Consider the following 72,089-nt stretch of genomic DNA (forward strand, 5'->3'; position numbering starts at 1 on the left):
AAGGTTGGATTATCTAATTGATTGAACTACGCACAACCTGTGATACTTCGATTATATAAAAATATAATGCGGAAAAGAAATAACATAGACACCAGAAATTTTGTTAACGAGGAAACCGCAAATGCAGAAAAACTGCGGGACCTAGTCCACATTTGAACACCACACTGTATTAAGCTGCTACAGACTCTATCCTACTACAAATTAACTTCGGACTGTAATGTAGTTGAGCCCAAACCAATCTCACACTGATTAAGGTACAGTCGCGTTCCTTACGCCTATTTAACCACGCCGGATTCTGCACACTTAATTCCCTTAGCTGATCTCACCCACAACTAAGAGTTGCTACGACCCAAAGTTGAACACTTGATAAACAAATCTATCTCACATAAAAAAGTCGATAAATCTGTCTCCCACAGAAATACCTACGAGTTTTTGTTCTGTCTTTTGATAAATCAAGGTGATCAGGAACCAATTGATACACCGGTCTTATATTCTCGAAGAACAGCCTAGTAATATCAATCACCTCACAATAATCTTAATCGTATGGAAGCGAAACAAAATATTGTGGAATCACAAACGATGATACGAAAATGTTTGTGACTACTTTTTATCTTACCTATAGGAGATTAAATCTCGAGCAAATCTTAGAGAAGATAGTAATCAACACGATAGAAGAAAGTCAGATCAGAACACACAACTACAGAGAAAATAGTTGGGTCTGGCTTCAAAATCCCAATGAAGTCTTTAAGTTGTTAACCTATAATGGATTTAGGAAAAACCTAGGTTAAAGGATAATCGACTCTAGTCGCAACTAGTATCACACAGGAGGTGTGATACTAGAGTTCTCCCTTATATAGTCTTCAAATCTGGGTTTGCAATCAATGCTATCTTGGTAAAAAAGGCATTCAATATTCACCGTTAGATGAAAACCTGATTAGAGTCAAGCTAATATCTTTCAACTGTTAGATTGAACTTAGTTTGTTATATACAAATGAAATGTGAATTCATTTAGGTATGAGTAACCGTACACAAACGTGTGCACATAGTTGGCTCAACAATAGTCAACCGAAGTTAGCCATATGAACACTTTCATATCAACCTTGTTCATCTTAATCACAACTAGTTCAAATGACTCAAATGAAACTAGTTATGGAGTTGTTCAATTGTTTATATTCTCATAGAAGTATACAAGACACAATTGAAGCAAAATCGATTTTGATTCACTTGAACCAATTCATGAACATTATAGCCATGGTTTGCAAAAGATTTCATTTCTTAATATATAAATATATTTGTTCATGAACAAACCGATTTTAGAACTTAACCCACTCAAGTATGCAAACGGTTACGCATACTTAGAGTTATGGACTTGGTCTGGGTCTGCCAGTATGCGAATGTGTACGCATACTATCGTACGTGACTAAACTCAGTTGAATTCCCGGACTTGAACTTTTCAACCGATACGCATACGGGTATGCATACTAAGTTCCCGGACTTCAACTGTCAAACTAGTAACCATACAGGTATGCATACTATGGTTCCCGGACTTTTAATAACTTGCAACAGTTAGCATATAAGTACGCATACTGTGCTATATCCAATCAATGGTTAATTTTTCTAAACTCCCATTTCAATCATTTAAACATTCTTAGAAGATAGGAATAACTGTCTCACACAAACTATTAGCTTCAAAGCAATTTTCAAGTGATCAATAGATCAATACGAAACATTCCGAGTCTACATCAAATGACTGTCTCAAACAAATCATGTACGATGTTACCAAGCGATTTTCACATGATCATCTTTTGACTTTCGTCAAGAATAAATATGAACTTGGTTAAAGCGAAAGCTTACCAACACATATTTCGAGAAATATGTAAGCGAGTTAAACTCAGCTCAAAATATTAAATGTGTATAATATAAAGTCTATATAGTTATACGACCTTTGTCTCAATAAGAGATAGAATAGAAATAGACTTATTAGTGATAAATGAGTTTAAGTCTCCACATACCTTTTGATGATGAAGTTCCACAAGATCCACTTAGTAGTTCTTCGTCTTCAATCTATGAAAGCCGTGAAGTCTAAAGCTCAACTACACATTCTATCATAATCTGAGACATATCTGTAAGTAGGCTAGAAATAGAGACTTATAATTTTGGCAACTAAACTTGACAACAAGCTTGAGATAGCAAGGCTTGCGAGTTCAACCGAGAAGTGCTCTAACAATCTTCCCCTTTGTCAAGTTTAGTGACAAAACTGTCAATACATATGGATTACAAAATAAATAAACTTTGTAGCTTCTCATCCAAATGCTTGATTTCCTTAGTTCTTCAACATTACTCGAAATCTTCTTCACTTCCAAGAACTCTAGTGATTCTGAACGTGTTCAACTCAGCATCATAGTTGTTGAAGATCCGTATCCATAACAATAAGAAAACAATTTTTCTCAATTATTGTTATATACAGTGTCATAGTATTATTATACTACATCAAAGTTAAATTGTATCACAACTTTGACAATAATACTAAGATGATATGTATCACTCCCCCTTGTCAATACTTCATCTCACAATGAATACCAATCCCCCTTACATAATGATCCATAAACCACATGTATTTGTAGTGTGAAATACACATTAATTATTCCCCTTTTTGTCAATATAAATTGGCAAAGGTACGAAAACTAGTGGGATCATTATGAAATACTCATAGAGATACTTCATGACTAAAAGAGAACATATCAACTTTGTTTCGATGATTTCACATAGTCGAATACACTAAAAACTTAGTGTATTCATCAAGGAGTTTATAAAGATACAATAAAACTCCTAGAATATTCCACAACCGCACTCCCTACAAAGATTTGGCAATTAAGAACAAGTTCAATTAAGAACTCTCCCCCATAAAATGTTATTCCCGAAAGAACAACAAGAGCGACCTTACTTTTGCAAGAATAAGGATTTCTTTGGACATTAACAAATTACATGAATTTGTATCCATAAAGCTCAATTAAATTAACTACAATAGAACCCATGATTAATCTAATCGGAAATGCTCAACATAAGAGAACTTACGGAGCCATACAATACTTCCACATAGAAGTGGGTCAGGGAAAGATCAATACTGCAGAATATTCAAAGATCCATTCGATTTTTCATCAATATTTGCATAATGATATCATAGACTTAATCTTTGCAATCAAAAGTCATCCTATCTTCCATCAATATTTACATAATGACATAATAGGCTTAATTTTTGACATATACGAGACTATCATAGTTCACGGACGCATACATACATATCCCATAACAACTTTTTGCAATATAAAACCAATAAAGATTAATACTGCAAAATCATCTTCCAAGATGAAAATCGTTAGCAATAGCTATGTGTATTCACAATAATTGCTATTCCAAACCCTAATTATTTTTTCTTAAAATACAAGAATAAATTCTTATAAGAAGTTTCCTAGACAAAATAAAACCAACGAGAGAAAAAGAATTTAATCACCGTCTTCATCATCGGAAACCATCCAAGAGGCTTGAATAATATCCATATTTTCCTTGATTTCGAAAAACTTAGTGACAATTACTCGTAATTGTTCTTGCACACATTTTACCTTGGCATTGATCTTACACACACCCTTGTGAATTTGGTGAAGAAGACTCAAGGTGGTAGGATCACAAGAACCGTCAAGGGAATCACATTTTTGTCTTTTGCAAGCATTCTCCTTCATACGTTTGAAAGTACAAGGACAACAAGTTTAGGAGTTCCAATGGAGTTGCCAATAGGAGAAACAGAATATGCTTGACAAATTTTCTCAATTAAGCAAGGAAAGCCTAACTTCTTATTGGATAAAGTCATTGAGAGCATTTGAAGAATGATGAATCCACAAATATCAAGACTTCGAGAACCCAATTCAAGGAAATTAACTAAGTCCGCAAATTCACAACTCCACCGAGAGTTCTCAATTATGGAGGGACAAAGATTAGATATACCAAGTTTTCCGAAAGACATTAAGGCAAGACTAAGATAATTAGTAGAAAATTTCACTTCAATCCAATCAACACTCTTGCCACGAAGACCATTAGAAATGGTTTTATAAGATGGTCTTTCTTCCCTAGGTCTAGGAAGGCGAAAATTACCCAAAAGAATTTTGGTAATCCTTGAAATCAACTCTCTATTAGCAAGAATTCTTTCTCTATTTATCATGGTCTTGAATTTTATGTCATCAAGATCAACATCATGGATGTTAGCATAGAATATTATTGTTAGAGTGTCAAAACCTTCACCAAGACCATTAAAGATGTTTCCAAGATTAAATTTCTCAAAACAAACCAAATCTTCTTTATGACCACTAACTATATCTAATTTCTTTTCTAGAATAAAAATACTAGAAGAAATCATTTCAAAGATGTTACTACTAGAATCATTGACAAATCTAATTCTAATAGAATCTTGATTTTTAGGTAAGATCATGCTAGAAGAGGATGGATCCAAGTTTTTTGAAACCTTCTTTAAAACCTTGAAATTTCCCATGAGATCTAAAAATTAAGATCAAAAAGAAGGAAGAAACTTACTTGAAACACTTCTTGAGGATGAAAACAACCCTTTGTCCCCCTTGGACCTCCAAGAACAATTTTTAATGGAGTTGAAAAACGCGAACCCTAGAAGAGACTTGGTTCACATACACGGACAAGGGAAAGAGGAAGAAGGGTATGCGTACCACAACTCTTATATACCCATTGATGGGCTTGGACCCGTTCATGAACCGCAACCCACAAAAGGAAAGTAGGATTTCTAAAAAGGTTCACCAACCAAGGTTCGCACACTGTGAAGAAAAATCAACATAGTACAGAAAAGGATAGTAGAAAACTACATCACTTTATTTAACCTCGGGTAGACAAATAGTGAAAAAAATCTGTCAAGGAGTTTTTTTAGAAGAAAATTAAAAGAAATTAACTCGATCACAAACTTAATCAAATCATTACTTGCCCCATCTCAAGTTATATACATATATACAAATGGGTTAAAGCCAAGCTTGTTACCAAGAGGCTAGATGTGCAGAGTGAACCTCATGCAACGTCTCCGGTTGATATTTGTGAAAAGTACCAGAAGTATAATCATAGTAATGATGATACTCGGGGTTAATAGAACTTTCTAACTTTTTTTTCTTATGACCAAGGAAAGACATTTTCCGACAAATGGAACCTACACCAAACTCATCAGAAATCTTTTTATCAATTTCACATGAGTTGGTAGCAAGCTTAGTTCGTACATCATGAATACATGATTTGACAGGTATGGAACTTTTATCAGAACGATTCTTCTTCTCAATCGAATTAAGTCTCTCTAAGAATTTAAAGACTCCTTCAAAAGCTTTAAATAGATCTTTGTCAATTGATCCATCATGATAATATTCCTCAAAAAGATTAAGAAATAATCTAGTGAGATTCCATATCCTTGAGCTTTGACCACGTTTTTTCGAAGAATTTTTCTTAGAAGGACTTTTATTTTTTCCTTTAGACTGTTTTTCATCATCTAAGTTTTCCAATGTCTTAGATGGCACGAGATTATCTTGAGAGACCAGAGGTCTTGCTGATAATAAGCTCTGAGAAATCTTTAAGGAATTCTGGCGTGCGTTGCAGATGCCCATAACAAGTTTCCCTACGTAATTTCCCACATGAATCAGCCAAACACAAACTTATCATGTTTATAGTGTTTACCGGCTCTGATACCAATTGAAAAACCGGGGGTCTAGCAGCCACACCCGATATTTCGTTTAGGCAATCTGTATGGACTAACTCCAATATATTTCCAAGAGAATCAGCTAGACAGTCAAACTCAATCAAGGAAAATACATCTAAGAGTTATATCTCAAATTATCAAATCAATTTGCAATCGAACAAATATAAATCTATGAGCCGGATTAATATGAGAAATAACTTGGATGGTACCAAAGACCAATATCCAAGTGTCAATCAATTTATATCAACAACCAAAGGTTAAATTATCTAATTGATTGAACTACGCACAACCTGTGATATTTAAATTATATAAAAATATAATACGGAAAAGAAATAACACAGACATCAGAAATTTTGTTAACAAGGAAACCGCAAATGCAGAAAAACTCCAGGACCTAGACCACATTTGAACACCATACTGTATTAAGCCGCTACAGACTCTAGCATAATACAAGTTAACTTCGGACTGGAATGTAGTTGAGACCTAACATTTCTCACACTGATTAAGGTACAATTGTGTTCCTTACGCCTCTTGAACCACGCCAGATTTGGCGCACTTGATTCCCTTAGATGATCTCACCCACAACTAAGAGCTGCTACGACCCCAAGTCAAAGACTTTATAAACAAATCTGTCTCACACAGAAAAGTCTATTGAAAAGATAAATCTGTCACCCACAGAAGTACCTACGATTTTTTGTTCCGTCTTTTGATAAATCAAGGTGAACATGAACCAATTGATACACCATCTTATATTCCCGAAGAACAACCTAGTAATATCAATTACCTCACAATAATCTTAATCGTATGAAAGCGAAACAAGATATTGTGGAATCACAAGCGATGAGACGAAGATGTTTGTGACTACTTTTTATCTTACCTATTGGAGATTAATTCTCGAGCAAATCTTAGAGAACATAATACTCAACACGATAGAACAAAGTAAGATCAGAACGCGCAACTACAGAGAAAATAGTTGGGTCTGGCTTCAGAACCCCAATGAAGTATCTAAGTCGTTAACCTATAATGGTTTTAGGAAAAACCTAGGTTAAAGGAGAATCGACTCTAGTCGCAACTAGTATCACGCAAGAGGTGTGCGGATTAGGTTTCCCAGTTGCTAGAGTTCTCCCTTATATAGTTTTCAAATCATGGTTTACAGTCAATGCTACCTTGGTAACAAAGCATTCAATATTCACCGTTATATGAAAACCTGATTAGAGTGAAGCTAATATCTTTCAACCGTTAGATCGAACTTAGATTATTATACACAAATGAAATGTGACTTCATTTAGGTATGAGTAACCGTACCCACTGTGCACATAGTTGGCACAACAATAGTTAACCGAAGTTAGCCATATGAACACTTTCATATCAACTTTGTTCATCTTAATCACAACTAGTTCAAATGACTCAATGAAACTAGTTATGGAGTTATTCAATTGTTTATATTCTCATAGAAGTATACAAGACACAATTGAAGCAAAATCGATTTTGATTCACTTGAATCAATTCATGAACATTATAGCCACGGTTTGCAGAAGATTGCATTCCTTAATATATAAATATATTTGTTCTTGAACAAACCGATTTTAGAACTTAAACCACTCAAGTATGCAAACAAGTACGCATACTTAGAGTTCCGGACTTGGTCTGGGTCCGCCAGTATGCAAATGGGTATGCGTACTTTCGTACGTGACCAAACTCAATTCAATTCCCGAACTTGAACTTTTTAGTTGGTATGCATACGGGTATGCATACTAAGTTCCCAGACTTCAAATATCAAACCAGTACGCATACGGGTATGCATACTATGGTTTCAGACTTTGAATAACTTGCAAAAATTAGCATACAAGTACGCATATTGTGTTATATCCAATCGATGGTTAATCGTTCTAAACTCCATAATAATCATTGAAACATTCTTGGAAGACGGGAATAGCTGTCTCACACAAACTTTTAGCTTCAAAGCTATTTTCAAGTGATCAATAGATCAATACGAAACATTATGAGTCTACATCAAATGACTGTCTCACATAAATCATGTAAGATGTTACCAAAGGATTTTCACATTATCATATTTTGACTTTCGTCAAGAATAAAGATGAACTTGGTTAAAGCGAAAGCTTACCAACACATATTTCGAGAAATATGTAAGCGAAAGCTTACCAACACATATTTCGAGAAATATGTAAGCGAGTTAAACTCAGCTCAAAATATTAAATGTGTATAACATAAAGTCTATATAGATATACGACTTTTGTCCCAATAAGAGATAGAATAGAAATAGACTTCTTAGTGATAGATGAGTTTAAGTCTCCACATACCTTTTGTTGATGAAGTTCCACAAGCTCCCCTTAGTAGTTCTTCTTCTTCAATCTATGAACGCCGTGAATTCTAAAGCTCAACTACACATTCTATCATAATCCGAGACATATCTGTAAGTAGACTAGAAATCAAGACTTATATTTTTGGCAACTAAACTTGACAACAAGCTTGAGATAGCAACGCTTGCGAGTTCGACCGAGAAGTGCTATAACAGTGTCAAGGAAGAATAATTGATTACGAAGTAGGACATTTATCTTTTGAACTTCGTAAATGTGGCATAGACATAATCTATGTAACTCGTTCCTTGATTGTGTATTGGATATAGGTGAAGTTTCATCCTAGGAAACTATGTTTAATTACATATGTTTAAATAAAGTACATATATGAAACTTTTTTCGTAATCGAAAGGAAATCAATCGGCGTTTTTGTCCGGTTTTTATTAAAGATGTATTAGATGACCGATTCGAACCTAGGTAATAACTTTGGTAGAACCGATCTTGACTTATGTTGAGAGATACGGTAGAACCAATCTTTACCTAGTTTGGGACATGTGATAGAACCGATCTTGACTTATGTTGAGAGTCTTGGTAGAACCGATCCTTACCTATTTTGGGATACATGATGGAACCGATCTTAACTATTATTGAGAGTCATAGAAGAACCAATCCTTACATATATTTGGATACTTGGTAGAACCCATCAGAGATATTGTTGGAAGTCATGGTAGAACCGATCCCTACCCATATTTGGAGACTTGGTAGAACCGATCTTATCCTTCACATATTACTTTACAGTTTTGTGTGAGTTTGAAATTAGGGTTTGCTAAATAGGAAAGTTCTGGATGTCAACAAAATTTGGACATGAATACAAATATTATCTTTAATTTTCTAAAGATATTCCTTGATATTCAAGTTGATCCCAATCCGAAATATTGAGAATCTTTTAATTAAGATTTTCGATTATATGCTATTAATTTTCCAGCAAATCAAAACATATCTCTTGGAAAGTTATCATAGTTAAGTGCTACAATAATACTAAATATTTTATAATGAGAGATTTCGGAATTACATGTCGGATATTAATTGAAAATAGGAAAACTGAAATTAGGTTTTGGAATGTCCTTGTTTTCCAAACAACCTTGGTCTATAAATAGTTGAGTTTGCATTTCTTGCAACCTATCCTAAGAGACAGGCATACTTCATTCGTGTTGTTTTTGGTGGATCCGTCAATCCAGAGAGAAAAGCACCCTAATTAGGCGAAATCTCTTACGACCGCTCGTTTAAAGACTTTTGTGGGATCAAGAAGCTATACGAGTACCGTTGGTGGGAAACTAGATAATTGCATTGTTATTTTAGTTTTCGATTATTGATTTGATTGACTAAAAATTGTTTAAAATTTCATTGCACCTAGTTTTATTATTCTTGAGAACATTTTCTTCTGACATAAGGGTCACTCAAACTAGAACAAAGTATTGATGGGATCTTTAGAATTGTTTTTAGATCTAAAGACAACTTGTGATCATCCATTGTTAACAGACTCCGTTTTGTGTGTGATCGATCGTAAGTTGATTCAAATTTATGGTGTGTGGGTACATAATAATCTAATTGAAGATTTGAAGAACAAGAAGATTTTTTTTATTGGTTTTCGTATCTCGTGATTTGTGCACACATCTTGATCGGATGGGATCCAACTAGATCTTGTTTATCTTTGATATACTTGTGATTATCTAGTTGATTACATCGATATCTCTTTATAGTTCTCTTTGAGATCTATTTAGATTGATTGCGAATCTAGATCTAATTACTTCGGTAATAAGGGTCTTGATTGATCTAAACCAGACAAATATGTTTACTTGTTTAAACGGAAGAGCCTTTGTTGTACTCAAAGAATCTTTATGTTAAAGATGGAATAAAGTAGTTCAAACAAATTTGTTCCTTTACTGTTTGGAAGACGATCAAAAAGAGTTGAGTGCTTAATACTTTACATTAGTAAAGCAACTCAAGATAGTGAATTTATGTCTTGGGATTCACGTGTGTGACCAAACGGTCGTAGACACGGGGATACTAAGGGAACTAAGTAACTAGGGGTAGATTACTTGGTCTCAACTATAAGAAGTCGACTTTATACTTTGTGTAGAGGATTAATTATGAGAGTATTCAAAACTGGACTAAGTCTCGTGTTTTTTTGCATTTGCGGTTTCCACGTTAACAAAATCTTGCCGTGTCATTACTTTTACTTTATGCAATTTTAATTGTTTTATTGTAATTAAAAGTAAATATACTTGTACTGAAAAAGCGGGGGTACAACAACCTCACCCTATATTTCGATTAGCAATATGTATGGACTAACTTGAATATACTTTTAAGAGAATCAACTAGACAGTCAGACTCAATCTTAATAAAAAGTATATCAAGGAGTTAATATCTCTTTCTCTCGATTTGATCTTTACTCAAGCAAATGGAAATCTGCGAGTCTTTATCAAATACTAGAGAGATAAACTTGGATGGTACCAAAAACCAATATCCAAGTGTCAATCAATGAAAATCAACAACCAAAAGTTGGATATTCTAATTGATTGATCTCAACGCATAACCTGTGATATTCCAATTATATAACAAAATATACTGCGTAATAGAAATAACACAGACACCAGAAATTTTGTTAACGAGGAAAACGCAAATGCAGAAAAACCTCGGGACCTAGTCCAGATTGAACACCACACTGTATTAATCCGCTACAGACACTAGCCTACTACAAACTAACTTCGGTCTGGACTGTAGTTGAACCCTAATCAATCTCACACTGATTCAAGGTACAGTTGCACTCCTTACGTCTCTGATCTCAGCAAGATACTACGCACTTGATTTCCTTAGATGATCTCACCCACAACTAAGAGTTGCTACGACCCAAAGTCGAAGACTTGATAGACAAATCTGTCTCACAAAGAAAAGTCTATAGGCTTAAATAAATCTGTCTCAACAGAAATACCCAAGAGTTTTTGTTCCGTCTTTTGATAATTCAAGGTGAACATGAACTAATTGATAACCCGTACTTATATTCCCGAAGAACAACCTAGTATTATCAATCACCTCAATAATCTAAATCGTATGGTAGCGAAACTAGATATTGTGGAATCACAAACGATGAGACAAAGATGTTTGTGATTTATTTTTATCTTGCCATATCGGAGATATAATCTCAAGTCAATTATTCAATTGAACTCCTACGATAGAAAATGGCAAGATTAGGACGCTTAACTACAAGAAAGTAGTTTCGTCTGGCTTCACAATCCAATGAAGTCTTTCATTCGTTAACCGATAGGGTCTCGAGAAGAAACCTACGGTTAAAGGAGAATCCACTCTAGAAAAACCAACTAGTATCACACAGGCGGTGTGGGGATTAGTTTTTCCAGTTGCTAGATGTATCCTTTATATAGTTTACAAATCAGGGTTTGCAATCCAAGTTACCTTGGTAACAAAGCATTCAATATTCGTTGTTAGATGAAAACCTGATTTATCCAAGCTAAATCTTTCAACCGTTAGATCGAAACTTAGCTTGTCATACACACAAAATGAAATGTATTCATTTAGGTTTGAGTAAGCGTACCCAAATGTGTACACTTAGTTGATTCAAAAATAGTTAACCAATGGTTAGCCATATGAGCACTTTCATATTAACCGTATTCATCTTCTTCACAACTAATTCAAATGACTCATAACAACTAGTTCAAGAGTTGTTCAATTGCTTAGATCTTTATAATAGACACAGTTGAAAAAAAATCGGTTTGATTCACTTGAATGAATTCATGAACAATATAGCCACGGTTTGCAAAGATTGCATTCCTTATTGATTTATTGTTTAAGTTCATGAAACTACCGATTTGAGAAATATAACCAGCTTAGGTACGCGTACGGGAACATGTACCATAGCAACCGGACTTGAGTTTGAAAACTCAGCAGAAATTTTTGGTTTGAAAACTTCCGTGGGTACGCGTACGGGTATGCGTACCAAAGGTGACTGATTTTTCAGTTTGCAAACTTACAAACTCAGCAGAAATTTTCGGTATGAAAACTTCTGCAGGTACGCGTACTCAACCTGTCTCCTTCACCAATACCGCATGCACACATATGCACGCACTTGGTCTCCAGCACATGGATTTATACAATAATGTGATAACAAACTATATATGCTTATATCCATAGTTGGTAATCTCAACTCTACATTTCAATCATTGAAACATTCTTCTATAATGTTATAACAATCGTTATTCACGACTATCATCATCAAAGCTATTCTCAAGATTGAAACGTCTTCATGACTTGCGTCACGGGTAAAGATGTAAATGGTTAAAGCAAAAGTTCACCAACACATATTTAGAGAAAAAGATACGCGAGTAAACTCGGCTCGAAATAGCAAATGTGTATGTATGAAAACTATCATACTTATACGACTTTGTCTCAAGAGTAGGAGATAGAATAGACTTTTGAGTGACAGAAAAGTTTAAGTCTCCACATACCTTTTTGTCGGATGAAGTTCCACTTATTCCTTGAGTAGTTCTTCGTCTTCGTAAGATGATCGCCATGGAGTCTGGAGCTCAACTGCACTTAACTATCCTAGACCGAGACTTAGTCATAAGTAAACTAGAAATCAAGACATATAGTTTTGATTACTAATATTGACAAACATGCTTGATATAGCAACGCATGCGGGTTCGACCGAGCAGTGCTCTTACAATCTCCCCCTTTGTCAATTTTAGTAATAAAACTATCAATACATATGGATTACAAAATAGATAAAAAATTTGTAGCTTCACGTCCACATGCTTGATCTCCTTGGCGCTTCAATATTACTCAAAAAATTCGTCTTTTCCAAGCACTCCCATGATTCCAAAGGTTGTAAGTTCAGCATCATAGTTGTTGAAGTTCCGTAGCCATAACAATGAGAAAACAAGAGCTCTCGATCATTGTTATACAATGTCATAGTATTATTACACAACATCAAAGTTCTCATATCACAACTTCGACAATAATACTATGGTGATATGTATCACTCCCCCTTAGTAAATACTTCGTCTCAACACGAAAACCATTCCCCCTTTCATAATGATCCGAAAACCATATTATTTGTAGTGTGAACTACATATTAGTTCTCCTTTTTTTTGTCAATAAAATTGGCAAAGGTACGAAAGCGGGATCCTAATGAAAATTTTCATGGAAACACTTCAAGACCAAAGAAAAGTACATATCAACTTTGTTTAGATACAATCATAAAGCCGAAGCTAAATGCATTCATCAAGGAGTTTATAAAGATACAAGATAACTCCTCAAATATTCCACAGCCGCACTCCCCACAAAGATATGGAAATTAAGCGCAAGTTTAAAAGAACTCTCCCCCATTTGATGCCATTCCCGAAAGAAAAACAAGAGCGACCTTACTTTTACGAGAAAAGAAGGATTTCTTTGGACACCAAAAACCACAAAATGATTTTGTATCCAAAATTCTCAATTAAACTAACCACAAGAGAACCCATGATTAATTTAATCGGAATACACAACCAAAATAACCACAAACGAATATATGATTAGTCTAGTTGGAAATGCTCACACAAGAAGACTTATGGAGCCGCACAGTATATACATAAAATATGGATCATGGAAAGATTAATACTGCAGAATATACAAGGATTCATTCTATCTTCCATCACTATTTGCACAATGACATATAATAGACATAATCTTTGTAAACAAAAGATTTTAACATATCTTCCATCAATAAATGACATAATAGGCTTAACTTTTGTTTGTCAAAAATTCATCGATCTTGTATCAATACATGCATATCGACATATAAACGAGATAACTTTTGACAATATATGGGACAATAATAGTTCACGGACGCAAATACACATATCCCATAACACATTGCAATATATAAAACCATAAATATTAATACTGCAAAAATCATCTTCCAAACCAAACGTTAGAATTTAAACAAATAAATCTAAAAACATGAAGATGAAAACGTTGGACATAGCTATGTGTACTCACAATAATGGCTATTCCAAACCCTAGTTATCCTTCTTAAACAAAAACAAGAATAAAATTCTTTTAAGAAGTTTTACTAGATAAATAAACTCAGTTTTATTTGATTATTTCATACCTTTGAAAGGGTCCATCAAAATAGGAGTCACTGATATCCTTGATTTTCTTGACCGTAGAGACGCCATGTTTATGAGTTAGAATATTAGTTTTTCGGTCAACGATGCGAGCAAGATGCCTGGCTTTGACGCAATCAAGGATGACCTTCTTCTGGTTCCTGATCAAGATGTTTTGATTTTCAAGGATTTTTTCTTGTCCATCAATGAGTGGGTTTATCGACAATTGAAGGTTAGCAAGCTTGTTCTTAACCTCAGTCTGAACGAAGATTAAATCCTTGACAGATTCTCCTATCCAAGAGTTATACTCTTTTCTTTCAAGCATCTTTTTCATAATCAGATCTTGAGCTGAATCACATCCTTTGAAGTCTTCATCCTTCTCAATGTTTACTTCTTTTTGAGGTTCAACAGAGGTTCCCATGGATATATTTTTCTGGGAACAAGATACACACATACAAGGCATATATATGTTGTCAATCAAGGAAGAAACCCTAGATTTCCTTAGAGAAGACTTGGACGTTCGTGGACCTGGAGAGAATATCAGAAACAAGAAGGACCCAAAAGGGAATACAAACTGTTTCTCAAAATGTCTATTTTAAACAAGGCTCAATACTGAAAAGTTAGAGCAAAAAAGATACATTAGATACAAAGAGAGTTCCAGAATAACTCAACTTGTAATACAGACATCAACAAAATGGATGATAATCGTGTCCTTAAGACTTGAGCATCTCATAAACAAACATCCTTGTGACTCTCAAGTTAGACACAAGGATATGAGTACCTATAATTAGGTAACAGGATGAGATGTGATCTCACCATGAGTGTTTAGAGATATAGGGATATCATCAGTCAGTCCGTTATTTGTATTCCTTTTCTTTGACTGTTTTTAACTCCATAGAAGTTTCTTACAGTCCGTCGAGAGAATCCATTATATGGAACCTTTTGATGACTAAGTCTAGGACCTCCAGAAATTGGTTTTAGAGGATTAACTGAGATAGGTCTCCACCTCCTAGACTTAGATCTACCAGTTTTATTCTCATAGACACTGGGAAGCTGTGTTTTTGTGGTGTGGTTTGCACCATGAGAAAAAACACGATTATGGTAAAGATTTTGAAAAGAGTGATCTTTAAAAATCTTTCTATGAGAATTATGGTTTTCTATGGGAGCGAGATCCATTGTTGATGCCGCCAGATGATTAACTCGGTTGACGGTAAATAGAAGAAGATTTTGAAGATCTGAGATCTGTTTCTTCCTAGCAAAACAATGTTTATCACTATGATTTCTTTTCCCACAAAAGGAACAATTTCGTGGAAGAGAATTGTTGAAGGATATCTGATTCAAACCCATGTCCTGTTTGGAAGTTTGCCATTTATATTTTGCAGGGACTTCCTTTGGTGAGCTTTTCTTCATGTCAGGTAACTTAGCACGTGACACAGAGGAATTTCTCATTACAGTGTTTTCCTTAGTTAAGGAGACCGACTTTTTTGGGCTAGGTGAATAGATGCAGCAATATTCTCTGTTTCAACACGAAGGTTGTTCAAGTCCGAGAAGTGTGTCTCAATTAAACGTTTTTCTCTAATTGTTCCCTCCTTAACAATATTCTCAAAGGATGCTAATTTTTTCTTGTTGTAGCATATTTTCTCGAGTGAGCTTTTTAATATTGTTAGAGAAGGATTCAATGATTTTATAAAGGTCACGTTCTCGACTAAGAGACTTCTCAAATTCATCCAAGAGTTGAGAATGATTGTAAAAATCAATCGTCTCAGTTGGATTTTTTTTGGTTTTGGTGTTATTCCTTTCTACTTCTGACATCCCGTCAATTGTCTCGTTTCTTTCTCTGGATTCGGAAGAATCAGCTAAGGAATTATCCTTTGAGGAAAAACCAAGACACTTGACATAGTCAAAAGTATGGGGAGACATAGACTATGCGTAGATATGAGATACTACTTTGTCCACAGAATCAGATTGCTACAAACACAAACTTATAATGTGACAGTACAAACCTTTTTCTCGGGTTTAACTGAACCCAATAAACAAGTTACGCACCCATAGTGCCTAAGATCTAATAGTCAAGTGTTTTTAATACTTGTTGGTTGCCTTAAAAACAAATATTCTACTTAGATACAGAGGTGTGCCTTAGATAAACCCTTGGGTGCCTTTATAGTTTTCATGCATGTTGGACACATGGCATTTAGGAAATTCTACTGCTGCCTGTTAAAGGTAAAAGAAAGGAAAAGAAAAAAAAGAACAGAAAAAAAGAAATGGAAGGGAGGGGACAAGAGCTTCTTCTTTTTATTCAATTCTCTCTTCTTCTTCCCTTCATTTTCCTTCCTGGTAATTTTTAATCTCTCATACTGTACATGATTTAATCATGCAATTAACGAGCTCAATGGAGTTATGGTTTCACTGAGTGTTAGCACAACTAGCAGTCTCGCTGAAGACTCTCAGCAGCAACAGTCAAATGAAGAATATTTCTGTTGTTGAAATAACCTTGTATTTCGTTCTTAAGTTTCCTTTAAACTCGTTCATTATTTGTTAGCTTTTATTTAGCATCTATAACAACTTATGAGTATAAATAAGAGTTACATCTCCACATATTTCCTGTGGAAGACATTCAACAAAAACATCAAGTTCTAATTTGGTATCATCCTTCGATCATATCTACGCTTCTACAACACAAAAAAAAACCCTAAAACCACAATGACAGGAAACAAAAACAACAATACCAATTCCAATACCCTAAGAAACATCCAGGTCCATCACCTTGTCACCCTCAAACTCACTGAAACAAACTACTCTCTCTGGAAAACTCAATTTAAACCTATCCTCAAAGGATATGGATTACAAGGCTTCATAGATGGAACTGAAGAAATACCACCAAGAACACTTCCAAATTCTCAAGAAATAAACCCAGCATACAAAGAATATGAATTGCAAGACTCTCTGCTAGTTGGATGGTTAAATTCAATATTGACTCCAGAAGTCCTTTGCCATGTAAGAAATCTGGATACTGCCAAACAAGTTTGGGACAAACTTGAAGCATACTTTGTTCCCAAAACAAAGGTTCACCTGATGAACTTGAAGAAACAACTTCACTCCCTGAACAAAGGTAACAAGTCTTTAAAGAAAATTTTGAATGATGCTAAGAATCTGTTTGATCAGCTTGCAGCATAAGGGTATGCTACCACTGATGATGAGAAGAAACAGTCGATCTGCAATGGACTGAATCAGTCCTATGATCCCATTGTTACGACACTGGGAACCCATGAGGATATGGAGATGGAAACATTCTATTATCACCTTCTGAGTTTTGATATGCGGCTTGAACAACAGCTGGCTTCAATTCAGCAACCCATTGCCAATGTTGCGAATACCTACACAACGTCCTATAGTAGATCTGGTGCAAAGAACTACAACCAGCAGAACCGTGGATATAATCAGATGCAGACTAACAACTTCCAGCATCGCAATCAGCCTGGTCCAAAGAAGTTTGAACAGCCGTGCCAGATTTGCAAAAAAGACAATCATCAGGCAACCATATGTTGGTTTAAATATGACAAATCTAACAACAACCAACACAGGCCACCTGCTGCCTACATAGCTCTTCTAGGAGGTGATGCAAACAATGAGTGGGTGACAGATACTGGTGCTACTCATCATCTCACAGCTGATATGAGGAACCTATCCATTCCTCATGAATACGATGGCACTGAACAAGTGCAAGTTGGTAATGACAATGTCGTAAACATTGTTCATGTTGGTAATGCAACTTTCACGCATAACTCACGCAAGTTCAGTTTGAATAACATCTTTCATGTTCCTCAGATTAAAATAAACCTGTTATCTGCCTCTCAATTTTGCAATGATAATGGTGTTTTCTTTGAATTTCACACTACTCATTTTTTTGTAAAGGACAAGCTCACGGGAACAATGCTGCTGCGCGGGCTGAATAAGAACGGATTATACATATTTGAAGGCTTGGACAAACTAGACAAATCAGAACAGCCACAGGCTCATGTTGCATCCTCCTTGCCGGTTTGGCATCAACGTATGGGTCTTCCTATGCTCCGTACCGTCTCTAGCATTTGCACTAGGTTTTCTTTACCAGTTTCTAATAAACAGTTTGATTTTTGCAACTCCTGTCATGTTAGCAAAAGCACAAAACTGCCTTTTTATCTTAGTAGTACAAGTTATGCAAAACCTTTAAGTTTAATAGTTTCTGATATTTGGGTATCTCCTAAACTATCAAGATCTGGTTTCCGTTATTACATGTTAATCATGGATGCTTATTCACGTTTTACATGGGTGTTTCCACTAGTTCAACGTTCTGAGGATTTACAAACTTTTATTCACTTCCGCAAGCAAATTGAAAAATCTGACAGACCATAGAATTAAAGTTTTTCAATCTGACAATGCGTTGGAATACAAAAAATTCACAGCGTATCTAAATGGTTCTGGCATTCAACACAGATTCTCATGTCCTCATACATCACCACAAAATGGCATTGCAGAGAGACGCAATCGCCATGTAACTAAATCTGGGTTAGCACTTTTGTTTCAAGAGCATATGCCTTACTCCTTTTAGGCTGATGCTTTTACCACAACTTGTTACTTAATTAATCGTCTTCCAAAATCATCTACAGAAAACAAAACTCCGTTAGAGATTCTTTTCTAGAAACCACCAGATTACACTTTCCTTAGGGTTTTTGGCTGCCTTGCATATCCCTGTATAAGGTCCTATAACTCCAATAAACTTGAGCCGAGATCTTTACCGTGTGTCTTTATAGGGTATATCAATGCTCATAAGGGATATCTTTGTCTACATAGCGAAACTGGTAGAATCTATATAACTCGTCATGTACGTTTTGAAGAAAAGTCCTTTCCATTCATGCCACAACATCAACAAGTTCCAATGAAATGTCCAGGTACGGTGCCATCTGATACTAGTGTTCTTCTATCTCCTCATTTTCGGAATATAATATTAATGTGTTCACAGCAAGCAAGTGCTCCTTCATCTCCAACACTGTCAAGGACAAATTCTCTCCCTGTTACTATGGATTTTCCTGAAGTTTCAGCTCCATCACCAGCTCAGTCTCATCACCAGCAGTCTGCATCACTTGATAACTCAGTAGCGTCAGCAACTAGCTCAACTCAACATGATCTGTCAGATACGTAGTCTTCTCAAGCAGCACCAGTCTCTCATCCTATACAAACAAGAACTAAATATGGCATTAGTAAACCTGTACAGAAACTGTGTTTATCTGCTACAAAACACCCTCTCCCAGACTCAGATTTTATGGAGCCTACTTGCTACTCAGAAGCATGCAAAAATCCTAAGTGGAGAACAACAATGGATGTTCAAATCAATGCCCTTATTCGAAACGACACCTATTCACTGGTTAAGTATGAGCCCTGGATGAATGTTGTTGGCTCTAAATGGGTGTTTCGTGTAAAAGAAAATCCTGATGGAAGCGTTGAACGTCGAAAAGCACGGCTGGTTGCGAAGGGGTTTAACCAACAGGAGGGTGTTGATTAAGGGGAGACATTTAGTCCTGTCATAAATCCTTGTACTATTAGGCTTGTCTTATCAATTGCTGTGATGAATAATTGGCCGTTAAAGCAACTTGATGTTGAGAATGCATTCCTCCATGGCAAACTGGAAGAGGATGTATACATGAAGCAACCATCAGGTTATGTGGATCCTAATTATCCCAACCATGTGTGTAAATTGCACAAGTCCTTGTATGGACTCAAACAAGCTCCACGTGCGTGGTTTTCAAGATTAAGTACCTACTTGCTTCAACTAGGTTTCAAAGGCTCAGTGGCAGATACTTCTTTGTTTGTTTTGAAAACTAAACAATCTATTGCATATGTGCTTGTTTATGTTGACGACATTATTGTCACAGGGTCTAATTCAGATCACATAGCTCACCTCATCAAAGATCTTGGCGCAGAATTTGCAATTAAGGATATGGGTGACTTTAACTTCTTCTTGGGTGTTGAAGTTATTCGGCATGGTGGTGAGCTTGTTCTTACACAAAGGAAGTATGTCACTGATCTTCTGAAGAGAACTAAACTTGATGGAGTAAAACCAGTTTGCACTCCAATGGCGCCAAACATGAAGTTGTGTCAACAAGGTAGTGATAGATTTACAGACCCTACTTTGTATCACAGCGTGGTTGGGGCTCTACAATATCTGCACCTTACCAGACCAGATATCTCAGTGGCTGTTAACAAGGTATGCCAGTATATGCGTGACCCATATATCGAGCATTGGGAACTAGTTAAGTGTATCCTCCGATATCTAAAGAACACAGTCGACTATGGTCTGCATATTAAATCATCACCAGATTTCACCCTTCAAGCATATTCTGATGCGGACTGGGCTGGATGTTTAGATGACCGCCGATCTGCGAGTGGTTACTGTGTATTCTTTGGAGGCAATTTGATTTCGTGGAGTGCCAGAAAGCAAAAAACGGTTTCCAAATCCAGCACAGAAGCTGAATATAGAAGCATTGCTATTGCGACTTCAGAATTGATGTGGATATAATCATTGCTGCTTGAACTGGGTATATCAATTTCAGCACCTGTGTTGTGGTGTGATAACTTAGGTGCCACGTATCTTACTGCTAATCCAGTGTTCCATGCGCGTATAAAACATATAGAAATTGATTACCATTTTGTCAGGGAAAGGGTGGCTAGTAAAAAAATGCAGGTACAGTTCATTAGTTCCAGAGATCAACTAGGTGACATATTTACTAAAAGTCTGGCTTCACCAAGATTTCAGATACTACGGTCCAAGTTGCACATTCGTAAACTGCAGTACAACTTGAGGGGACATGTTAGCACAACTGGCAGTCTCGCTGAAGACTCTCAGCAGCAACAGTCAGATGAAGAATAATTCTGCTGTTGAAACAACCTTGTATTTCGTTCTTAAGTTGCCTTTAAACTCGTTCATTATTTGTTAGCTTTTATTTAGCATCTGTAACAACTTATGAGTATAAATAAGAGTTACATCTGCGCATATTTCCTGTGGAAGACATTCAACAAAAATACCAAGTTCTAACTCCGAGTTTTAATGGTATTCAAGATGGTTGGGTTATAATTTATAAAAAGGGGTGGAGAAATTTCTACTTTCTGTTCTTTTTCAGTCCGAAGAAATCTGACTCAAGGCAAGTGATTTTCACTCAATTGATCGATGTGATTTCATCAATCGATGGGTTTGTGCTATTGCACTTGATGCATGTGTTAGTCAGGTATTTTTGTTACAATTACATCCCTGAATTTGAGACGTTGTACACATAAATTAGGGTTTATCTCTAAATTCTGATTTCATCATGGAAGTACTGTGGGTTGATTATTGAATGGAAATGATTATTCTCCATGTTAATCTATTGTTTTTAAGATTCTTGTTGGTTTGAGTTTGTGAAAAACAGAGAAACTTGGGTTCACCTCAATTTTAGGGGTTTCCCCCAAATATGCTCCTAATGTTAAATTCAGATTACTACCCGAACGATTTTGTACAATACATGTACTTCAATCTCGAATTTTTGTAGTTGTATTAACTTGTATCTTTTCATTGGTTTGATGAAATGTATGAATAGGTAAAGGGTTTCTGGATAGATCTCTGAAATTACATCAATCCACATTTTTGTGTAAACATGCAGTAAGTCACCCTTTAATCATGATCGCACTTGAATCCTAGCCGCCACATTGGTTAGATAAACTGTTCATTTTGATGTCAAATGTATCTGAAATTTTGTTGCATGATAACCATGATCCTAATTACTAGATGAAGTTAATCACTAATACATTAAGACATTGTTTCATGTATTCGACTTATCTCTTGTTCTCTTGTTCGATAAATCATTAAATGATTGGTTCATTGTGCTAATCAGATTGGTTGCTGCTTTAACTACGTAATCCTCTTGTACATGCATTTTGCAAATAGGTTCTAAGATTTGGGTAGGTGTTAGTGTTCTATTTGTCTGTGAAGAAGAGCATTTTCTTTTTGGCACGTACAATGTTTGTCATATTGCCTCTAGAATCTATATTTTTGTCATATGCTTGCAGCAAACTTAGTGATTGTTGTGGACACATCTTACTGGAGTTGATTGTGATGTTCTCATAGCCGTCATGTCGGATCAAGTGAGATTATATTAGTTTTAAATAAAGGTCACTAGTTAGTAAGGACCTGCACCCATTTAGGTACACTAAAAATATAAGGAGGCATAAGAATGACTCCTACTGCTTTTGGAACCTTTGATTTGGTAGCTAAATTGTTTAGAGAAGTGGCTAAATTAATTAGTTAGCTAACGGAGAATATTTCATTTTTAGAAATTCACTGCTAATGTATGCCTTAGCTGAAAGTGCATTTGGATTGTTCATCTTTTAGCCTAATAAGCTATTTTATTTGTGATTGGTAGTGCTTGTATGATAGTGCGCCAATCTTGTCATTAGTGGGAAGGACTATTAGACTCGTTATTGGAGTTCTGTGGGTAACACTTGCTCATAATAAGTTTTCTTAGCTTTCATTTTGTCAATATATTTGCCAAAAATGACAGAGATTGAAAAAGTCTACATTTTGTCCGGTGATATTTAATTGGTTGTGTTTGAAACGAAATTCATTTTCAATCACTTAGCTATTGGTGGCTTAAATACTCAAGGTCTGCACTTCGGTCACAAGTTTGTTGTTTACACTTAATACTCTTACCTTATTATCAAATGCAGTAGCCTTGAAAGTGGTAACAAAAACTAGTTGGGTAGTGGCGGTGCATATATTTCTATTTGACTTTGTCTTTGTCTTCTAAGATACCAAACTTAGAACTGGTAGATATATATATATATATATATATGGTTCATCTCCTATTAGAAATGATTATGCTTATATTAAATGGTGACCTGCAACTGAGAATGGGAAATTGATTTTGATTTTAAGGTTAGTTAACTATTTTATCATTTCATAATACCTGTAGAGTGGAAATGAATAGTTTCTTATTGGTACATTATAGTTGGAAGTTAAGTGGTATAAGTTAGTAATATCCTACCTCATGAATGTCTCGTATGATTTCTTTATAGAATACGGATTAATGTTAACATTTCAACAAGATAAGTATTTTTCAGTGCTTGTTCTCTCTTGTCTGCATGTTTGCCGTAGTTACGGACTCTATGGCACAATTTTAGTAATTATTTGGGTAGCTAATAAGTGTTCGTCAAAGTGTCTGTATGACCATTAGACTGTCAGACTAGTGAAATGGAAATGTCTGCCCATTCTAAGGTCAGTGCTAGCTTTGGATTAACAAACACTAGGTGATGATTTTATAATGATGTCATTTGTCGCTTGTGGAAAAGAAGGTCCTCTATATATTGGAATTTCAATATGATTCTAATTAATTTCTTGTTGCATTATGCTATGGTGGAATTTTCTGATACTTCATGAGTGCTGTCTAGTTGAGTCTTAAGCTATTATGTTGTTTATTGTGGATGGGAATATGGGCACTAAGTTATTTGGTATGTCTGCTTGTATTACGTACTTTCAATCTAAAATGAAATGCTTAATCTACCGAACTGAAATGAAATGTATACTAGTGAGTTTACACTAGTAATGGAGACTACGGAATTACCAAATACCTTTAAATTTCTCAGTTTGATATGGTGATAGTTATGGTGTGCCCATGTCCATCTGGATTAGTATGGTGGTGGATTTAAGCGTACAACAGTGATATGGAAATTGCTCCTCATGCTAGTACTATTTATAATGGAACTATTAATTAACTCGTGTGAGTAAAAGTGGCTAACATGGTGGTCATTGACATGGGAGAGCCTTGTGTACGTTGGTTATTAATAGGGAAGGTTCTCTTACGTACTGAATTGGCTTATGTATCGCTGTTAGTTGAGTTTCACTGTCTGGATGGATCTACTGGTTTATTATCTTCTTCGAAATAAGTAGTACTACTAGCAGAATTAAAAACTAGATTTTAGATTTTAGAGACTACAGCACTAATGCAGCACCACTATGGACGGAATTTCACATAGCCTTAAAATGTGGTTCTGAATTTTATATTTTGTTTAGAAGTCAGTAATTGGACATAACGGGACCTTAGTTACTCTTGTTGTTAATTATGCTTACTGTTTATGCGATCTTTAATTTAGCTTAAGCTACCTTCTTGTTGCTTAAATAATGTGCTTGAAATTTGGGAATTCTGGTGAAGTATTAATTCGATGCTGCGTTTGTTGGTAAGGGATGGTTACTATCATTAATGGTGGTAGTTCATACTATCTAAACAAAATTGACGAACTACAGTCGTGCTTGATCCCTTCGAGCAACAGAGAGGGTACGTAGGCAGCCGCTATGCGGTTCAGCACAACTCCACAGGGTTGTTCATATCATCTGAAAAGAGTTGGTTGTTGCTTTGCAGTTCATACCATTTATTCAGAGATGATTGCAACCTGGGCAAGTATATATTTTGGGCAACTGACCCGTGTTAATTTGGCAACTCGCCCGTGTTAATTTGGCAACTGGCCCGTGTTAATTTGGCAACTGGCCATCTGTGATTTTGGGCAACTGGCCGTCTGTGATTTTGGGCAACCGGCCCGTGTTAATTTGGCAACTGGCCGTCTGTTATTTTGGGCAACTGGCCCATGTTAATTTGGCAACTGGCCGTCTAATATTTTGGGCAACTGGTCCGTGTTAATTTGGCAACTGGTCGTCTGTTATTTTGGGCAACTGGTCCGTGTTAATTTGGCAACTGGCCGTCTGTTATTTTGGGCAACTGGCCCGTGTTAATTTGGCAACTGGCGGTCTGTGATTTTGGGCAACTGGCCTGTGTTAATTTGGCAACTGGCCGTCTGTTATTTTGGGCAACTGGCCGTCTGTTATTTTGGACAACTTTCCCGTGTTAATTTGGCAACTGGCCGTCTGTGATTTTAGGCAATTGGCCCGTGTTAATTTTGGCAACTGGCCGTATAAGTTATTGGGTTGGCAACTTGCCAAATTTTGTTTTAGGCAATTGGCCGACTCATATATTTTTTTTTTGTAAACTGGATCCCTCGTGAAATTTTATGGAATTCTATGAGACATATGCTCATAGAATTCCAACCTTGAGACCAATAAGACTTTTGTTTAGCAGGATCTCAAGTTTGTTGTTCTTGGGATAATTCAATGAACATTTTGCAGGTTAAATGCGAACTGGTTCAAAAAATTTGAAAGACCGGTTTCTTGAGTGGCGTATCAGGGAGTCGGAGCTTGTCAAGCGGGCCGAAACCCAGTTCCTTGGAAGTCCAGATTCTCTGGTCCCTCGCATATAAGGTCTTGAACGTGTTTTCCTACTCTGATACTAATTGAAAAAGCGGGGGTACAAGAACCTCACCCAATATTTCGATTAACAATCTGTATGGACTAACTCTAATATACTTTTAAGAGAATCAACTAGACAGACAGACTCAATCTTAATAAAAAGTATATCAAGGAGTTAATATCTCTATCTCTCGATTTGATATTTACTCAGGCAAATGGAAATCTGCGAGTCTTTTCAAATACTAGAGAGATGAACTTGGATGGTACCAAAAACCAATATCCAAGTCTCAATCAATGTAAATCAACAACCAAAGGTTGGATATTCTAATTGATTGATCTCAACGCACAACCTGTGATGTTTCAATTATATAACAAAATATGATGCGGAATAGAAATAACACTGACACCATAAATTTTGTTAACGAAGAAACCGCAAATGCAGAAAAACCCCGGGACCTAGTCCAGACTGAACACCACACTGTATTAAGCCGCTACAGACACTAGCCTACTACAAATTAACTTCGGTCTGGATTGTAGTTGAACCCTAATCAATCTCACACTAATTCAAGGTACAGTTGCGCTCCTTACGTCTCTGATCCCAGCAGGATACTACGCACTTGATTCCCTTAGCTGATCTCACCCACAACTAAGAGTTGCCACGACCCAAAGTCGAAGACTTGATAGACAAATCTGTCTCACACAGAAAAGTCAATATGATTGAATAAATCTGTCTCCCACAGAAATACCCAAGAGTTTTTGTTCCGTCTTTTGATAAATCATGGTGAACAAGAACTAATTGATAACCCGGACTTATATTCCCGAAAAACAGCCTAGTATTATCAATCACCTCACAATAATCTAAATCGTATGGTAGTGAAACTAGATATTGTGGAATCACAAATGATGAGAGGAAGATGTTTGTGATTTCTTTTTATCTTGCCCTATCGGAGATATAATCTCAAGTCAATTATTCAATTGAACTCTTACGATATACAAGGCAAGATCAGATCGCTCAACTACAAGAAAGTAGTTTTGTCTGGCTTCACAATCCCAATGAAGTCTTTCAGTCGTTAACCGACAGGGTCTCGAGAAGAAACCTACGGTTAAAGGAGAATCGACTCTAGCAAAACCAACTAGTATCACATAGGAGGTGTGGGGATTAGTTTTTCCAGTTGCTAGATGTCTCCTTTATATAGTTTTCAAATCATGGTTTGCAATCCAGGTTACCTTGGTAACAAAGCATTCAATATTCACCGTTAGATGAAAAACCTGATTTCTCCAAGCTAATATATTTCAACCGTTGGATCGAAACTTAGCTGTCACACACAAATGAAATGTATTCATTTAGGTTTGAGTAACCGTACCTAAACGTGTACACTTAGTTGGTTCACAAATAGTTAACAAATGGTTAGCCATATGAGTACTTTCATATTAACCGTATTCGTCTTTCTCATAACTAGTTCCAATGACTCATAAGAACTAGTTCAAGAGTTGTTCAATTGCTTAGGTCTTTATTCATAGACACAATTGAAACAAAATCAGTTTGATTCATTTGAATCAATTCATGAACAATATAACCACGGTTTGCAAAGATTGCATTCCTTATAAATTATTGTTTTAAGTTCATGAACAAACGATTTGAGAAATAACCAGCTTGGGTACGCATACCTTAGCTACCGGATTTGAGTTTACAAACTCAGCAGAAATTTTTGGTTCAAAAACTTCCGTGGGTACGCGTACGGGTATGCGTACCTAAGGTGACTGGTTTACTAGTTTGCAAACTTACAAACTCAGCATAAATTTTCGGTATGAAAACTTCCGCAGGTACGCGTACGGGTACGCGTACTCATCCTGTCTCCTTCACCAATACCGCATGCACACATATGCACGCACTTAGTATCCGGCACATGGATTTATACACTAATGTGCGAACACACTATATATGCTTATATCCATAGTTGATAATCTCAACTCTACATTTCAATCATTGAAACATTCTTCTATAATGTTATAACAATCGTTATTCACGACTATCGTCATCAAAACTATTTTCAAGATTGATACGTCTTCATGACTTGCGTCACGGGTAAAGATGAAAATGGTTAAAGCAAAAGCTCACCAACACATATTTCGAGAAAAAGATACGCAAGTAAACTCGGCTCGAAATAGCAAATGTGTATGTATGAAAACTCTCCTACTTATACGACTTTGTCTCAAGAGTAGGAGATATAATAGACTTTTGAGTGACAGAAAAGTTCAAGTCTCCACATACCTTTTTGTCGGATGAAATTCCACTTATTCCTCGAGTAGTTCTTCATCTTCGTAAGATGATCGCCATGGAGTCTGGAGCTCAACTGCACTTAACTATCCTAGACCGAGACTTAGTCATAAGTAAACTAGAAATCTAAGACATATTGTTTTGATCAGTAATATTGACAAACATGCTTGATATAACAACGCATGTGAGTTCGACCGAGCAGTGCTCTAACATGTACCTTAACTCTAATCACTTGATATTGATCCTTCAGTAAATCGGATTTGAACCGTAACTATTATCAAGTGAATGTCTAGTTGTTGTATTGTTTCGACTTTTTCCATAGACGATTACACTTGGTATCAGACTTATAGGTTGAAACGAAAAAACGTTGTGTATTTGGGTACTCTCGTCATTTCACGATGTAATACATACATAAAATTAAATATTTCGCTATGAGATTCAATTCGTGGATGTATGCATCACATTCCGAACCACGTTAAATTGTTGTTTTATTTATTTTTCTTCAATTTCCTCACCCTAATTTCGCATCATCAACACCAATCAATCGTGTTTAGTGCCTGAAAGTAATTTTGGGTACAAACATTGATACCGACCAAGGGGATTCGTGTAAAACGATCGGGTTTTGCCATTGAAAAAGTGGGAAAGAAATCATGCTGAGATTCCACGAAAAAATCAGCAAGAAAAAAAAAGGGGTTGAAGAAAGCGTTTAAAGAAAGTGTTGCGAGGTTGAAGAAACTGTTGCGAAACAGTTGAAGAAAGTGTTGCGAAACATTTGAAGAAACTATTACAAAACAGTAAAAGAAGTGTTACAAATACAATAGCAACAAAAATAAGTGTTGCAGCCGAGCCAAGCTGGTCGAGCCGCTATTCGTTCATCCAAATCTCCAGTAAAGTCGCTTCAGTCGGGCCGAGCTGTTCGAGCCGCTCATATCCTCAGCCAAGCCTTCAACCGAGCCACTCCCAAATCCAATCTGAGTCAATACCAAGCCAAACGTCCGGTTAACCAACTGGTCCAGTCGATCTGGTTCGGTTTGGTCTAACCTGGTCCAGTAGTCGGTTTAGCCTTGGTCCAATTGTTCGGTTCGGTCCAACCTGGTCCAGTAAACGGTTCAGTCTTGGTACAACCTGGTCCAGATCGTTCAGGTCCAACCGGGTACCACATCAACAACCCTTCCATGCAACATCACGTCATCCATCCAGTGGGCGAAATCGATCCGACTTGCCCGATTCGACTCACGATATTTTTTTTCGATATCTACTTCGTTTCAAGTCTGAATCGAGTGAATTTTGGCTCGTTGCGACTACCTTTCAATTCCCTCCAACATGGATGCAAATATTCCCGCATTTAAAAATCTTTTATATATACTTGGAGCAGCAACATGATGATCGAGTTCAAAGTTTGTTAGAGTTGTTGCACTAGAAACATGATCTATTAATATTATAGACGAGGATTACTTAGAAACTTCAATATATATCCTTGCATCACATCTCAATCACCTAAAGCCTCACTTACACGTGAGCACATAAGTCCATCTCTTATCACATGCATAAAATCTCGTCTTGCGCGCGAGTATAAAGACTTGCACCGATGCAAGCACAAAGTCTCATCTCAACCACGACCCCAACGCCCGATGTTGGTCCAAATACTCGTACTCAACACAACCAACAACTAGCTTGCCGGAGCAGCAAACGCTACAACCTTGTTACGTTGCGAGCAAAAAATATTTCCACAGCCGCAAGCACACTGCATTCCGCTTAAAACTCGACTAGCTCTCGAGCATCACAAGTCCAATACTTGGCAAAAAGTCTCGCCTAGCACATGAGAAAATTTATTGCAGGTAACCACTGTTGGGGGCGTCTTTGTAATATCTCTACAAACGCTTTGGGGTGGGGTGTGGTGGGGGTGGGGGGGGGGGGGTGGGAGGAGTTACGTCATCAACGGTCGACGAAGAAGGAAAAACAAACTTCTTAACCACCAATAAGTTGGAGGCTAAGAGGGGGCGATTTTTGTACCGTCTATAAAATAAATGGAGAGCCCGCTAATCAAGCCTGTCTAACCCGTGAAAGAAGATTCCATAAGTCTTGTCAAGTTGCTTGCATAACAAGTTTACATCATAATTAGGGTATACATAAACTATATAAATACATGCATCATAAACCCTAAAGGGAATGTAATTTTAGGTTAGCTACATACAAGAATTATTGTAACCTCATATCAATGCAATATCTCTCCTAAGGGATTCATCCGTGGATGTAGGCATCAATCGCCGAACCACGTTAAATTTTTTGTCTCCTTTTATTCTTCTTTAATTCGTTTTTTAACTCTAATTCACACCATTATCATCAAATCAATCGTGTTAGTGCCTAAAAGTAATTTTGGGTACAAACAATGGGATCAATCCTAACCTATATAGAGAATCAAGGTAGAAGCGATCCTAACTTATGTTGGGAATCAAGGTAGAACCAGTCTCTACTATATTGGAGCCAAGGTAGAACCAATCCTAACCTATGTTGGGAATAAAGGTAGAACTGGTCCCAATAGGCTAAGCCAATTTCCTTAGTCACATACACTTTAGGGTTTGTGTGATTTGGAAATTGGATTTGCAAAATAGGAAAGTTCAAGATGTCGACATATTAAGTAATTTGAACTTGTGATGAAATCTTATTTATTAATTGTTCAAAGAAATTCCTTGATACTCAAAATGAGATCCCAAACCGAAATGTTTGAGAATCTTTTAAGATTTTCGAATGCATCCATATGTCTTTGTTTTACCAGCAAACAAAACATATCTCTGGAAAGATATATTAATTAAGTGCTAGATAATATTGAGTTTTCCAAGACGGATTCCGGTTATACAGTTGGATATTGGTTGGAATTATACAAAACCGAATTTAAGTGCTTTATTGCATATATTGAGAATATATTCGACTATGGAAATTCCTTGGTGTGCAAACTACCTTGGTCTATAAATAGTAAAGTTTGTTCTCCTTACAAACCTATCCTGAGGCAGACACTTCATTTCGTAGTCACTGTTGTATCCAACTAATAGTATTCTCGTAATACTATCTTGGAGAAGAGAGTAACCTAATTAGGCGAAATATCTTACGTCCACTAGTTTAAAGACTTCTTTGGGACAACAAGCGTCTACCGGTACCGTTGGTGGGAAATTAGAATCTGCATTGTTATTCTAGTTTTGCGATTATTGATTTGATTGACTAATGGTTGTTAGCTCTTGATTGCATCTGGTTTGATTATTCTTGAGAGCCTTCTCTTCTGACATAAGGTCACTCAAACTAGATCAAGAGATTAGCGGTAGTTCATATCCGATTTTAGATCTGACATTGACTTGTGATCATTCATTGTTAACATACTCCGTTCTGTGCATGATCGATCATAAGTTGGTATCAAGTTTGTTATTGCGCAGGTACAAAATACTATTGAAGGTTTGAAGACAAGAATATTTTCTTATTGGTTTTGTATATTTGTGATTTACTTCGTGCACAAAACTTGATCGGCTGGGATCCGACTAGATCTCGTTTATCTTTGATAGACGATTGATTGAATAGTCGTATTTAGATCAACAAGCTATCATTTAGTGGTACTTTTCAGTATCCGAATCTGGTTGTTCTGTTTGACTTAATCTGGTTAACTTGTTTACTATATCTTGGAAGATCTAACCCGAAAAAGAACTTTAATTGATTTTAAACATCAGAACCTTTGTCATGCATTCTCAACTATGATATCTCTAATTAACTTATTGATATAAGAAGAATGGTTACTAAACAGATTAGTCATTTACTGTTTGGAAGACGATCTAAAAGGTTGAGTGCTTAAAGTCTTCAGAGAGACTAAAGCAACTTAAGATAGTGGACTCTATCTTAAAATTCACATGCGTCGGCTAGATTGGTTGTAGGCGCAAAAATACCGAGGAAACTAGGTAAATATGGTTAGCTTTCTTGGTCTCAACTATACGAAGTTGGTAGTGGTCTTTGTATAGCGGCTTAATTCTGAGAGTATTCAAAACTGGACTAGGTCCCGGGGTTTTTCTGCATTTGTGGTTTCCTCGTTAACAAAATCTTGCTGTGTCTTTACTTTTACTTTCTGCAATTATAATTAAAAGTAATACACTGTACATGAGTCCCAAACACTTGGGTTTATCCGTATGGTTAGGTTTGGTTTTGAACTAACTATATACCAGGTGTATACCTTGTGCTTGTTATTTTCTTGACACTCTATGTATATATTAGATCAGGCAAGGTATCAGACTTACAGGTTCATATCGAAAATATTGTGGCGTACTTGGTACCCTCGCCATTTCTGATACAAAACTTCAATGCTTGAAGTTTATGTACTGATTGCATATCTATTGAGTTAACTCATGGATTTTCTAAGAAGAAATCAATAAACAACTCTATAGTTCTGAAACGAGTGAGCATTCACAACAAAATTAACATCCAACTATGAAAAAGAGTGCTCAGTCACCCTCATAATGACAGCATAGGCTGAATTGGGCTCACTATGGCGCTGTCTAACTGTTGATGGTGGATTCTTAACGAAGGTTATATTCGTAAAATCACATCGAAAATTGTGTATCTCTGATCGGCATCAGAATCATAAGTAATTCATATGTTAACCTTCTGGAAGGGAAGTGAGTTGCAGTTCTGTAACCTCATCAAATGTGATAATATATGACGACAATATTAGGGTTTCTGAAGTAGAAGTTTCAATATTCCATGTATTTTACAGTTAATCTGAAAGACTCAACATCTCTTTCTGAATTTGAAATTCATCTCTGGTGTCTGAACTTCCCAGAATAATATTCAGAACTAATACGATGACTGTTGACTCATATTTGAATCAATTAAATGCTCCTACACAAATTACCTGCTAGTATAGAACTACTAACTAATTGAATCTAGTGATAAATTCATCGGTTGAATTCGTAGAAAAAATACACTGAATAATCCCTAATATTCACTTACTCTGATTCATGGATTTTCTCAGCTGAATTCCATGGAATAATAATTGATATTCACTGTTGTGTTCCCACAACAAATTAACACGTAGGGTCGAAGAACTGAAGAAATATGGTTCAAGAACCAGCCCAAGGAAGAAGAAGAAGACTAAAAATTATTGCTCATTAAAACTTAGCCGGATCAGGTGTTCTCTCTTACACATTTATTAGCCGCAAACCTAAACCCAATCGACTAACAACGAGCCGACGCGTGTAATGATCCTAGCGGCTAAACTCAAAGTTATCACAAAGCACTAGTACATCTCGAAGAATTACTAGGGGCAGACTTCAGAATCGTAAATACATAACAGACATATGACAATGCCTCCCTGATGAAACAATCCTTGTCCTCAAGGATTGAAGTGTGGAAAATGGGCAGTGATGTGAGCAGCATCCTCCCAAGTGGCTTCATCTGGAGTCGTGTTGGACCAATGGACTAAAAAAAGGTGTACTTCATGAGTGCTTCGAGTTAGGATTCTCTTGTATAGAACTGCAATGGGAGTAACTAGTACTTGACCTTCAGTGTCGACTAAGGGAAGGGTTGGTGAAGGAGTGTGAGCATCTCCAATGCACTTCTTTAACTGAGAAACATGGAAAACAGAGTGAATGCGGGCTTCTGGTGGTAGGTGTAGCTTGTAATCCACTGCTCCAATTTTCTTTATAATCTGGAAAGGGCCATAGTATTTGGCTGACAATTTGAAATTGCGCCTGAGAGAAACAGAGGTTTGTCTGTATGGTTGTAGTTTCAGATAGACCATATCACCCACTGTGAAAACTCTGTCTGTTCTGTGTTGGTTAGGAAAGTACTTGATGCGCTCTTGAGCCTTGGATAATGCCTCCTTGAGAAAATGTAACATGTCAGCTCTTTTTTTTAAGTACTGCTCCACAGATGCCACATATGAGATGGTAGAAGAGGGAAAAGCTAAGTGTGGTACATCATAGCCATATAATTCCTTGAAGGAAGACATCTTCAAGCTAGTGTGGAAGCTAGTATTATACCACCATTCAGCCAAATCCAACCAGTGTACCCAATGTTTAGGTTGATTGCCAGTCATACATTTGAGATAATTTTCCAGGCAAGCATTCACCCTCTCAGTCTGCCCATCAGTCTGAGGGTGATTGATAAACGCATATTTTACATATATTTGGTGTCAATTCCATGCTAGTAATTGTTGATTTTCTTGCAAATTATTGTATGTTACGCTTGTTTTCTTTTATTTGTGTTTTATTAGATGAATCATCCAAAAGAAATGAATTGTCACTTAATTGCGCACTAAAAGAAGCTAATTACAAGTGGAGAAGGGCCAAAGACCAAGTGAAACTCATTCAAGTACAAGATTTCTACTTTTCATCTGGAAGAGGATGAAAATATGAAGCAAACGGAAAAAGGATGAAGTAATTCTGAGTTCGTATGAAGAAGTTATGAGCAAAACAAGAACTCAGAAGACAAAAGGGCAAAATGGTCGTTTCCGGGACAAGTGCTATTGGCACCCCCTTATGCGTTAAGGGGTATACATTCTACTAAGAGACAGTCAACTTTCAAAGGAATTACTAATGGCAGTCCAGTATTTTACAAGGGGGAAAGCTGGAATTTAAATATTGGACGGTGTTTCCCTCAGGGCTGCCATCTCCATCTTCGTTATTCAAAACTGGAAATCCCGCATGCAGTTTCTTCTGCATGGATATCTGTTACAGCGTTGCTCGAGCTGCTACGATTGGCAGTGATGAGGAGGGTTCGGTGATTGATGGAAGACGAGTAGAGAAAAAGACCTCAAGCCTGGCAGTGAACGTTGCTGCCATTGTTGGTCCGTAGTCATTGATGATGGATTTAAGTTCTGTTTACTATGAAGAAAATAAGTGGTGCTGCTACCGTTGGCAGTAATGAGGAGATGGCGCGAGTCTGAGTTGCTGCCATTGTTGACTGTGAGAACCAGTAATGGAGCTGGTCGTCTGTGATAGTTAAGAAGAACTCAATGGTGTTGATGGAGCTCGAGAGGTACTGGGGTTTTTAAAATTGCTACCATTACGGTAGTGATCATAATGATCAGGCAATGGAGTTAATGTCGTGACTATGCCATGGATTGGTGGTTTGCGGCTGACTACTGGTGAGTTTAGGTTGAGCTGGTGTTGGGCTCGATATCAGGTGAAGATAGATGGCTTCTGCCATTGGTTATGGTGGTTAGAAAATGACTGGGATTGTGACTTTGGAATCCTAGTTTGATTGGAAGAGTGGTTATAGATAAAACATGAAGTTCGAGGAGGTGTAGCTGCTCGAAACTTGAGAGAGAAATCAGCTCGGAAACAAATATTGCTGCCGTTGATTGAATAGGTTGGATGGAGATGATTAAGCGGTGGTTCTGGAGATCGGATAAACAAGGAATCATTGCTACGCGCTGGTGAAGATTGGGTAATCTTTAGAATTCAAATCTTGGGCGAGAATTCAGAGTTTTGGTAAGTAATCTTGCTGGAAAACAGTCACCAGGTGAGACTTTTGCCGTTGATTTTTAAGATGAACGGTGGATGATAAACACGCGTATAGGGTTTGAGTTGGCTAAGGAGAGCTGGGTGTTTATCAGATTAGAAATTTCAGCTACAAAAATCTATAAATAGAGGGTCGAATAGCCAGCAGAACTCATCTCCTCAACCTCAGTTTCACGCTCATAACCTGTTCGTAAAAAGTCTTCACAGAAGCAGAAAGTGTTCATACATGCAACAGTAGCAGAAAGGTTGTAGTAACAAGGTGACAGTAGCTGATCTTTTGCAACGGAGGCGACAGTAGCTAGAGTTCTTCTACAACTACAATTTGCTTTGTATACCCTTCAACTATGTCTAGCTAATTTATTATTTGATTGAGGATGATTTCCTAGTGCTAAATATGATTTAAATTATTATAAGAAAAAATCTATTTTGAGTTCTTCACAAGATTTTTGTGTGTTTTTACTACAATGAATATTTATGATTAATTCTAAAATTGTTTAGGTGGCCAACTGAATCGTTTTATCAAAATCTAATGCTAGTAAGGTTTTAAAAGATAAGTGTAATAGTCTATTAATTCTTTACAAAAGTAGAAATCGTAAAACCTTGCAGAGGGATTCTGTGGAGGGTTTGCGAGTAAAAACCACCCTAGAAAGTAGACCTTGAGCTAAGAGTCTAACTACTAGGATCAACCTATAATTCACAAAAGATAATTCATTCGACCAAATTACATCTAGAGTGAGCTACTACTAGGTGGTTTAGAAGAATAGAATCTGGTATTGGAGAGCTTCCGTACTCAGTGATTTAAGGAATTCAGGGGATAACACTGAGCTAGCTGTTATTCCACATTTGGTAATAATCTGTGATTAACAATAAATAGATGAATATATTAATTTGATGAATATTTAGTACGAAGAAGGATTCCTTGATCATATTTCTCTCCATTTCTTGCAACTTAATTAATTTTTATTGCTTTGTTATTTATTTCGTTTCAAAATCAAAAAAAATCCCCCTTAGTGACATTTTTGACAACTAAAAGTCCCTGCTCTTCGTGGGAACGAACCTTATTTACTGCTATATTATTCATTAGTAAGTAGAATATAAGTGAATTAATTTGAGCACCTACGACACACATCAAATTTTGGCGCCGCTGCCGGGGAGCAGTCTGTAGCCTTAGTTGTTTCTTTTAGTTTTTTTTTTTCTTTTAGATTTTCTTTTTAGTTTTGTTTTCTAGATTTTTGTTTTAGGTACTTAATCTATGGGATCAAAGGATTGGGATTACCCGAGGTGCGGAATTCAAACTCGAAAGGGAACGGTACTAAAAGCACGTCCAAAGTTGCAACGAGAACCTTCTGCAATAAAGATGGTTAATACAGACGACGAGGGAAATCCTCCACCACCTCCACCTGTGGAGAGGAAGTTAGGAGAGTTGACATCTCCGTGCTTAGATTCGCAACCACTGTGAATTACAATCACTAACCTGATAGCTGGGCAAAGAGTACCTAAAACTACAACCTATGTTTTACCTACAAGTATACAAGGTCTTGATGAAGCTAGTGTGCAAGTAGGTGAAAGTCCACAGGGACAAGGAGGGTGATATGTTGTTTTCTAAGTGATTTCCTAAAGAATTCTAAATGGCAGTGATATGGGAGGGACTAGGATCTTGAATCCACCCTTTTCCTAAGCTAAGTCCTCCTAGTTCTAATAGAGTCTTGTTCCTTGTATAGATATTAGTGAAGTCTAGCCTCATCTAACTATCTAGATGGAAGTTGAGGTTCTATGCCTGCTGCTTATCAAAGGATGGTATTAGGAGAATGGTTCAGTGTCTCTAAGATGATCCTAATCCTAGTTCTAGCTGCCTTCTCACAATGCAACTAACTATGGATTAACCTCTTAGATAGCTAAACAATCCTGAAGGATATTCTAATCGCAACTAAGGTGTTCCTACAAAGTACTAACTGTCTGATTAAAGTACAATTAGTCAAAGTTATGAACAACAATCTGTTAAGCATGAGTTGCAACACATTCAACATAGAAATAACCTGACTACAATGGATACAAGGCATACATTGTGAAAGTAAAATGCTGACATGTTTAGATTATATTTATCCACAACATTATATCACAACAAGAACACTGTCTAGAATATAAACAACTTAACATCAGAATTTGGTTTTCATCTAAACCCTAGACATGAAATCAGAACATAACAAACATTGTGCAAAACAATTGAAAATAACACAGTTGAGGAACTGGCTAGTCCAGTCCTCTTGGGTGAAGCTCTGGCTAGCCCAAGCATGCCCCAACACAACACACAAGCCTTCTATTTATACCCAATTTCAATTCCTCCAAAATACCTAATTTCTAAAATTAGGGTTTACAAATTAAATCAAAAATTCTTACCAACTACTTCTGATGTCCACTCAATTAGCTTGACCCACGCTTCCTCTTCCTCTCCTGCTCACTCTTCTGGTACAATTTCCCTAGCTCGAGCTATTCCATCATTTTCTCTTCTAGGGTTTCAGGAACTGTGAAGAGGAGAAAGTGATAGAATAGTAGGCTAGAATGATGGAGGATTAGGTGGTAGTGATGGGTTCGAGTGTTTGGGGATTTGACGGCTCGTGGAGGGGAGTGGTGGTGGTTGAGGCGACGGAGAGGGTGGAGTTGGCAGGAGCAGAGCTCGACTGCTCGAAGGAGGAAGATGAGAATTTGGGTAAGGTGCGTTTGGATGAAGGGTATAGGTGTCAGATGTTGTAGTGTTGAGCGGAAAATCAAAATCTGATGCACATCGAAGCGAAAGCATTGGATTATCAATTCTAGATTGATTCTAACGGCAAGATGGAAGCAGGTCTTGAGCGACCGTTGGATGCGTGACACAACGAAACTGACGGCTCAAGATGGAGTAAGGTGCTATAGTGTTTAACAGGAGCTTCAGATTTTGATGCACTATGATGAAGCGACCGTAGGATGCTGAGATGATCCAATCTGACGGCTGAAGATGGAGGCGGGTATGGATATTGGAAATGGGTTTGGGTAAGGGTTTTGGACCTTGGGTATGCCAATCCCATATCTTCTTTAAGAACAATTCTTCCTTGTTAAGCCCATTTCTAGCCTTTTGGTCTTGTGCACAACATTCCTCGCGGCTTCCTTGCGTAATTCCTCCCGACTTTTCACTACTTTTCTGCTCTTTTCGCTCCGCAATTCATCCAAACTTTATTTAAAACCTAAAAATGCTAAATTAATTAATAAAAATATTTATTCTTGAAAACAATGAAAATACAGAATATGGGATAAAATGTAGAATTAATGCACAAAAGATGAGTTAAATGCCAAGAAAAATATATAGAAATATGCACTTTTTAGCACTCATCATAACCCAGTGGAGCTAAAGTCGAATCTACTTCATCATATACCAAAGTTCAAGGGACATCCAGGTGAAAATCCAAATCGACACCTTCAACAGTTCCAGAACACAATGACAAGTCCGAGGCATGCAACCGCAGACAGAGATATGACTATGCTACAAGCCTTCTCGTTCTCATTGACAGACTTAGCAGAAGAATGATTGTATTGTCTTCCTCCAGGGAGTGTTACAACACGGACAGAGATGAAAAAGCTATTTCTCGAGAAATATTTTCCTGCTTCCAAAGCGGCATCCGTTCGTAAGGAGATTAGTGGCATTCTACAGATGTCTGGGGAGTCTCTATATGAATATTGAGAGAGGTATAAGAAGTTGTTAGCAAGCTTCCCACACCATAATATATCCTCAATACTTATCATTCAATACTTCTACGAAGGATTGCTTCCAGAACAGAGGAATTTGATTGATGCGGCTGCCGGTGGTTCACTTACTGAGAAGACAATCTCGCAGGCAACCAGTTTGATTGAAAGTATGGCTTCCAATGCTCAACAATTCTACACCAGAAACAACTCTAATGTCAGAAGAGTTAGCGAGATAGGAGAGTATTCACAGTCAGATCAACGAATGAACAACATAGAGAAGGTAGTACAACGAATGGCAGCAGTGATTATTCCTTCTTATAAACAAGAGTCTGAACAGGTTAATGTTGTGTTCCCTAATCAGAGGCCAAAGTATTATCCCTACTCTAATACTTATAATCCAGGTTGGAAATATCATCCAAATTTCAGTTATGCAAATCAGCAAGCTGCGGCTCCTAATCCGTATGGGCGACCAAATGGTTTTCAACAACCACAGTTCCGACCACAACCTCCACCTCAACAGCAAACTCAAAATTCTAGTTTAGAGGAGATGATGAAAATGATGATGCAAAAGCAAGATGCAAATGCTCAGTGTCAAGATACAATTCTGCAGAAGTAAGATATGGCGATAAAGGACTTGCAAACTCAAATTGGACAATTGTCTATAGACATGAATGAAATAAAAGCACAAAATTCGGCAAAGTTTCCATCACAACCTTTCGTGAATCCAAGAGCGAACGTTAATGTTGTAACTCTAAGAAGTGGGAAGCAAACAGAAGAGCCAAAACAACACAAAAAGGTTAGTCACGACTCGGAAGAGGAAGTAGAGGTGGAAACCGTTCCAAAGGAAAAGCCAACCTCAACTGGCCAACCTAAGGACACAATTCCTAATTTTACCACACCACCTCCTTTTCCTAGTCGTTTTTCCAAGTCAAAGAATCAATCTCTAGACAAGGAGATTATGGATATTTTCAGCAAGGTGCATATCAACATTCCATTTATTGAGGCCATCAGAATGGTACCCAGGTATGCCAAAGTTCTGAAGGATTTGTGTACAAGGAAGGAGAGGTTGATTGCTAACGAGATCACTCAGGTGGGAGAAAGTGCTTCAATTATGTTGCTAAAGAAGATGCCTTCAAAGTTTAAAGATCCTGGTGGTTTTACAGTGCCAATTACTATTGGTGACAAACGGCTCGAGCGTGCTTTGCTTGATTTGGGAGCTTCCATAAGCATGATGTCAGCCGATGTTTATGATTCTTTGAATCTGGGACCTTTAAAGGAGACATGGATTATCATTCAGTTAGCTAATAAGTCTAACATATATCCTAAGGGACTCCTGGAAGACGTGTTGGTGCAAGTGAATGAACTAATATTTCCGGTTGATTTCTTTTTTGTGGATATGCAGAATGGGGACAATTGTTCGTCTACTTCATTACTTCTTGGGAGACCATTTATGAAGATTGCTAAGACGAAGATTGATTGTGATACTGGGACACTCACTATGGAGTTTGACAAAGAGGTTATACGCTTCAATATTTTTGAAGATATGCGTTATCCAAGTGATATCCATTCCGCATTTTCTGTTGATATTATTGGTTCGTTAGCACAACAGATGTTTGATTTGCACAACGAAGATGAACTTGAATCTGTACTACAAAATAGCATAAATTTGGACGTCCATGATATGCCTAACTTGTACGTTGATATTCCCAAGGAGTTTGTTGAAACATGTGGTGCTTTAACGGCATCACAAGAAGTTAGAAGAGGTAATATTTCATATATCTCCTTACCTGTAACTGATAAAGTTCCTTTACCTTATGTTGTGCAGGAACCTAAATTAGAGCTGAAACCTCTAGAGGATCACTTAAAGTACGCTTACTTGGGTGATGGGGAAGAGCTTTCAGTCATTATTGCAAATAATCTCACAGCAGTACAGGAAAAACGCCTTCTTCCGGTTATGAAAGAGCACAAAACGGCTATTGGTTGGACAATTGCTGATATCAAAGGAATCAGTCCAGCCATGTGCATGCATAGAATCCTAATGGAAGATGATGTAAAGCCAATACGTGATTCTAAGCATAGGCTTAACCCCCCAATGATGGAGGTCGTGAAGAAATAAATCCTCAAATTACTAAGTGTGGGGGTGATTTACCCAATTTCTGACAACAAATGGGTTAGTCCGGTGCAAGTGTTGCCTAAGAAATCAGGTGTCACTGTTGTTAGAAATCAAGATGATGAACTTTTTCCTACAAGAGTTCAAACTGGATGGCGAGTGTGCATAGATTACAAAAAGCTCAATTCGGCTACCCGCAAGGATCACTTTCCTTTGCCTTTGATTGATCAGATGTTAGAGAGGTTCACTGGTTTCTCATTATTTCTTTTTGGATGGTTATTCGGGATACAATCAAATTGTTATTGCACCGGAAGATCAAGAGAAGACTACCTTTACTTGTCCTTTCGGTACATTTGCATACAGAAGAATGCCATTTGGTCTTTGCAATGCGCCTGCCACTTTTCAGAGATGTACGGTTAGTATATTTTCTGATTACGTGGAAAATATCATTGAGGTATTTATGGACGATTTTAGTGTTTATGGCGATTCATTCGATATTTGTTTAAGTAATCTTGAGCTTGTGCTTAAAAGATGCATAAACACTAATTTGGTTTTAACCTGGGAGAAATGTCACTTTATGGTAAACCATGGAATTGTACTTGGCCACATCGTTTCCTCTCAAGGGCTCGAGGTAGACAAGGCAAAGATAGACTTGATTAGGAACTTACAATACCCCACTTCGGTGAGGGAAATTCGCTTGTTTCTTGGTCATGCAGGTTTTTATAGGAGGTTTATCAAAGATTTCTCCAAAATCTCAATGCCGATGTGCAAATTGTTGCAAAAGGAGGTTTCCTTTAACTTCAACCAAGAGTGCAAGGATGCATTCAATAAATTGAAGGAATTGTTGACTACTGCACCAATTATTAAGTCACCTGACTGGAGTTTGCCGTTCGAGTTAATGTGTGATGCAAGTGATTATGTAGTCGGAGCTGTTTTGGGTCAGAAAGTAGACAAGAGGTCACATGTGATTTATTATGCATCAAGGACCCTAAAAGATGCTCAAATCAACTATTCTACTACCGGGGATGAGTTGTTGGCTATAGTATTTGCATTAGAAAAATTTAGAGCTTATTTGGTGGGCACCAATGTGATTGTATATTCTGATCATGCAGCACTATGGTACCTATTACAAAAGAAGGAGGCTAAGCCAAGACTCATACGTTGGATTCTTTTGCTGCAAGAATTCAATATGGAAATCAGAGATAAGAAAGGTGTTGAGAATACAGTTGCCGATCATCTTAGTAGACTTGTTGTTTCCGAAGAAGCACTTCTTTTACAAGATCGTTTTCCAGACGAACAACTTTTCTCAATTGAAGAATCAACACCTTGGTATGCTGATATAGTAAACTATTTGGTTACAAGGCAAGTACCTAGTACGATGTCTAACTTTCAAAAGTTAAAGCTTAAGAAAATAGCCAAGCAGTATGTGTGGGATGAGCCTACTTGTGGAAATATGGTGCTGATTAGATTATTCGCAGGTGCGTACCTAACTCTGAATTTCAATATATTTTATCTTTTTGTCATTCTTATGCTTGTGGTGGTCACTTTGGTGCTAAACGTACCGCTCTCAAAGTCCTTGAGAGTGGCTTTTATTGGCCTACCCTATTTGAGGATGCATATGCTTTTTGCAAATCTTGTGATAGATGTCAACGAACGGGAAATCTAGGTGATCGAAATCAAATGCCACTCAATCCTATTCTCACTGTCGAGATTTTTGATGTGTGGGGCATTGATTTTATGGGTCCTTTTGTTAATTCGAATGGAAAATTTTATATACTTCTTGATGTGGATTATGTTTCTAAATGGGTGGAAGTTAAAGCCACCCCTACTAATGATTCTCAAGTTGTTTGTGAGTTTGTGAAGGAATATATTTTCTCTAGACATGGTACACCAAGAGTGGTTATCAGTGTGGAGGCTCACACTTCAAGAAATCCCTTCATGCTCTCCTCAAGAAGTACAACATTACACACATGGTCGGTACGCCATATCACCCACAAACTAGTGGGCAAGCTGAAATTTCAAATCGCGAGATCAAGTCCATATTGGAGAAAACTGTTAACACAACACGGAAACATTGGAGTTATAGACTCAACGATGCATTTTGGGCGTATAGAATAACATACAAGACACCGATTGGTATGTCTCCCTATCGGTTGGTTTATGGCAAAGCTTGTCATCTTCCGGTTGAACTTGAGCATAAGGCTTTATGGGCGGTAAAGATGTGCAACATGGAGTATGATAAAGCGGGGAAACATAGGCAACTACAAATTAATGATCTAGAGGATATACGTAATGATGCTTATGAGAGTTCCCGCATATACAAGGAAAAGACTAAGCTTTTCCATGACAAGATGATTTCTCGGAAGAATTTTGTTGTGGGGCAGAAAGTTCTTTTATTTCATTCTCGTCTTAAGCTATTTCCTGGTAAGCTAAGGTCCACATGGATTAGACCATATGTTGTTACTAATGTTTATTCTCATGGTGCAGTTGATATCACTAGTCTTAGAGATGGGACTACTTCTAAGGTCAACGGTCATATATTGAGTCCATACTATGAAAACATAGCTTATGTAAATGTGGATGAGATAGAGCTTCAAGATTTACTCCATCTGGAGGAGTAGTAAGGAGAATGCCAAGTCGGGCGGACGACTTTAAACCAAGCGCTAATGGGAGGCAACCCATAGGTTTTGTATCTTAAACCCTTTTATTTTTTGTTTTATTATTTTCATATCATATTTTCATCCCCATTTTTAATTTCATTGAATCCGGAATCTATCTTAGAAGAGAATTATGACGAATACCTTTTCGTCAGAAATATTCAGATTGCGCGTAGTTCAATACAGAGACCATAACTGTCAGACCGTTTATCGAAACACCGTTCCCTTTTGAAACTATGTATAAAACACGTATATGAACAACTTTTATGAAATGGAGGTTATCCAAATTCCTTACCGATTTGCACAGTTTTTGCGTTTTATCTGCTGTTACGTCAGAATTCAGAATTTTCGGTTTTACACATTAAGGACAATGTGAAGTTTAAGTGTGGGGGAGTATTTTGCATATAATTTTTCATTTTTTTTGCAGAAAACCTTCAACTTGTAGAGATTTTGGAGTCACTAGCATACTTATAGGTATGTTTACATAGAGATTCTGACCGACATAACTGAATTTGGAAGTGTTAGGGAACTACGTTCGGATTTCTTACGAATTGGAGTGATAACTAATGGATTTAATCTTTACGGTGATGCAAATGAGGTGCAGGGAGAAATTCATTATTAGAGTTGCTGATCAATCATTAGTGTAACTACCCATTTTCATATCAGCCGAGGCACCAGACCAGATTTCTTTATAAATGACTAAAGAGCTTTCTTTTGAGTGTGTGTCACCGCACGTTAATTCCGGGTATAATGGTGAGCTACCCAACCTCCCACCAATAGAAGCACTACTCTTTGATCTCTTGAATGCTAATTTTGTCAATCATGAGGGTAACGTCTATAGACGAAAACCACCTTCTTGTAGTTTGATTTGCAGTTAGCACCATTCTCTCTCTCTCGACAACAACAGATCCATAGAAACACATCATCATCAACAAGTGGAGCGACATCAAAATCTAGAAGGAAAGTTGAAGACGTTTGAGGTTTACAATCAACAATTCAAGGAAGAGCAAAAAATTTCATATCCAAGTAAAAGAAACATACAATGAGAGGATTTCTATATACATGTTGAAGACTTACATATAAAGAGCACGATTCTATATCTAAGTATGAAGACTTATTTACAAGAGCGAAGAAAATCAAAAGATGAGAGTTATTGAAGTTTAGGATACAAAGACAATACAAGTTGTGAAGATCAAAGTGGTAAAGTACTTCTTTCATGGCCATGGTATTTTAATTACGTTATTATTTTCGTAGTTGTAATCTTTTTGTTTGAAAAAAAAATTGAAAGAAAGAAAAAAAAATACAAAAAAAAAAACGCAAAAACACAAAAAGATTTGCATTTAGGTTGTTATTTGTTCAATAAGGCCATGGGGAAGAAATATATATAAAGAAGTTTCAAGCAACAAGAAATTGAAGAGAAAGAGTTACAAATTGTCAGAGTTCTACGAAGTTCAAGAGTTTATCATCATCAGTTGAAGACCGAAGACCAAGAAGATGAAGAAGACGAGCCGATCGAAGACGTTTCTATTGGATGCTGTGAGATTGGTGTTATCATCATTGCAATCAGATGTGAAGGTGATAAGTACTCCCATCCTTGCTATAATGGTTGATTTCCTTTCTTAGAGATCATCAGAAAATATTTTTATTTCCCACGATCTTGTGGGGTCTCCAGAAATAATTCGGAAGGTTTCTTTCCCACCATTCAACGTGTGTAGGATTCTCTCTTCATTCCTACCTGCACACATGTGAGACCCATAAAAAAAGCTGTCTTATTGAATGCAATTATCATAAAATCCTTTTAAGTGAGGCAGAAGTCGAGGCGAAATGCTTATTGATCGCTCTCAAACACGTATTCTCTCATTATGGTGTGGTTATTTCTCACTCAAGATTTAAGAATGAATATGTTCTTTGGTATTTCTAACTTCTTATTACTAGCATGCAGAAACTCTATGTCCTCATAGCTCTTTGGATGCTTGGGACGCTGGAATATTTTGAAGTTGGAGCTGGTTTTGTGGGTATACCTCTCGTAAGCCCTCACAAGACTATAAATCGTCCACTAGGGACACCTAGGGGTTTAAAGGCATGTTGCATTAGCTAAGTGCATCCTTATCCTCGACGAGATGGAGTTGTTGTATTTAGTTTTTGTTTAGGGTAGTTTGCTCGAGGACTAGCAAAAGCCAAGTGTGGGGGAATTTGATAAGCGCATATTTTACATATATTTGGTGTCAATTCCATGCTAGTAATTGTTGATTTTCTTGCAAATTATTGTGTATTACGCTTGTTTTCTTTTATTTGTGTTTTATTAGATGAATCATCCAAAAGAAATGAATTGTCACTTAATTGCGCACTAAAAGAAGCTAGTTACAAGTGGAGAAGGGCCAAAGACCAAGTGAAACTCATTCAAGTACAAGATTTCTACTTTTCATCTGGAAGAGGTTGAAAATATGAAGCAAACGGAAAAAGGATGAAGTAATTCTGAGTTCGTATGAAGAAGTTATAAGCAAAACAAGAACTCAGAAGACAAAAGGGCAAAATGGTCGTTTCCGGGACAATTGCTATTGACACCCTCTTATGCGTTAAGGGGTATCCATTCTACTAAGAGACAATCAACTTTCAAAGGAATTACTAATGGCAGTCCAGTATTTTACAAGGGGGAAAGCTGGAATTTAAATATTGTTAAAGGCAGACGTTGTTTCACTCAGGGATGCCATCTCCATCCTCGTTATTCAAAACTGGAAATCCCGCATGCAGTTTCTTCTGCATGGATATCCGTTACAGCGTTGCTCGAGCTGCTACTATTGGCAGTGATGAGGAGGGTTCGGTGATTGATGGAAGACGAGTAGAGAAGAAGACCTCAAGCCTGGCAGTGAACGTTGCTTCCATTGTTGGTCCGTAGTCATTGGTGATGGGCTTAAGTTCTGTCTACTATGGAGAAAATAAGTGGTGCTTCTACCGTTGGCAGTAATGAGGAGATGGCGCGAGTCTGAGTTGCTGCCGTTGTTGACTGTGAGAACCAGTAATGGAGCTGGTCGTCTGTGATAGTTAAGAAGAACTCGATGGTGTTTATGGAGCTCGAGAGGTACTGGGGTTTTTAATATTTCTACCATTACGGTAGTGATCATGATGATCAGGCAATGAAGTTAATGTCGTGACTATTCCATGGATAGGTGGTTTGCGGCTGACTACTGGTGAGTTTAGGTTGAGCTGGTGTTGGGCTCGATATCAGGTGAAGCAAGATGGCTTCTGCCATTGGTTCTGGTGGTTAGCAAATGACTGGAATTGTGACTTTGGAATCCTAGTTTGATTGGAAGAGTGGTTATAGATAAAACATGGAGTTCGAGGAGGTGTAGCTGCTCGAAACTTGAGAGAGAAATTAGCTCGGAAACAAATATTGCTGCCGTTGATTGAATAGGTTGGATGGAGATGATTAAGCGGTGGTTCTGGAGATCGGATAAACAAGGAATCATTGCTACGCGCTGGTGAAGATTTGGTAATCTTTAGAAGTCAAAGCTTGGACGAGAATTCAGAGTTTTGATAAGTTTTCTCGCTGGAAAATAGTCACCAGGTGAGACTTTTGCCGTTGATTTTGAAGATGAACGGTGGATGATAAACATGAGTATAGGGTTTGAGTCGGCTAAGGAGAGCTGGGTGTTTATCAGATTCGAAATTTTAGCTACAAAAAGCTATAAATAGAGGGTCGAATAGCCAGAAGAACTCATCTCCTCAACCTCAGTTTCACGCTCATAACCTGTTCGTAAAAAGTCTTCACAGAAGCAGAAAGTATTCATACATGCAACAGTAGCAGAAAGGTTGTAGCAACAAGGTGACAGTAGCTGATCTTTTGTAACGGAGGCGACAGTAGCTAGAGTTATTCTACAACTGCAGTAGCTGAATATATTAATTTAATGAATATTTAATACGAAGAAGGATTCCTTGATCATATTTCTCTCCATTTCTTGCAACTTAATTAATTTTCATTGCTTTGTTATTTATTTCGTTTCAAAACCCAAAACAATCCCCCTTAGTGACATTTTTGAGAACTAAAACTCCCTGTTCTTCGTGGGAATGAACCTTATTTACTGCTATATTATTCATTAGTAAGTAGAACATAAGTGAATTAATTTGAGCACCTACGACACGTATCAGTGATATGCTGTACTCAGCTTCAGTTGGGAGCCCAATTTCTTGAATAATTCTTGCCAGAAGGAACTGGTGAAGATCTTATCTCTATCTGAAATTATGGAAGCTGGTAGTCCATGCAATCTGAATATGTTGTGGAGAAAAACTTTTGCCACAGTAGAAGCAGTGAAGGGATGTTGCAGTGGAGTGAAATGACTATATTTGGTTAGCCTATCAACCACCACAAGAATGACATCTTTTCTCTCACTTTTTGGTAAACCTTCAATAAAGGCAAGACGGATATGCTGCCAGGCTTGTTCAGGGACAAGGAGAGGTTATAGCAATCCAGCAGGTAATGTATGTTCCCATTTTTGTCTTTGACAAACATCACAAGTAAATACTAGAGAAAAGACAACTTGTTTCATTTTTGGCCAAAAAAGTGTGTTCTAGCTCTAATATAGGTAGCTTGAATTCCAGAGTGACCCCCCACAGCTGATGCATGAATGGAATGGAGGATAATGTCCCTTACCTTATTGCTGCTCCCAATATATAGCCTGGATTTGAATATGATGACTTCCTCCTTATAAGTATAGTGCTTAAGAGAGGTAGGAGAGATAAGTAGCTGAGATATTATTTGTTGAGCTTTGGGGTCCTCTGCATAGCTAGAAATGACTTCCTGCATCCAAATTGGCTTCGAAAGAGCAATAGTGTGAACTGTAGCTTCATGATGAGGCCTCCTTGAAAGAGCATCAACCACTTTGTTTTCTACTCCCTTTTTGTATTGGATATCATAATCAAAGTCAAGCAATTTCATCAACTATTTCTGTTGCAAGCCTGTAGTAATTTTTTGTTCCAAAAAATATTTGATACTCTCATGGTCAGTTTTAATAGTGAAGTGGTGTCCTTGTAAATAGTGCCTCCACTTGGTAACAACTGAACTAACTGCCATGAGCTCCTTTTCATAAGTGGAAAGACCCATTGCTCTAGGGCCCAAGGGCTTGCTAAAAAAAGCAATTGGTTGACCATCTTGCATGAGCACAACTCCAAGTCCTGTAGAAAAAGCATCTGTCTCCAAGATAACTGGTTTAGGGAAATTTGGGAGGGCTAGTACTGGAGTTGTTGTCATAGCAGTCTTGAGTGTGTTGAAAGCCTGTGTAGCTGCTTCAGTCCATATGAAGGAGTCTTTTTTTCAGTAACTCAGTAAGAGGCTTACTAATAACCCCATAGTGTCTTACAAACTTCCTGTAGTACCCTGTGAGGCCTAAAAAACCTCTGAGTTCTTTGATAGTAGCTGGTGTGGGCCAAGTAGTCATGGCAACAACTTTAGCAGGGTCAGCAGCTACTCCTTGTGAAGAAATTATATGCCCCAAATATTCCAATTCATACTGAGCAAAGCAACATTTTGAGATTTTTGCATATAGCTGATGTTGTCTTAAGAGAGAGTGTAATCTTCAGATGCTGTGCATTAATTTCCAAGTCAGGTCTATAGACTAAGATATCATCAAAGAAAACCAGAATAAACTTCCTTTGATGAGGTTGAAAAATATCATTCATTAGGGCCTGAAAAGTTGCAGGTGCATTTGTGAGTCCAAATGGCATGATAGTGAATTCATAGTGACCTTGATGAGTTCTAAAAGCAGTTTTGTAGATGTCTTCAAGAGTTACTCTGATCTGATGATAACTAGACCTTAAATAAATTTTTGTGAAGACACAAGAACCATGTAATTCATCCAGGATCTCATCAATGATTGGTATAGGAAACATATCTTTAATGGTGATGCTATTGAGTTTCCTGTAGTCTACACAAAACCTCCAACTGTTGTCCTTCTTCTTGACTAAGAGAATTGGAGAGGCAAAAGGACTATGGCTGGGTTGAATAAATCCAGTCTGTAACATTTCTTTCACCAAGTTTTCTATAACTGATTTTTGAACATAAGGGCATTTGTAGGGTCTTTGGTTAACATGGGTGGAATTGGGTTGAAGTGGAATTGAGTGATCCAAAGACCTATGTGGTGGTAACTGAGTAGGTTCAGAAAAAATGTCTTGAAAGTCCCGGAGTACCGCATCAATTATTGGGGGTATTGGAGTTGGAGTTTTTTCCTCAGAAAAAGAGAATAATTGGTCTGCAATGCCATGTGAATGTGTTTTGAAAAAGTCTTGTATTTATTTAGTGCTCACCTTTTTCGATGAAGAGTTCTGGTGAGCTCCAATCAAAGTAATATGTTCTCCCTGGTGAAAGAAGGAGATACTCAATTTGGACAAGTTGAAAGTAATATCTCAAAGATCTCTGAGCCAGTCATCCCCAAGGACCATGTTACATCCACCTAGTGCAAGTAACCTTAAATCTCCCACAAATTGATGATACTGCATTCTCCACTGTAAGGATTTACAAACACCAGGACTAATTGTTTGTTCTCCATTAGCTACTGTAACTAGTAAATTAGCAGTTTATTGGATGGAACAACCCAAAGCTATGGCCAAATCAGAATCAAGGAAACTATGTGTGCTTCCAGTGTCAATAAGAATAGAGATTTTGTGATTATTAAGAAAGCCTGGAATTCGAATGGTTTCCCCAGTGTGGTTACCTGTAAGCGCATTGACAGAAATCTCCATATCACTATCCACTGCTGGTGTATCTTCAGTGTCAGTGTCCTCCTCAACTTGTTCATGAGATTCAGCTTCAGCTTCTGTAGCTACCATGAGGAACAACTGCTGTTTTTTACAAAAATATCCTGGGTGATAAACTTCATCACAATTAAAGCAAAGGCCCTGAGATTTCCTTTTTTGCAGTTGTTCAGGGGTGAGTCTTCTAATAAGAAGTGGAGTGGAAGGGGAAGACTGTGGTGGTGTTTTTGGTAAGGGTAGTAAGGGTGGGTGGGTTACATGTTTAGGGGAAAAAGTTGAGGGGTTGGATGGTCTGGGGTTTGGAAAAAATTTATTTGCTCCCCTCAAAGGTTTATGTTGGGTATTGAGAGTTTGCTCTTGCATTATAGCAAGTAAGAAAGCTTGCATTAATGTTGTAGGATTGAACATACTCACAACATGTTTAATGTCTTCTTTTACCCATCAATAAAACTCATCACATAATAATGTTCAGTAAGCATAGGAAATTGACGAAACAACAGAGCTTTAAGGTTTTCAAATTGCTCAAAATATTCATCAACTGTAGTAATCTGAGATAACTTACTGAATATGCCAAGGATGTTGTCATTAGCAGGATTCTCGAATCGAATACAGGCGTGCTCGGCTAGTTCAAACCAGGAAGAAATCGATTTAGTCGTCTATAGATTGGTCAACCACCGGTATGCTTTTCCATCCAAGTGCATAACTTCCATAGTTACCTTTTGATGTTCATCCCTGATGTTGTTGAGTAGGAAGTATCGATCACACTTTTGGATCCAACCTTTTGGGTTTTCTCCATTAAACATTGGAAAATCTAACTTTCACATACGATGAGTGTTGTTTAAATCCCGACCCCCTTGATGAAAACTGAACATAGCACCGTTTTGTTGAAGAGAATTTGAATCAGATGTTTCTGTTGCTGAGTCTCGTTGTTCCTCGACTCTCTTGCCTGTAAAACTCTCCATGTATTTGACGAAATCCTCCTTAGATAGCATAGATTCCTTGATTTCGTTATTCTGCGCAACGAGTTCATTGTATTTTGAAGAAAGATCTCCGATCTTTTTATCAAATTTCTATGAAAATTTTCAAAGATTCTCATTCACTTTTTTAGTGGTGGGATGATTAGATCCACCCATGGTGAGGATAGAACGGCTCTGATGCCAATTGTTGTGTTCCCACAACAAATTAACACGCAGGGTCGAAAAATTGAAGAAATCTGGTTCAAGAACCAGCCCAAGGAAGAAGAAGAAGACTAAAAATTATTGCTCATTAAAACTTAGCCGCCTCAGGTGTTCTCTCTTACACATTTATTGGCCGCAAACCTAAACCCAATCGACTAACAACAAGCCGATGCGTGTAATGATCCTAGCGGCTAAACTCAAAGCTATCACAAAGCACTAGTACATCTCGAAGAATTACTAGAGGCAGACTTCAGAATTGTAAATACATAACAGACATATGACATTCACCTATAGGGCATAATGGGCACCCCCGAGTAAGCTTGGAGTAAAAGACACGAGTGTATTTAGTAATAGTGCTCAAAGGAGCATCCAAAAATATGGAAGAAAAAGGATATGGAAGTTGTATCAAAACGGGAAAAGTAAGAGAGATAAAATAATAAAAATAAAGGAAACCATGAGGGTGGGCCTACATGGCTGGCCCCGATCATGCTGCCTGTTTTGGTCTTTTTTTAGTTCATTTTATTATTAAAATATTGTTATTATTATTATTTTAGGATTTCCTCTTCCAATGACTAACTCTTTTGATCAAAACTCCTGATTTCCATATTTTGTCAAATATTGCTCCATGGACCTTTTAGTTAGCAAAGCAAGTAGTCCTGCAACCATTATGACTTTAGACCATAAAAATATTAAATTAATATTATTTTAATATTTTCAACAGTTAGTCTTTCAAGCAAAATCAAGAGTTTCAATTAAACTCAAATTCTTCATAAAAATATGAAATAATGCTCGATGGACCATCAAAACATACCAAGATTCTCAGGAATAGTTCGCGAACGACATGGCGACACGGGCATACCACCATGGCGGGACCCTTGGCTTCCAAAATCCGGTCCCACTTCCATATTGATGAATGACCTAATTAATCTTCTGGAGTTCATATTTAGTTCAAGCTCTCTCCAACAGTCTGGAAGATGATCCATTCACCATCAGATAGTCCCACTACCACCAAGGGTTGGTTCCTACACCTCTTGGTCGGTCATCCTCCTTCCATAATTAGGTTTTACTACCTAATGATCAATAAAGCACTATTTTAATTATGATTAAACACTAATTAATAATCCTTTCACCAACTTCTCTGCAACCGACTTGGTGAATGCTTAACCGAGCACGTGGGTGCCACATGTTCGGTCCATCATCACAATGGACGGTCCTCTATCATCCATGATTGATCCTCGTTCCATCATTGGTAGGTCATCCATCTATAAAAATTAGGATTTTGAACCTAATGCTCTACAGTGCATAGTTCTGAACAGGTTCAAACACCAATATTGTTTACATTGATCCAACAATCAATATTTAAACTAATAATTTAATATTTGGTTCAACTACCAATATTTTATTAATATTTTACTGATTCCACTATCAATTTCTCAGTGATGTGATTATGAAAGTTGTTGTAAAGTAGTTGAAAATGCAGGGGATACCAAATATACCCAACTTTTTCGTTCGGAAACCTGTATAGACAAAACTTAATACAATTGCAAGAAGACCAACTTAATGATCCTTAACAATATATATAGAGTTAATATCTCAACCTCCACTCAACCAATATGTATATAGACACAAGGTCCGTGAACCTGATTGTTAAGCAGAGTACTTGGACGATCTCAAAAATCAATACCCAAGATGAATCTAGTCGTATCCAAATAATTCAATTGGAATTCATCCAAGTGATTAAACTTGTTATCTATCTTCCAAGATACAAATTCTATAAGAAACTAGTCTCGTAATCGATCACAATTAAGCGGAGTTATTTACTTAGATTTGAATACGTACAAACCTGTGTAAATCCAATCATAAAGATAAAAAATATAATGCGGAAAAGGAAAAACACAAGACACCAGAAATTTTGTTAACGAGGAAACCGCAATGGCAGAAAAACCCCGGATGCTCATCTAAATTAGACACTGTACTGTATTAAGCTGCTACAAACACTAGCTTATACTTTGGACTGGAATGTATTTGAGAATGAATCCATGCTCCAAGAGATTCAGTTACAGTTGCGCTCCTTACGTCTCTTGAACCTCGCAAGTAACTACGCTAATATGAACTTGATGATTAAGGAGATTGTTAAGCTATCGATTAAGGAGATTGTTTAAATTTCTAATATGAACTTGATGATTAAAGGATACAATGATCTCATAGATAAGTTATCTTATACCTTCCAAGAAAAGCAGGAGAATTCGGGTAAAGGTTCAAATTTCATCTCTTTCCTTGAAGACTGTGGGTTTTATGATAACTTATATAAACTAAGGGGTAAACACAAAGTTAGAATATCTCGTAAATCAAAACATGGGAACACTCTTCATGGTGATAATGATCATACTCATCTTAGTGCTTTGTAAGCAATGAAACGTGGATCCTCATATAAAAAAAAAATCTTGTCAGATGAAGATTACAAGCATAACAAGTGTTCTGTTTGTGTCAAATAGTTATGCTATGTGACTTTTTAATCCTTCTCTTCTAAGTGTAGTTGTTGCACAATTACTTTAATCATATGAGATCATCAATTTAAGCTAAAGACATATATGTTACTTGTTGAGCACTGCTCAAATGTTAAAAATATTAGTGTATTTATTTATCACTCATGATGCAACCTATCATGACATGATATGTATATTAATAATATCTCCTGTGTGTGACAGGCTAAGATCCATATTGGTATTTTATTTAAGTATAAAGGTTTGTGCAATTAACTTCTCTTGGGACGGTATTGAGTTCGTAAAAATATGAAATAATACATGTTTTGTTGATCTCTTGAGTAAGGAAATGCAGTTCATGAACTATTTTCTAAATTTAATCAAATTCCAAATAAGGATCACGGAACCGTCCCTAATGGTGTCAATAAATCTTGTCCACCACATAAAAATACCATGTACTTTGGTTGAGTTTTCTCATACAAGTCTCTCCTGCATTCAAGCAAGTCTCCCGTGTCAAGTTCTCACAAAAACATGGAAGAATCTCTTGACAACAACTGCAGTGGTATTTGGTTAAAAGGGAAGAAGAAAAGAACTCTGATAGATGATGAAATTGAAGACTTTAATTCTTCTGACGATCATCCTAATGTCAATTGCTACTTTGCATATAATTATCAAGATGTAGAACAACAAGAGATGATTTATGCTAATGTTGTTTATGATTTTCTTTACAAAATTGAAGAAGCAAAGATTAAACTTATTGAAGCTTCGAAAAATTAAGACTTTCTAAGAACTGAGTTGAAAAAGGTTTCTTCTGACCTTGTTCTCATGACATCCCATGTCAATAATCTTCTCACTGAAGAGATTTTTCCTGAAGAGTTTTTGGATGTTGTTGAAGACAAACTCAAAGGTCTCAAAACCAAGGATGTTTCTTCTAGTATCTAAGGCTGAGTCTAGTGGAGGAGGGAAAGGGTGATTGTATAGTTGTGACACACAAGCATGGAGAAGGCATGAGTCTAGTGGTGAGGGAGGGTAGCTTAACATGAGCGAGGATTCAATCCTCGCTTTTAAGATTTAAATTTTTTTAATAGATAAAGCGGTCTTGCATATATTAATATTTAATTGAAATAAATATTTGAGCGAGCATTCAATCCTCGTTTTTAGGATTTTATGGTTTTAAATACATAAAGTGGTCCCACATAAGGTTTAACTATTGATTTTAAATTGGAAAAGACAAGGAACCGAGGATCTGACTCTCGCTTTCCACTTTTTTGGGAGAGGACACAAACCTCGCCCCTGTATAAATCCCCCAACGTCCCCTGCTTTCGAGCAGAGAGAAACGGGACTTGAGAATACACCACAGTTTTCTGTCTCTTCCGTACTACTCTTCTACTCCATTAGACTCGGCCTAATTAGATGTTTTTTCTTTTTATTTTTACTAGTTGTTTGTAGGAATTTTATTCTTATTGTTTAAGGAGGAACACAAGCTTTTGGAGTAGGTTTTATATGTTACATTAGTTATTCCAAATACTATCATCTTGTATGTTTAAAGTTTATTTAATTAAATGTTATTTTGGAAGATGACTTGTAATAGCTAATCTTCATGGGTTATATGAAATGACGAGGGTACCCAAGTACTCCACAATATTTTCGTTTCAACCTATAAGTACGATACCAAGTGTGATCGTCTATGGACAAAGTCGAGACAACACAACAATTAGGTATTCACTTGATAATAGTTACGGTTCAAAACCGATTAACTATAGGATCAATATCAAGTGATTAGTAACGTACTAGTGTATTTACTTTTGATTGTAATAAAACAATTATAATTACGAAATGCAAAAGTAAATCACACAACAAGATTTTGTTAACGAGGATAACATAAATGCAGAAAAACCCCAGGACCTAGTCTGGTTTTGAATACTCTCAAAATTAAGCCGCTATACAAAGAACAAAGCCAACTTCATATAGTTGAGAGCATGTAATATACCCCTGGTTACTTAGTTTCCTAAATATCCATGCGCCTACAACCGTTTGGCCAATGCACTGTGAATCCCAAGACAGAAATCACTATCTTGAGTTGCTTTACCGATGTAAAGTCTTAAGCACTCAACTCTTTTTGACTGTCATCCAAACAGTAAAAAAACAAAGTTGTTTGGTAACTACTCCAATAATCTTTTAAGAAAAGATTCGTTGAATTTTGACAAAGGATCTTCCGTTTAAATTAGTAAACTCCTTTGTCAGGTAAGATCAATCCAAATCCGAAATAATTAGATCTAGATTCACAACTATCAGATTCAAGTACTGAGAATACCACCAAATGATAGTTGCCGATCTAAACAACTCTATGTTCACACATATCATAAATATATCACATCTTAGTCAAATTCCAGCCTATCAAGATGTGTGCACAAATATCACGTGAACAGAAAACTAATCAGAAAAATCTTCTTGTCTTCAAATCTTCAATTTCCTTCTACTGTACCTACACACTACAAACTTGATTCCACTTATGATCAATCACACACGGAAAGGAGTCTGTTAAAAATAGATGATCACAAGTTGTCTTCAGATCTAAAAACAGTTTTGAAGATCCCGTCAATACTTTGATCTAGTTTAAGTGACCATATGTCAGAAGAGAAGGCTCTCAAAAATAATCAAACTAGGTGCAATCAAAGTTCCGGAAAACATTAGTCAATCAAATCAACAATAGAAAACTAAAATAACAATGAAATTATCTAGTTTCCATCCAACGGTACTCATAGAGATTCTTGATCCCACATTAGTCTTTAAACGAGCGGACACAATAGATTTCGCCTAATTAGAGTACTTTCCTCTCCGGATAATCGGCTCCACCAGAAAAAACATGAATGAAGTTTTCCTGGCTCTTAGGATAGTTTGCAAGAAATGCAAACTCAACTATTTATAGACCAAGGTTGTTTGGACAACAAGGAAATTCCAAAACCAAAAATATTCTCAAAATATGCAATAAGTACTTAATTTCAGTTTTCCAATTTCCAAGTAATATGCAACATGTAATTATGAAATCTCTCTTTAGAAAATATCTAATATTAGTTTATCAATTAACTAGTATAGCTTTTCAAGCGATATGTTTTGATTGCTGGAAAATAAAAAACATATTATTCGAAAATCTTAATTAAAAGATTCTCAATATTTCGGTATGGGATCACCTTGAGTATCAAGGAATATCTTTGAGCAATTAAATATAATAATTATATACATGTTCAAATTATGTCGACATCTGGAATTTTTCTATTTAGAAAACCCTAATTTCAAACTCACACAAAACCTATGTGAATGTTCAAAGTCGGTTTTACTCTTGGGACCGGTTCTACCATGAATCCTAACATATGTTAAGATAGGTTTTACCAAGTCTCCAAATATAAGTAGGGACCGGTTCAACCATGACTCGCATCAAAAGCTAGGATCGCTTCTACTGTGTATCCGAAAGTAAATAGGGATTGGTTCTGCCATAACTTTCAACATAAGTTAAGATTGCTTCTGCCATAACTCTCGATATAAGTTAAGATCCCAATATAGGTAAGGATCAGTTCTACCAAGACTCCCAACAAAATCTAGGAGCGATTCTACCTTCTATCCCAAAGTAGGTAGGGATTCGTTGTACCATAACTCTGAACATATGTTAAGATCGGTTCTAGCAGAATTCCCACCTTAGGTTCAAATTGGTCATCCAATATATTTTTATAGAAAACTGGACTAAAACACATATTGATTTATTTTTTATTACGAAACAAGTTTCATATATGTATTTCACTTCGGTTGAAGCAACTATTAAATTATTAATGACGTCAAGTAAGGGAATCAAGTGCATAACTACTTGCGAGGATAAAATTTAAGAGTTGCTCATACCTAAATGAAGTCACATTTCATATGTGTATAACAAGCTAAGTTCGATATAAAGGTTGAAAGATACTAGCTTGACTCTAATCAGGTTTTCATCAAACGGTGAATATTGAATGCTTTGTTACCAAGGTAACATTGATTGCAAACCCTGATTTGAAGACTATACTAGCAACTGGGAAACCTAATCCCCACACCTCCTGTGTGATACAAGTTGCGACTAGAGTCAATTCTCCTTTAACCTAGGTTTTCCCTAAAACCATTATAGGTTAACGACTTTGAAAAAGCGTGGGTCTAACAACCTCACCCAATATTTCGCTTAGCAATCTGTATGGACTAACTCCAATATACTTACAAGAGAATCAACTAGACAATTAAACTCAATCTTAAGAAAAGTATATCAAAGAGTTATATCTCAATTTCTCAATTCAATCCGCAATCAAACAAATAATAATTTGCGAGCCCGATTGAATATAAGAGAGATAACTTGAACAGTACCAAAGACTAACGTTCAAGGATCAATCAATTTCAATCAACAACCGAAGGTTGGATTTACCAATTGATCGATTCAACGCACAACCTGTGATATTTCAATTATATAACAAAATATAATGCGAAAAAGAAATAACACAAACACCAGAAGTTTTGTTAACAAGGAAACCGCAAATGCAGAAAAACTCTGGGACCTAGTCCAAATTTGAACACCACACTGTATTAAGCCGCTACAGACACTATCCTACTACAAAGATAACTTTGGTCTGGACTGTAGTTGAAACCTAATCAATCTCATACTGATTCAAGGTACAGTTGTGTTCCTTACGTCTCTGATCCCAGCAGGATACTACACACCTGATTCCCTTAGTTGATCTCACCCACAACTAAGAGTTGCTACGACCCAAAGTCGAAGACTTGATAAACAAATTTGTCTCACACAGAAAAGTCTATAGGAATAGATAAATCTATCTCCCACATAATTACCTACGAGTTTTATTCCGTATTTTGATAAATCTAGGTGAACAGGAACCTATTGATAACCCAAACTTATATTCCCGAAGAACAGCCTAGAATTATCAATCACCTCACAATAATCTTTCGATTAACGAAACAAGATATTGTGGAATCACAAACGACGAGACAAAGGTGTTTGTGACTACTTTTTCTATCTTTCCTATGAGAGATATAAATCTCAAGCCAATCTTATGATTGTACTCAATCACGAAAGAAACAACAAGATCAGATCACGCAACTACAAAGAAAATAGTTGGGTCTGGCTTCACAATTCCAATGAAGTCTTCAAGTCGTTAACTTACAAGGTTTCGTGAAAAACCTAAGGTTAAAGGAGAATGGACTCTAGTTTATGAAACTAGTATCACACATGAGGTGTGGGGATTAGGTTTTCAATTGCTAGAGTTCTCCTTTATATATTCTTCAAATCAGGGTTTGCAATCTAAGTTACCTTGGTAACAAAGCATTCAATATTCACTATTATATGAAAACCTGATTAGATTCAAGCTAATATCTTTCAACCATTAGATCGAACTTAGCTTGTTATACACAAATGAAATGTAACTTCATTTAGGTTTGAGTAACCGTACCTAAACGTGTACACCTGGTTGGTGCAACAATAGTTAACCAATGGTTGGCCGTATGAGCACTTTCATATCAACCTTATTCATCTTCACCATAACTAGTTCAAATGTCTCAAATGAACTAGTTAGAGTGTTGTTCAATTGCTTGGATCTTATAGAAGTATACAAGACACAATCGAAACAAAAACGATTTTGATTCACTCGAATCAATTAATGAACATTATAGCCACGGTTTGCAAAGATTTCATTCCTTATTATATAAATGTTTTAGTTCATGAACAAACCGTTTTTAGAAAGTAACCTACTTTATTATGCAAACTGGTACACATACTTAAGTAACCAGATTGAGTTTGTTTTCAGTTCACAAACTCTGGCATAAATCCACGAGATGTGAACTTCTGGCAGAACGCATACGGGTACGCGGACTTAGCTTCCGGACAACCTGAACCAGTAAAGTACGCATACTTTAGTTCAAGGATTTTGGACTTACACAAGTATGAGTTCACATAAAATGTTTATATCCATTCAAGGTTATATATTCTAAACTCTCATTTCAATCATTGAAACATTCTTAGAGGATGTTAAATAGAGGTTATTCACACACTATTTTTCATCAAAGCGATTTTCAAGATATTGGAATAACCAAATGACTTTCGTCACTTGTAAAGATTAACTTGGCAAAGGCGAAATCTTACCAACACAAATTTCGAGAAATAAATAAACGAGATAAACTCAGCTCGAAATAGAAAATGTGTATAATCGAAGTCTATATAGCAATACGACTTTTGTCTCAAGATAGGAGATAAAGTAGATAGACTTTTGAGTGATAGATAAGTTCAAGTCCTCACATAAATTTTAGTCGATGAAGTTCCACTAGTTCCTTGAGTAGTTCTTCGTCTTTGCATGATGAACACCATGGAGTCTAGAGCTCAACTACATTTTCTATTCTAGTCCGAGAGTTAGATATAAGTAGACTAGAAATCAAGACTTATAGTTTTGGCAACTAAACTTGACAAACAAGCTTGAGATAGAAACGATTGCGAGTTCGACCGAGCAGTGCTCTAACAATCTCCCCTTTTGTCAATTTTAGTGACAAAACTATCAATACATATGGAATACAAAATAAATAAACTTTGCAGCTTCTCTTCCACATGCATGATCTCCTTGGTTCTTCAACATTACTCGAAATCTTCGTCACTTCCAAGACATAACAATGAAGATCCGTCACTTCTCTTCAAATCAACGTCATTGTTGTTGAAGATCCACAGACATAACGATGAGAAAACAAAAGCTCTCAATCATTTTTACACAATGTCATATTATTATTACACAACATCAAAGTTCAATTGTATCACAACTTTGACAACAATACTATGGTGATATGTATCACTCCCCCTTAGTCAATACTTCATCTCACATGAAAACCACTCCCCCTTACCTAATGATCCGAAAACCATATGTATTTGTAGTGTGAACTACACATTAATTCTCCCCCCTTTTGTCAATAAAATATGCAAAGGTATGAAAACTAGTGGGATCCTAATGAAATTTCCATAGAGACACCTCATGACCAAAAGAAAACACATATCAACTTTTTAGATGCAATCATATAGCCGAAACTAAATGCATTCATCAAGGAGTTTATAAAGATACAAAGATTTGGCAATTAAGCACAAGTTCAATTAAGAACTCTCCCCCATAAAATGTCATTCCCAAAAGAAAAACAAGAGCGACCTTACTTTCACAAGAAAATAAGGATTTTTTTGGACATTACAAATCACATGAAATATGAATTTTTATCCAAAATTAACCACAGGAGAACCCATGATTAATTTAATCGGAAATGCTCAACATAAGAGAACTTACGGAGCCGCACAGTATATACATAAGAAATATGGATCAGGGAAGATCAATACTGCGGAATAAACAAAGATTCATTATATCTTTCATCACTATTTGCACAATGACATATAATAGACTTAATCTTTGTAAAAAAAAGCTCATCCTTTCTTCCGTCAATATTTGCATAATGAAATAAAAGGCTTAACTTTTGTTTGTCAAAAGTTCATTCAATATTTTGTCAATACTTGCATATCGACATACGACAGACTTAACTTTTGACCATGTAAGGGACAATCATGGTTCACACATATCCCATAAAAAATTGCAATATATAAACCCATAAATATTAATACTGCAAAAATCATCTTCCAAACAAACTTTAGAATTTAAACAAATAAATCTAAAAACATTGAAGATGAAAATCGTTGGACATAGCTATGTGTAATCACAATAATAGCTATTCCAAACTCTCGTTATTCTTCTTAAAAACACAAGAATAAAATTCTCATAAGAAGATTTCCTAGGAAAAATCAAAACAACTCTTAGAGAACATGATTTGAAAGAAAACATTAAACATAGCCAGCAACCAGAGATTGAACATGGATGAGCTCATCAGTTGCTTTCTTCAGTTTGTTTTTCAGAAATTCAAGATTCCTTGTTGCAATTCCAAGTTGTTCAGGTACGACCTCAAAATCTCGAAGAAGATTTCCTACTAGTTGCGATGACATCTGAACTGGTAGTTTGTTTTCATTATCAACAACATGATAGCAGGTTATGAAAACAGGGTTCCCGTGAAACTCGATAGTCTTGCCATTATCAACATTGTCTTCCTTGTTGCATCCATCCATTGTGCACATAGAAATCAGGTGAACCTTTTGACGTTACGGAACGTGTATGTACCAAAGCGGAGCATGATATATATATGCATGTTTCTTAGGAAACCCTAGGGATACTCGTATACGTCCCGTGTGGGTCAGGTGTACATGCACTTATGGTTACAACCTTAGTACGAGAGCAAAAGAATAATGGAGCTAAATTTAGAAGAAGTCTTGAAAAACTAAAGAATCATTCTAAACAAAGGATGGCATTCTTAGTTCAAGGGAACATAAGAGAATTGTTGAAAATCAAGGCAATCAACAAGAAATTATTCTCAAGAGTGAACAACCAAAAACGTTACATCATGTAAAGTACTGGAGCAAGGCTCAACAGTTTTATGATCATCGTTTTGTAAAGGACAAAAATAAAATAAAATATAATAACAACTACTTTCTCAAGACACAAAGGATTCTTGAGAATTATGAGCATCCTTCTACATTACAAGATGGATGCTACATTGAGCAGTCATGTTGTATGTTGATGAGCTTTTTGCTCATCAAGAATATTGACTTCTTCTCTCTTTTCTTCTTGTAGTTTTTCAGAAAAATTGCTAGGATTAGTTGCAAACGATTTAACCGGAGGGGAACAAGGAATACCTGAACCTGCCGCTTTCTTTCCTTTTTGATGCTCCGTTTGAGTCTGTTTATGCTGATCTTGAGCTCCGAGACTCGATTATTGATGTGAATGAAGTTTGGAGCAAACGCCTCAGGTTCACGGTCTTCTCCATAAGGAGATACGGAATTTGGCTTTTCTTTCTTTCTCCTATGCCTTTTTCTCTTCTCAGAGTAATTTAAGGAGTCAGTTGTCCACCTGACATTCTTCATTCTACAATTGTAGGCATTTTTTTGTCTCAAAATCATAATCTAGAAATGACTCATCACAACATTTCTCTTGATTGCAGACACTGCCTTTTACTCCAGCAATATGAGAGACAGGTTTAATTAATTCTTTAGACATCCATACAAGAATGTTGTGAAGTTTTTCATTCTTCAGTCGAAAACGACTTCTTCGTTCAAGATGTCCTTTATTAGCAGTTAAAGGATTTGTTCTTAACTGTTTTCATGCGAGTTAAATTTGAAGGAGTACAATCCTTGTTCCTAAGCCCGTCGGCTGCTGGAAAAGTTTTTTCACATGAAGAGTTGTCATTAGCATGAACAAAATTGATCTCACAAGTACTTAGAGCGTCTATTCCCTTATAGCCCAGACCACGTGTATCACGATGTTCTTTTCATGCTCCAAGCATAGAAGATAATTTTGTAGAGCTAGAACTGAATCATTTCAGATTCTCTTCCAGTGATTTTACCTTATTAAGGGCAGCAGCGAGATCGGTCTCCAAAGTTTTTCCTCTAGCGAGGAGACTGAGTTCTCTGTCATTAAAATATTTTTGTTGAGAGTCATATCTTGCTTCAAATTCCGCAAGTCTTTCTTTCAACACAAAGAGATTTCGAAGGAGATTATCATATTCGGATCTTTTTGAGCGTAAGTCTTCTTCTCGATCTTTAATGGTAGATTGTAACAGTTTATATCCACAATCATAACCTTTAAAGAGTTTTCTCATCTTTCTGTTTTCTTGACAGAGAGGTGTCAAATATTATCTCAAGCAAGCTGTTGACTTCTTTTCTTTCAAAGCATGGTCAAAGAGATTGATATATTGAGAGACTTCCTCATCAATAGTTTGTCCTTCTTCTTAATCACTCTCATCTGAAAGATCATCCAACTGTTCATCAAGATAATTTTCTTAGTTGAAGGCAGGTACAGGAGGCTTCATAGATGTCTCGGGATTTAGAAACATCTTAGAGGAACTCTGATCTGGAGTAGCGTTATCAGAGAGATTACTGCCGTCCATAGAGTCAAATCGCTACAAACACAGACTTATTAGGTATTTAACCGTGTTTTCCTGCTCTGATACCAATCAAAAAAGTGGGGGTCTAACAACCTCACCCAATATTTCGCTTAGCAATCTGTATGGACTAACTCCAATATACTTTCAAGAGAATCAACTAGACAGTCAGACTCAATCTTAAGAAAAGTATATCAAGGAGATATATCTCAATTTATCAATTCAATACTTACTCAAGCAAATAGCAATCTGCGAGTCTAATTGAATAGAAGAGAAATTAACTTGAATGGTACCAAAGACCAATGTTCAAGGATCAACCAATTTCAATCAACAACCAAAGGTTGGATTTACCAATTAATCGATTCAACGCACAACCTGTGATATTTCAATTATATAATAAAATATAATGCGGAAAAGAAATAACACATATACCAGAAGTTTTGTTAAAGAGGAAACCGCAAATGCATAAAAACCTCGGGACCTAGTCCAGATTGAACACACACTAGATTAAGCCGCTACAGACACTAGCCTACTACAAGCTAACTTCGGTCTGGATTGTAGTTGAACCCCAATCAATCTCACATTGATCCAAGGTACAATTGCGATCCTTACATCTCTGATCCCAGCAGGATACTATGCACTTGATTCCCTTAGCTAATCTCACCCACAACTAAGAGTTGCTACGACCCAAAGTCAGAGACTTTAATAAACAAATCTGTATCACACAGAAAAGTCTACAAGAATAGATAAATCCGTCTCCCAAAAAAATACCTACGAGTTTTGTTCCGTCTTTTAATAAGTCTAAGTGAACAGGAACCAATTGATATACCAGACTTATATTCCCGAAGAACAACCTAGAAATATCAATCACCTCACAATAATCGACTAGCGAAACAAGATATTGTGGAATCACAAACAATGAGATGAAGATGTTTGTGACTACTTTTCTATCTTGCCTATCGGATAAATTAATCTCGAGCCAATTTTACAATTGTACTCAATACGAAAGAAACATCAAGATCAGATCATGCAACTACAGAGAAAATAGTTGGGCCTGGCTTTACAATCCCAACGAATTCTTCAAGCCGTTAACCTATAATGTCTCGGTAGACTAAGGTTAAAGGAGAATTGACTCTAGCTTATACAACTAGTATCACACAAGAGGTGTGGGGATTTGGTTTCCCAGTTGCTAGAGTTCTCCTTTATATAGTCTTCAAATCAGGGTTTGCAATTTCACCGTTAGATGAAAACCTGATTAGATTCAAGCTAATATCTTTCAACCGTTAGATCGAATCTTAGCTTGTTATGCACAAATGAAATGCACGTTCATTTAGGTTTGTGTAACCGTACCTAAACGTGTACACCTAGTTGGTTCAACAGTAGTTAACTAATGGTTAGCCATATGAGCACTTTCATATCAACCTTATTTATCTTCACCATAACTAGTTCAAATGACTCATAATAACTAGTTAGAGAGTTGTTCAATTAATTAGATCTCATAGAAGTATATAAGACACAATCGAAACAAAAACGATTTTTATTCACTCTAATCGATTCATGAACATTATAGCCACGGTTTGCAAATATGCATTCCTTAGTTTATATATGTCTTAGTTCACGAATAAACCGTTTTTATAAAATAACCCACTCAAGTATGCATACCGGTACGCATACTTAAGTACCCGGATTGAGTTTGTTTTCAGTTCACAAACTCCAGCAGAAATTCACGGGATGTAAACTTCCGGCAGTCCGCGTACGGGTACGCGGACTTAGCTTCCGGACAACCTGAACCAGTAAAGTACGCAAAATTTAGTTCAAGGATTTTGTACTTACACAAGTATGATTTCACATACAATGTTTATATCCATTAAAGGTTACATATTCTAAACTCTCATTTCAATCATTGAAGCATTCTTAGAGGATGTTAAATAGAGGTTATTCACACACTATTTTTCATCAAAGCGATTTTCAAGATATTGAAATAATCGACATGACTTTTGTCACTTGTAAAGATGAACTTGGCCAAAGAGAAAGCTTACCAACACATGTTACGAGAAATAGATAAGCGAGATAAACTCGGCTCGACATAGAAAATGTGTATAATCGAAGTCTATATAGCAATACCACTTTTGTCTCAAGATAGGAGATAGAGTAGATAGACTTTTGAGTGATAGATAAGTTCAAGTCTCCACATACCTTTTAGTTGATGAAGTTCCACCAGTTCCTTGAGTAGTTTTTCGTCTTTGTATGATGAACGCCGTGGAGTCCAGGGCTCAACTACACTTTCTATCCTAGTCCGAGGCCTAGTTATAAGTAGACTAGAAATCAAGACTTATAGTTTTGGCAATTAAACTTGACAAACAAGCTTGAGATAGCAACACTTGCGAGTTCGACCGAGCAGTGCTCTAAAAGGGACGGTTACTCATACCCAAATGATGTCACATTTCATTTGTGTATAACAAGCTAAGTTCGATCTAACGGTTGAAAGATATTAGCTTGACTCTAATCAGGTTTTCATCTAACAGTGAATATTGAATGCATTGTTACCAAGGTAACATTGACTGCAAACCATGATTTGAAGACTATATAAGAGAGAACTCTAGCAACTGGGAAACCTAATCCCTACACATCCTGTGTGATACTAGTTGCGACTAGATTCGATTCTCCTTTAACCTAGGTTTTTCCTAAAACCATTATAAGTTAACGACTTGAAAATTTCATTGGGATTCTGAAGCCAGACCCAACTATTTTTTCTATTGTTACGTGTTCTGAACTTACTTTGTTCTATCGTGTTGAGTACTATCTTCTCTAAGATTTTCTCGAGATTTAATCTCTGATAGGTAAGATAAAAAGTAGTCACAAACATCTTGATCTCATTATTTGTGATTCCACAATATCTTGTTTCGCTTCCATACGATTAAGATTATTGTTAGGTGATTGATAGTACTAGGTTGTTCTTCAGGAAAATAAGTCTGGTGTATCAATTGGTTCTTGTTCACCTTGATTTATCAAAAAACGGAACAAAAATCGTAGGTATTTCCATAGGAGACAGATTTATCTATTCAATAGACTTTTCTGTGTGAGAAAGATTTGTTTATCAAGTCTTCGACTTTGGGTCGGAGAAACTCTTAGTTGTGGGTGATATCAACTAAGGGAATCAAGTGCGCAGGATCCGAAGTGGTTCAAGAGGCGTAAGGAACGCGACTGTACCTTAATCAGTGTGAAATTGGTTAGGGCTCAACTACATTCTAGTTCGAAGTTAACTTGTAGTAGGCTAGAGTCTGTAGCGGCTTAATACAATGCGGTGTTCAAATCTGGACTAGGTCCCGGGGTTTTTCTGCATTTGTGGTTTCCTCGTTAACAAAATTTCTGGTGCCTGTGTTATTTCTTTTCCGCATTATATTTTTATATAATTGAAATATCACAAGTTGTGTGTAGTTCAATCAATTAGATAATCCAACCTTTGGTTGTTGATATAAATTGATTGACACTTGGATATTGGTTTTTGGTACCATCCAAGTTATTTCTCATATTAATCTGGCTCACAGATTTCTATTTGTTCTATTGCAGATTGATTTGAGAAATTGAGATATAACTCTTGGATGTATTTTCCTTGATTAAGTCTGAATGTCTAGTTGATTCTCTTGAAAATATATTGGAGTTAGTCCATACAGATTTCCCAAAACGAAATATTGGGTGTGGTTGTTAGACCCCTTGTTTTTCACATGTCCTTCTGTATAACAGAAGTAGCAAAGTTTTGAGTCCTGATGGAATCAGTTGGAATAGACTTGGAAAAGAACTCTTTGAAGAAGAAATTTAACTGATCATCTCTTGTAAAAGTAGTCATACTTTGGACGTGGCTTTCTAAAGAAAATTTGGTTGAGTTATCATGAGAACCATTAGTAATCACTTTCTCTACACAAATAAGGATAATTTTTCAGATTCACACGATCTACATGGATTTGGAGGAGTGTCCAGCAGTCGCTAAAGTTCCAAGGCATTTTTCTCTAGTTCTGCCTCAAGTGAGATAATTTGCATATTCACTTCAACCTTTTCTTCGAGAATAATACATTTCATCAACCTTACCAATAGGATTGTTGACTTTGTTTTTCACCCTGTTGACCTTCGAAGCCTGAATCCCATGGTGTTTAAGAGTCTCATCATTTTTCTTAGCTGCTTCCCTTTCTGCTTCTAAGTTAGACTCATGAGAAAGATAGTAGGGATAACAATTATCAACAATAGACCGTTTTATGGGAGCAGAATGTTCATCTAGTTCAGATAGGAAAATCCGAGCTCATTAGTAGAATCCATAAATACAATGCTTTCAATAACTGGTGGTACGTTTTCAAAGATTGTCCTCTTGTCCATTATTCAGATCGATCCAAACTTGTTAGGTCTAAAGTTGTTTGCCTTCTTTGATACAGATTGAAAAGGAGAAGGTACCAAGTACACCACCAACTTTTTCTTTCGGCAACCTGTATGGACAAACCTAATACAATTCCAAGCAGACCAATTTAATGATTCTTGACAATATGTATGTAGAGTTTACATCTCAATCTCTTTTCAATCAGTACTTATAGACTATGGAGTCCGTGAACCTAATTGTTAAGATCAAAGAGTACTTGGACGATCTCAAAAATCAATATCTAAGATCAATCTAGTTGTATCCAAATAATTCAATCGGAATTCTTCCTAGTAATAAACTTTTTATCTATCTTTCAATATACGAATTCTACAAGAAACAAGTATCGTAATCGATTACAATTATGTGGAAGTATCTATTAAGATTGAATATGTACAACTTGTGTGAATCCAATTATAAATATAAATAATATAATGCTGAAAAGGAAAAACACAAGACACCATAATTTTTGTTAACGAAGAAACCGCAATAGCAGAAAAACTCTAAGGCCTCATCCAGATTTGAACAACAAACTGTATCCCGAGATTTTTCTGCTATCGCGATTTCATCGTTAACAAAATTCTTGTGTGTGTACTTTTACTTTTCAGCATCTTTTTGATTGTTAAAAGTACTACAACATGTTCATATTCCTATCAAAAAACAAAAAAGTTGGTGATGTACTTGGTACTCTCTCCTTTTCCGGTTGGATCAGCAGTGGGCTAATGCAACTGGCCGAGTCTACTCAGAGGAATCGGTCTAACTTTGCCGTATAATAAATAAATAAATAATATCTTCAACCTAGTACTATATATTTTACGTTGCATTCCATCTTGCTTTTGATTTGATGATTTTGTCCTTGTCTCTTTGTTTTGTTTTAAGATTTACATAAATAGTTTTCAAGATATATAAAAGTAAATTAGATTAGGCACCGAGATTCGAACTCACTTTTTTTTACCAGTTACTACGACTTATGCAATTTAATTCAAAGGTTTCCTATGACTTATCTTGAGGTCAACTTTTAATTTATCACCGTATACTAACAATTTTTCCGGTGTATCTCCTATTTCAAGCACATTGCCCAACACTCTAGTTGATGTAGTTCCTATATGAAGTCGAGTGTTTTTTCCCCTTAACCCATTTTCCCTACCAAAATTCCGCAGTCCTTTAAGATATTAGTTAAAGTAGTTAGTAGGTGGAGGTGGTTTCACTACCATGTGTGTTAAGAATGAACCTCGTCTATTACGACCGTTGCTACGTAACTTCTAGAGATGATTTTTTTTTTTGAAGCATGAGAAAAATAGAAAGAACAGACTAAAATGTTATTACACGTGGGTACTTTATACCCAAAAAATTATTAAATAGAATTTGGATAATAAATTGTGGATAGTCTGGTCTCAGACTGATGTTGATAAGTTTCCTGCTTGACTTCCGTCTGCCGTATAGTTTGCCAGACCATCTGCTGCTTGATTCCCTTCTCTATAATTGTGTTGTATTGTGCAGTGAGGAATTTGTTGCCTTCTTTGTTTTATTTCTATAATCATTTGTGCAATATACCACGGAGCTTCAAGTTCTTTTTTAATGAAGCGCATCAAATTTTCTGAATCTGTCTCAAAGATAACTTTTGGCCATTGTCTCTCCATTGTTGTCCTTGAAGCCAGCAGAATCACCCACGTTTCAGCTATTAGCGCCGTAGTTATACCTAGTGGTTGTGCTAGAGCCATCACAGTTTGAGCCGTCGAATCCCTCCAAATAAAACCTGCTCCCGCTATTCCCGGCTGTCCTTTAGCAGCCCCATCTGTGTTGATATTTAGCCAATCCTATTATGGTCTAATCCATCCTGCTAATATCGTTGTTGTTGCTCTGATATTTGTTGGTGGGCCTCTGGATGGTGTATCCCCAGGTAAAATTGGGGGCAAAACTTTTTTTTCCCATTGGAACTCTTGATGTTGTTGCAGGGTAAGTGCCAAGATGTTTTCCGGGGTTGTATGATGTTGTTTGAAAACTAAATCATTTATGGACGTCCAAATGTTTCAGAAGAGAAAACAACAAGATGATATATAGGGGGCATGGCTATCGTCTTGTAAAATTTGGGTAATGGTTGTTTGACTATTTATGGTGATATGGGAGTTGATGTTGGTTTGGTTCGGTGATAGACGAGATAATATGATGTTCCAGGATGCTGTTGGTATTGGGCAGTGAATAAGCATATGCTCCGATGTTTCTGGTTCGGCGTTGCAACGAGGGCATTGGTTGTAATTTATGATGTTGATGCGGTGTAGAATAGAGAAAGTCGGAAGACCTTCATTTATAGCTTTCCACAAGAAAAGCTGAATTTTTGGTGGACAAGGTAAGTTCCACAAGAATTTAGTCGGGGGTAGGGGGTTTATGTGGTGTTGGGTGTCTTGTTGTTGTATTAAACAATTGTATCCGGTAGCAGTAGTGTATTTTCCATATTTTGAGTGTGGTCAAAGGATCTTATCCTGAGAAATGTCTGGGGAAGGTGGATGTTTATTATGTTTTGGATAATAGTAGGTGGGAGGTGATTCAGTTCTTCATGATTCCAATTATGTGTGGTGGGTTCAATGAAATCAGAAACTGACTGGATTGGGTAGCATTTTTCTGGGTTTAGGTTTTGATGGTGAGGTAACCAATTTGCTTGGATAGGTGTGTCTAGACCATTTCCGATACGATGAAAAATGAGGTTTTGTAGTGTAGGTATGAGAGATGCCATTTGTTTCCATTGTGGGCTGGAAGAGGAAGGAATTGGAGTGTTTTCCTGGAAGATTGGTTGATTTTGTAGATATTTCTCATTGTATAATATGGAGCAAATGGAATTAGTTTGATCGTGCATGTTCTAGATTCTTTTCATGAATAAGGCTTTATTGTGATGACTACTTTTTCTTATGCCAAGACCTCCTTTTGATATTGGTTTATATAGTTTGGTCCATCCTATTGGGTGGAGTTTTCTAACCGTTGAGTCATGGCCCCAGAAAAAATTCCTAGCAATCCGATCTATCTTTTTGTGTATATGAGTAGGGAATAGTTGTGTTTGCATAAGGTGGTTTGAGGTAGGAATTAAGAAAGTTTTAATGAGTACTAACCTTCCTGCTGGAGTAAGGCATTTGGTCATCCATCCTTGAGCTTTCCTAGCCAGACGTTGAAGTAATGGGTCGAAAATGTGACTAGAGGTTCTCCCATTTTTAAACTGTACTCCCAAGTATATTGGTGGTGTTGAGGATGCTGGCATGTAAAAATATTGTTGAATAGCGTCCAACTCATGTTGTTGCAGAAGAAGTCTTATGAGGTGAGCATTGCCTTCCGGAGATGCCTTGTAAGTGATTAGGAGGTCGTCTACATACATTAGATGAAAAATAGGTGGAGCTTTTTGAGATATGTTTAGCCCTTTTACGAGATTTTGTGCTTCCAAATTGCCTAGGTTGGTTGATAGGATTTCTGCATATATTATGAAAATAT

This window comes from Papaver somniferum, chromosome 7 (genome assembly GCF_003573695.1).
Source record: "Papaver somniferum cultivar HN1 chromosome 7, ASM357369v1, whole genome shotgun sequence".
Lineage (NCBI taxonomy): Eukaryota > Viridiplantae > Streptophyta > Magnoliopsida > Ranunculales > Papaveraceae > Papaver > Papaver somniferum.